Source organism: Lynx canadensis, chromosome D1 (genome assembly GCF_007474595.2).
Source record: "Lynx canadensis isolate LIC74 chromosome D1, mLynCan4.pri.v2, whole genome shotgun sequence".
Lineage (NCBI taxonomy): Eukaryota > Metazoa > Chordata > Mammalia > Carnivora > Felidae > Lynx > Lynx canadensis.
Window position 1 is genome coordinate 35,700,070 of NC_044312.2, and position 72,089 is coordinate 35,772,158.

The window sequence follows — 72,089 nt, forward strand, 5'->3', positions numbered from 1 at the left end:
GTAGCAGCCCAAGTTCCATTGATAGATGAATGGATAAGGAAGAGATGATTAGAGATAAAGAAGATACAGATAGATAAAGTAGAGATGATAGAGACAGAGACAGAGATAGAGATAGAGACAGAGATACAGATACAGATAGATAATGGAATATTACTCAGCCATAAAAAAGAATGAAATCTTGCCATTTGAATGGATGTAGAGAATATTATGTAAATGAAATAAGTTAATCAAAGAAATATAAATTCTATATGCTTTCAGTCATATGTGATATTTAAGAAACAAAACAAAGAAAAACAAACAGATTAAAAAAAACTCAACTATAGACAACAAACTGATGGTTACTAGGTGGGAGGTGGGTAGGAGGATGCTTGAAATGGTTGAAAGGGTATTAGAGCAGATTTCTCATGATGAGCACTGAGTATTGTATAGAATTGTTGAATCACTATATTATACACCTGAAACTAATAATACACTGTATATTAACTAACTGGAATTTAAATAAAAACTTGAAAAAAAATCGATAATGGATTTTTTTCTGTAGAAAATTTAGAGGTATATAATTGAAACATATACAGTTATATATCAGAAATTACAAATAAGAAATGAAATAAAGTATGTAAAAGAGAGTTATGATGAAACTGAATAAAAAGGAATTATAATCCCCAATTAGAATGTGGGAAGTTCCAGGGGTGCCTGGGTGGCTCAATCGGTTGAGTGTCCAACTTTGGCTCAGATCATGATTTCATGGTTTGTGGGTTTGAGCCCCAGCGTTGCACTCTGTGCTTACAGCTTGGAGCCTGGAGCCTGCTTTGGATTCTGTGTCTCCCTCTCTCTTTGCTCCTCCCCCACTCACACTCTGCCTCTCTCTCTCAAAAATAAATAAGCATTAAACAGATTTAGAATGTGGGAAGTCCTGAAAATAGTCAACATAATGAAGTGTAGAGCTGTATAACATCTAATTACTTAGGTATTTGCATTTCCACTCCTATAAATAATGATCTTAAAAATCAATTGTGTCAGTATTATGCCTACCTAAGTTTATTATTGTTCTTTATTTATATATATATTTTTTCCTCAAGTCTATATTCTTAATGGTTCTGTTATTTGCTTTTAATTTTTTTCCTTCTATCATGAAGTGACTACTTTTTATAGTGATGGTTAAATAGCTATTTTTTGTTAATGGTACTTCATAATTCTGTGACTCCAATCATTTTCCTATACATTATAGATAGATGATACACAGAAGACATGCATACATTTTTGCGTTTCTGTACACATGACACACTAAGGCAGACTCATATGTTTGAATAGAAATATTATCAGAGGACTCACCTTGTAGGTTTCTGTATCTTCATTGCCTTTAAGCAGAGCAACTTATCTTTTATGTGTTTATTCACTTTTATGTTTTTACATACAACTACTTGAAGAAAGAATAACCAGATGAAAAAATATGTTTAAAAATGAGCTATTTTAGGGGCGCCTGGGTGGCCGACTTCAGCTCAGGTCACGATCTAGCGGTCCATTAGTTCGAGCCCCGCGTCCGGCTCTGGGCTGATGGCTCAGAGCCTGGAGCCTGCTTCTGTTTCTGTGTCTCCCTCTCTCTTTGCCCCTCCCGCGTTCATGGTCTGTCTCTCTCTGTCTCAAAAATAAATAAAAACGTTTAAAAATTTTTTTAAAAAAATGAGCTATTTTAGAAGATTAGCTTCCTTGCTGTTAGCAAGCTCCTGTATCTTACCATATCCTGGTATAAAGTGATCAGAGGCTTGAAAAATATGAGTTTCCTTTTGGCCTGCAGAGTATTACTAACCTCTTGAGATACAATTTTCTTTGTATAACTAATGAATTAAACAAGGTACAGAAACAATTACAGGTAATTTTAATTACAAAAAAATAAATTCAAATTAAAGGGAAAATATTCAGGTGTAATATGACCATTTTTTATGAGAATTATAGAATCGGAGTGTTCCTGTGTTAGTAGGATTTCTACGAAATTAAAGTTAAAGACCAGATCTGAAATTTAAAAATCTAAGAATCTCTTAGATTTATGTTTAGGACTACAGCTTGCTAAAGATGAAATATTTCACTTTTTTCCCTTCCAGAAAGTATATGCATAGAGATGAATTAACAGACTTGATTCTGCTTATATTTCATTAAGAGAATACTTATTGGAAGTGTATACTTAAGGAAGTGATTAAAAATAAATATTGCCATTAAATATCAAAGGAACAATAGCTAATCTTGAGAATCATGAATCATGAAAAGCTGTTTGTCTTTAGGACAAAAGTATGTATATAAGAGGGGCACCTGGGTGGCTCAGTCAGTTGAGCATCTAACTTTGGCTCAGGTCATCATCTTGTGGTTTGTGGGTTCGAGCCCTGCATCAGGTTCTCTGCTATCAGCCCAGAGCCCGCTTTGGATCCTCTGTCTCCCTCTCTTTCTGCCCCTCCCCCACTCATGCTCTCTCTCCCTCTCTCAAAAATAGATAAAGATTAATTTTTTTTAATTAAAAATATGTATAAGATAAAAATACAATTTCACTCTTCCAGAATATCTGTATTTGACTCTATTAGTTAGGAGTCTACCCTATGTCATTGAAAGAAAAACATTTATTTTTTAATTGAATTTTCAGCTATCTATATGTGGCATGATATGTGAAGCTCAATCAAGTGCTGATTAATTGTCAATTAAGACAAATTTGGCTAAGACTGGGATCTGTGCAGAAGCTCTATAGGATGACTGTGTACTTAGTACCTGAATTAGGTGATAAGTTTACATTGTAGCTATATCCTAATTTGGCAGAATAAACACCTGCCATTAACAGTAGTGTGGCACCAAAAACATGTGCAGGTGTGTTGTGGCCTTCATTTGGCCTTTTAAAGAAGCTAGAGATTTTAGTGACAGAAGTTGTTGATTTCTGTCCCTGACCCTATGAACAATAACATTCCATAACTCACAGTCCATCTAAAAAACACAGTCAATTAACCACTAAGAAAAATGAGGGAGGTTTTTGACCTCAATTCCACAAGCACTTTCACCTTATTTCTGAAAGCATCCTACAGTCACCAGTCTGGCCACATGTGTGGCAGTCGAATTCCCTAGCAGGTGCTTTATGGTGAGCTAAAGCCTGGCTGGTAAGTTGGAGAAGCAGTTTAAGGGCACTAAAGCAGAAATTAAAGTGACACAGTACAGTGGCTTGTCTGCTGGGAAATAAGAGAGTAGCAGATGGAACAGACTAGAGAGCAGCAATCAAAACTGTGTACTATCAGAAACTTGGGGAAGATACGATACAGAGAAGGAGGAAAGCAAATTCTGCCCGGCTCTGCAAAATGTGACTAGCATCAATGGACAATTCTCATGGGTTCTTGTGAAACTTTATCCCATTGATTATGTTAGCATAGCATTACACAAATAGATGGGGAAAGGCTGTTTGAAATCCTATTTGGTATTTTAAATGCAAAAGGCACTATGCTAGGTCTTGGAAGGAATCAAATAAGAAGCAATCTATATTCTTAAGTACAACCCAGAGGTAAACGTATGGCTTCCACATGACTATATTCAACAACTATATGGATTATTTTTTCACCTACACACTTAGATCAGTGCTGATAGGATGGACTAGCAGGGTAACATGTTTCAGAAAATCTGATGTACCGTAGCCAGCCACATGGAACCCCATTTCTAAAGGAAACTTGGCTCCCTGGGAATAATGATAGGGGCAACGGTGGCTATATAACCGAATATCTGGACTAAACACATCATACAAAGCGGAGGCAATAAGGATTATTCTTAAATATGTACACAACCATTTTTATGGGCACGGAGGATAAAAGGAAGATAAATATATCGGGGTCTAGTTCTAAATATATACAACATTCAGTGATCAACTATGAATATGGAGTTACAAGAGAGCTATAGGAGAGATTCTCTCAATATAGTAGAAGAGTATAAGGGAGAATACATGTGGAAAGCACAGAGATAATGATTGAATAGGCCTTAAATAATAAGCACCAATTTTCCAGGCAGAAAATGGAGGATAGAATTCCGGGTATACCTAACTGTAAGTAGACACAGAATTTTAAGTATACTGCCATTAAATTCTTCAGTATGTTTCTAAAGTACTGCACTTTACTAATATTTTTATAGCTTATACTAAGTTTTTTAAGTTTATATAAACTCTTTAAACTTTCTAAAGTCTCTAAGGCAAATGTTGTTTTATCCCCTGTATCTAGTACAGTGCTTCTCACTTAATAAATGTTTATTAAGTATATTAATTGATAAATAGGATAGTGAAATTTTTGGTATGGTTATTAATATTTGCTGTGTCATGATCATTATGACATGCTATCTGCTCTAGTGGATAAAACTCAAGATATCACATTCCAAAGCAGGTGTACCTGATCCCACAGCTCACCTGCAAGAGATAACGTAGGATCCAGGCACGTTCCATTTTGTGGATGTTTGCTGTCTTCTGCTCATGGCTCCCAAAGTAATCCTGAGGATTTGATTGCATTTCCGTCAGCTAGAAGAGGAAAAGGAAATGAAGGATTGTGTGTGAGATTCTTTGATTGAGGGGATTGAGGCCAGTTTACACAGGCTCATGGACTGCAAGCATGGACTATGTCAACACGCTTCTTTGTCCCCCAGCTTCTGGTTAAGCTCAGTCATTTGTAGGGAGAGGTAGGAAACTGAAGAATCAGAGCAGATTGGTATCAGGATCAGAATATTTATTCCTTGCCATGTCTTCATTGCTTGCCTCCACCCCCTCACAGAAGGACACAATCCTGTCAGGACACTTTGTATAACACTGTCATGAGATATTTATTTCACCAGTATACATAAGTGGAAGTGTTTAGGTCTTCTCTTATTCATGGCTCATTTCATCTGCTCCCCTTATTTATGTGTGTACTTTTTGAAGGTTTGGTAAGATTTAGAATTAAGAGTACACACACACACACACACACACACACACACACACACACTTCACACTATGTGGCTGCTATGTAAGTAGCTTGCAAGTTCTCTAAAAATGTAGCCTTTTGCTTCTGATGTGTTCAGATATATCTTGGGGTTTTATGGCAAAAATGGACTTTTAATAAATTATAATTGTCAGCAAACTACCATAATTTAGATAGTAATTTAATGCCTGTAAAAAAAATGGAATGGAGGCAAGTAAGAAGCCTAAAGATGTTACTTCATGTTATTAGTGAAATTCTCTGTCTTGGTAATTGAGTCCTGGTAACATTACTTTTTTATCAATAACTATGCTCCAATTGTGCTTGAAATTTTTAATAGCTTGCGTTGGAAAGCCAATATCTTATTCTAGAATAACTACTGATATTTTAAGCAAGATGTGCAACGGATTGATATTATAACATGAAATGTGATTTAAATTAGTCCTCAGCTTCAATTAAAATGCAGTGCTTACAGTGATGTTTCTGACAATTTTTATTTGGAAAACAAAAACTTAATTGGTTATGAAAGTACTATATTGAAAAAAAATCTTTGAAATTCCATATTAATAGTTAATCTAAAATACAATTGAGTGACTGAACATCAAATTCTTATAATGTAAACAATCTATTCCTTATATCTGACTAGACTTGGATATATTTACAAACTCTACAATTTTCTGAAATGTCAGACTTGAAATAAAATGGATTGGGTGGACTCCAAAGAAAATAGGATTTCAATAACTGAGGGTATTCAACCATAGGCCTGTGACCATTGCAGGAAAGATGCTTCACGGACAGTCCAAATGTTAGCCATTTTGTTGATCTTAGTTATTTTTAAGGTTAACCCATTAAATCTTTACTTTCTTGATCATTACTTCCATGACTCACAATGTAAAATTTAACTGAAATTTGAGTAGACTTGGCCAATCTCCCAAACACTCATTCAAAACCATCAGATCTAACTAAGATAAAATTTATAAGGACACAAAGAGATTATTACATTACATGTTCTCATGGTAAATTGAGTGAAAGACAGTAAAATTTATTAAAAATCATGTGAGAAAACTTGCGTGTTTTTTCAATTAGGCTGAAAATATGTACAAATATTTTGAGTGTTTGATTATCTTTGCTTATATATCCAACTAATCATTTAATATGTATTTATTGAAACTACCATGTACAATACACTTTCTATATTTTGTGTGTATTTTGAAAATAAACAGGTTCATACTTTCTTCAAAACATTCTTTCAATATATGAAGGAAAGTTTAATAAATATACCTCACTAAAAGGCCTATTTAACTTCTAGAATGGAATAAGCAGCTTAATTTTGTACTTCAAAAAGCTCATTCATAGTTCTGTGATAAATTTATTGTATTCAGAGGAATTATTTATTTGTTTCACCAACTGGCCTATTGATTTCTAGAGGGGAAAGCACATATTTAATTTATTTTTTTTTAAATTCAAATTATCTGGAACAAATGACAAAATACAGCAGGATCTAAATAAATATGTATTTCTTGTGATTTCCAGGATGATCTGTTGTGTTAATCATGTTCAGGCAGAAAAAAAAGGGTATCAAATTTAACCTGAGTAATTTCAAAAGTGTTCATGGGGCAGTTTACAAAGCTGTAGGTAGACATAAGGAACCCAACAAAGGTTAGTATAGTGCCTTGGGACTGCAACAACAGAAAACCATTTACCCAATACCTGACAGATTGTCCTGCCACAAATCCCTTCCCCCAAAAAGAAAAAAAAAGCTCTGTGCTGAGATTTGATTTATAGGAGTTGTGAACTAAAAACCAGTGAATATTTTTATGTGCTTCCTTATCTCCAGTTTCTTCCCAAATCCATGCTTTTGTTGTATCCAAATAAAAGCCAGAGAGCAATATAACCCAAGATTAACAGTAAAAGAGGAAAGAAATACAAATACAAATTCAAGAATATTAAGATACAACCACAAAAACAAAAACCTGTAACCTTTATTTGAGAAACTATCACTATAAACAATTATTTTTCTTAATAAAATAATGAATGTTTGCTAGCTCTGAACACTGAAAAGTCTTAGAAGCTATAGCAATTTAGCATCAGTGAAGACCCTAATGCCTAACTTATCATGTTTAATACCATGTCTTAGAAATAATTTGGTCATTTTAGCCACTCTGGCATGAGGTGGTATCTCAGTATGATTTTGATTTGTATTTCTCTGGTGAGGAGTCACGTTGAGCATCTTTTCATGTGCCTGTTGGCCATCTGGATGTCTTATTTAGAGAAGTGTCTACTCATGTCTTCTGCCAATTTCTTCACTGAATTATTTGTTTTTCAGGTGTGGAAATTGGTGAGTTCTTTATATATTTTGGTTACTAGTCCTTTGTCTGGTATGTCATTTGCAAATACCTTTTCCCATTCCATCTTTTGTCTTTTAGTTTTGGTGATTGTTTCCTTTGTAGGGCAGAAGCTTCTTGTCTTCATCAGGTCCCAAGAGGTGTTGATGCTTTCCTGTCTCACATTCAGGTCCTTTACCCATTTTGAGTTTATTTTTGTGAATGGTGTAAGAAAGTGGTCTAGTTTCATTCTTCTGCATGTTGTTGTCCAGTTCTCCCAGCACCATTTGTTAAAGAGACTTTTCCATTGGATATTCTTTCCTACTTTGTCACAGATTAGTTGGCCATACTTCTGTGGGTCTAATTCTGGAGTCTCTATTCTATTCCATTGGTCTATGCGTCTGTTTTTGTGCCAAAACCATGCTGTCTTGATGATTACAGCTTTGTAGTAGAGGTTAAAGTCTGGAATTGTGATGCCTCCTGCTTTGGTGTTCTTCTTCAATATTACTTTGGCTATTTGGGGTCTTTTGTGGTTCCATACAAATTTTAGGATTGCTTGTTCTAGCTTCGAGAAGAATGTTGGTGCAAGTTTGATTGAGATTGCATTGAATGTGTCGATTGCTTTGGGTACTATTGACATTTTAACAATATTTAGTCTTCCAATCCATGGGAACAGAATGCTCTTCCATTTCTTTGTAGCTTCTTCAATTTTCTTCATAAACTTTCCATAGTTTTCAGCATACAGATCTTTTACATCTTTGGTTAGGTTTATTCCTGGGTATTTTATGCTTCTTGCTGGAATTGTGAATGGGGTCAGTTTCTTTTTTTGTCTTTCTGTGGCTTCATTATTAGTGTATAAGAATGCAACTGATTCCTGTACATTGATTTTTGTGTCCTACGCCTTTGCTGAATTCATGTATCAGTTTTAGCAGACTTTTGGTGGAGTCTATCGGGTTTTCCATGTATCATATCATATCATCTGCAAGAAGTGAAAGCTTGACTTCATGTTTGCCAATTTTGATGCCTTTGATTTCCTTTTGTTGTCTGATTGCTGATGCTAGTACTTCCAACACTATGTTAAACAACAGCGGCGAGAGTGGACACACCTGTCATGTTCCTGATCTCAGGGAGAAAGCTCTCAGTTTTTCCCCATTGAGGATGATATTAGCTGTGGGCTTTTCATAAATGGCTTTTATGATGTTTAAGTATGTTCCTTCTATCCCGACTTTCTCGAGGGTTTTTACTAAGAAAGGATGCTGAATTTTGTCAAATGCTTTTTCTGCATCAATTGACAGGATCATATGTTTCTTATCTTTTCTTTTGTTAATGTGATGTATCATGTTGATTGATTTGCGAATGTTGAACCAGCCCTGCAGCCCATGAATGAATCCCAATTGATAGTGGTGAATGATTCGTTTTTTATGCTGTTGAATTCGATTTGCTAGTATCTTGTTGAGAATTTTTGCATCCATATTCATCAGGGATTGGCCTGTAGTTCTCTTTTTTTGCTGGATCTTTGTTTGTTTTGGGAATCAAAGTAATGCTGGCTTCATAGAATGATTCTGGAAGTTTTCCTTCCCTTTCTATTTTGTGGAACAGCTTGAGAAGGATAGGTATTATCTCTGCTTTAAATGTCTGGTAGCATTCCCCAGGGAAGCCGGTCAGAGTGGCTAAAATGAACAAATCAGGAGACCATAGATGCTGGCAGGGATGTGGAGAAATAGGAATCCTCTTGCACTGTTGGTGGGAATGCAAACTGGTGCAGCCACTCTGGAAAACAGTGTGGAGATTCCTCAAAAAATTAAAAATAGATCTACCCTATAACCCAGTAATAGCACTGCTAGGAATTTACCCAAGGGATACAGGAGTGCTGAGGCATAGGGGCACTTGTACCCCAATGTTTATAGCAGCATTTTCAACAATATCCAAATTATGGAAAGAACCTAAATGTCCATCAACTGATGAATGGATAAAGAAGATATGATTTATATATACAATGGAATACTACTTGACAATGAGAAAGAATGAAATCTGGCCTTTTGTAACAACGTTAATGTAACTGGAGAGTGTTATGCTAAGTGAAATAAGTCAGGCAGAGAAAGACAGATACCGTATATTTTCACTCATATGTGGGTCCTGAGAAACTCAACCAAAGACAAGTCAGAAGGGGAAGGGGGAAAAAGTTACAGAGTGGGAAGGAGGCAAATCATAAGAGACTCTTGAATGCTGATAACAAACTGAGGGTTGATGGAGGGTGGGGGAGAGGGGAAAGTGGAAGATGGGCATTAAGGAGGGCACCTGTTGGGATGAGCACTGGGTGTTGTATGGAAACCAATTTAACAATGAATTACATAAAAATACATACATACATACATACAAATAATTTGAAAAGCTTCGAAATTTGATTAATTTCAGGTGTGATGCCCAAAGTGCTTCAGATGCGACATGATCATATTGTTGGGCCAGAACAAAAAGAAATCAAAGATGACTGACATTTTGGGGCGCCTGGGTGGCTCAGTCGGTTAAGCATCTGACTGTAGCTCAGGTCATGCTCTCCCAGTTGGTGGGTTAGAGCCTAGCTTCCAAATCTGTGCTGACAGCTCAGAGCCTGAAACCTGCTTCAGATTCTGTCTCCCTCTCCCTTTTTGCCCCTCCCCACTTGCTCTCTTTTCTCTCTCCAAAAAAAATAAACATTAATTTTTTTAAATGACTGAAGTTTGATGAAAAGGATACAAGAAATCAGATGGATGGATTATGTCAATGTCAGTTTCTTCATTGTGATATTGTACTATAAATACATAAGGCATTACCACTGGGGAAATTGGGTGAGGAGTATAAAGGGAACTCTAAATCTCTTATGTCTTACAACTACATGAAATTATACGATGATGTAAAAATTAATTTTTTAAGTACATTGCTGGTGGGTATCTATTACAAAGAAAAATAAAAGAGGAGAAAGAGAAAAAAAGCAGGAACTTGAATGGACTTGAATGAACTTCCATTTAGCAGAAGCAAGAAAATTTGAACACCAAAAAAAAGTAAGACCTGCAGTTTCTACAAGGATTTGAAAGCTCTATAGATAAAAAGATTCATAATTGAGGCATCGATTATCCTGAATATTGATAAGTGAAAGGAAAAATTCAAATATTTAAACTACTCTACCTGGTAATTATGTTTCAGTTAAGTAATTAAATCATGAAAATATTTTGTATATAGGGGAACTGGACCTAAAAATTTCATTTTTTAAATTATTAATTTCCAGTCTATAATAAGACAATTGACATATGCCATAATTATCAATGCAAACAATACTATTGGGTAAATGGTTGTGAGGGAATTTAGTATAAATAGATCAGACTGATAATATCTGACACTACTGATGGTAAATAGTACGATTTCTGTTGTTATAAACAGAGTATAAGCCACACAACTTGTGGAATAGTTTTGCCAAATAAAATAACTTAAATCTAATCAAATAGCTATATCTAACTATCTATCGAGGAAATAAGGGGTCAGTCAAGGAAAAGTTAAACAATTCTGTTAGAGAGTCAATTACAGTTTGTAGGAAATTCTGAGACCAAAGACCCATTTTTGCCAGGACACAGAAAAAAAAGGGAGGGATGAAATTCCTAACATATTAGAGTGATGTAAGACCATAGCAGTGCAGTAAAATGTGTGAGGTTTCTGATATTCTGATTCTAACTGTGTAAATGAGTGCATTTGATTTTCTTTGAACATTCTATAATAAGAAGTGGGGAAATATTGAAAGTAAAACACTTAAAATGTTACTTAAGGATGAATTGTAACATATTTCAAGGAGGAAAATTGGGAATTACCATAATTACCTCAAAAAACAAAAAAGGGAGAGAGGATAGGGACAAGGAAAAGAAAGAATGATGAGAGATCAAAAGAGGAGGAGGAAGGAGAGGAAGAAGAGAAATACTAGCAGAAAAAACAATGTGTACCACATAACTAAAATTTGGAGTTTAGGTAGATCCTTGACCATTCCAGCAAGGCAAAGGCCTGATTTATTCAAGGTGAAGTAAATTTACTAGATGAAATAAGTTTTAGTGACTTCTTGAGGAAAGACACTTCCTCTCTATTATAACTTCCCTTGCTTTTGGATTTTAGAGTAGATAAATAAAAATAAAGTTTAATCTTTTTTGTGAAAAAGATCTTTGATATTTAGAGCCATTTTGTGTATTCCTTTTCAGATTTGTGGGATAATACATAACTTTATTCTAAAATAGTTTTTTCTATTTTATTTCTATTTTCATACTTTATTCTAAAATAGTTTTTTTAGAAGCCTAAGAGTTGAAACATATTTTATAATTTCGCTTAAAAAACAGTTTTTCGCTTACAAAACAGTTCTTTGTACTAAGGAAGTGATAATAATCAGTCAATTTGCTGTAGCTTTTCTATTCCTACTCAATTTCAAAAATTTCTTTATACCACATTTAACTGAGGATTATTAAAATTCAAATGGATTGTTTTAATTCTGGTTTGGTTTGTCCTACCAATATATAGAATAATTGTTGTATGGCAGCATTAACAGCATGTGATGTTTAATAAGGAAATTATGAGCACGCAACATAGAAACTACCTACTATACTATAATTTTTTCTTACATTTTCTTACATTTATTTATCTAAAAAATGTTTTGCCATTTATTTCCTTTTTCTGAATATCCTTAAAATTAGAAGTGCCACCACGTCCAAGGACATTTTTATTTTTAATTTTAATTCCAGTATAGTTAACATAGAGTGTTATATTAGGTTCAGTTGTACAATATAAAGATTCAACAATTCTATACATTATACAGTGTTCATCATGATAACTATGCTCTTAATCCCCTCCACCTATTTCATCTATCCCCCCTACACTTCCCTACTGGTAACCAACAGTTTGTTCTCTATAGTTAAGAGTCTGTTTCTTGGTCAATTTCTTTTTAGTTTGTTCATCTGTTTGCCTTCTAAAATTCCACGAGTGAAATTATTTGGTATACGTCTTTCTCTGACTGACTTATTTCACTTAGCATTATACTCTCCAGCTCCATCCATGGTGTTACAAATGACAAGACTTCATTATTTTTTAGGGCTGAACAATATTCCATTGTACATCTTCATCTATTCATCTATCAATAAACACTTGGGTTGTTTTCATAATTTGGTTATTATAAATAATACTAAATAAACAGAGGGGAACAAAATTCTATTTGAATTAGCATTTTTGTATTCTTTGGATAAATACCCAGTAGTGAATTACTGGATGTTATGATAATTCTATTTTTACTTGTTGAAGAGCCATGATACTGTTTACCACAGTGGGTGATAAGTTAGCATTCCTACCAACAGTAAATGAGTGTTCCTTTTTCTCTACATCCTCACCAACATATATTGTTTTTTTTTTTTTAATTTTAGCCATTCCGACAGGTGTGAGGTGATATCTCATTATTGTTTTGATTTGCATTTCTCTGATGCTGAGTGATGTTGAACATATTTACATGTCTGTTAGTCATCTGTATAACTTCTTCGGAAAAATGTCTATTTATGTCTTCTGCTATTTTTAATTGGAATGTTTGGGGAAATTTTTGATGCTGTGTCGTATAAATTTTTTAAGTTCTTTACATATTTTGGATACTAACCCTTTATCAGATATGTCATTAGCAAACATCCTCTTCCATTTAGTAAGCTGTCTTTTAGTTGTGTTGATAGTTTCATTTCCTGTGGAGAAGCTTCTTATCTTGATATATTCCAGCAGTTTATTTTTGCTTTTGTTTCCATTGCCTTAGGAAGCAGGTCTGGAAAAATGTTGCCGCAGCTGATGTCATAGAAAATACTGCTCTCTTGTAGGATTTTTATGGTTGTAGGCTCATATTTGAGTATTTAATCCATTTTGAGTTTATTTTTGTGTGTGGTGTAAGAAAGTGGTCCAGTTTCATTCTTTTGCATGTAGCTTTCCAGTTTTGCCAACACCATTTTTGATCAAACTGTCTTTTTCCCATTGGATAGTCTTTCCTCCTTTGTCAAAGATTAATTGACTATATAATTGTGGGTCTTTTTCTGAGCTCTGTATTAAGTTCTATTGATTTGTCTGTCTATTCTGTGCCAGTACTACAGTGTTTTAATTTCTACAACTTTTAGTATATCTTGATATCTGGGATTATTTATTACAAAAAATCTGTAGATCACTTTGGGTAGTAAGAATGTTTAAACGGCAACTGTTCTTCCAATCCATGAGTATGGAATTATTTTCCATTTGTTTGTGTCAACTGCTTGCATGACTGTTTTATAATTTTCAGATTGTGCAGGTCTTTCACCTCTTCAGTTAAGTTTATGTGTAGGTATTTTATTATTTTTGCTGCTGTTGTAAGTACGATAATTTTCTTACTTTCTCTTTCTGCTCCTTATTACTGTATAGAAATGCAAAATAAATATTCTATCCTGTGACCTTACTGAATTCACTTATCAGCTGTAGTAGTTTTGTGTGTATGTGTGTGTGTGAAGTCTGTAGGATTTTCTATAAATGGTATCATGTCATCTGCAAATAATGTTTTACTTCTTTCTTATTAATTTGGATGCACTTTGTTTCTTTTATGTGCTTGATTGCTGTTGCTAGAATTACCAGTACTATGTTAAATTACAGTTGTGATGGGGCGCCTGGGTGGCTCAGTCGGTTAAGCATCCGACTTCAGCTCAGGTCACGATCTCGCGGTCCGTGAGTTCAAGCCCAGAGTCGGGCTCTGGGCTGATGGCTCAGAGGAAGCCTGCTTCTGATTCTGTGTCTCCCTCTCTCTGCCCCTCCCCCGTTCATGCTCTGTCTCTCTCTGTCTCAAAAATAAATAAATTACAGTTGTGAGAGTGGATATCACTGTCTTGTTCCTTACCTTAAGAGAAAAACTATCAATTTTTCACCATTGAATATGATGCTCACTTTGGGTTTTTTACTTATAGCCTTGATTATAATAGTGTATGTTCCTTCTGGACCTACTTTTCAAGGATTTTTATCATGAATGAATGTTGTGCTTTGTCAAATGATTTTTCTGCATATATTGAAATAATATGTTTTTTATCCCTTCTCTTGTTGATGTGATATATCATGTTGATTGATTTGTGAATATTGAACCACTCTTGCATCCCTGGAATACTTCACACTTAATCATGGTGAATGATATTTTGATGTATTTTTGGACTTGGTTTGCCTATATTTTGTTGAGGATTTTTGCATCTATGTTTGTCAGAGATATTGGCCTGTAGTTTTCTTTATTTGGAGTGTTTATATCTGGTTTTGGGAGCAGGGTAGTGCTAGCCTCATAGAATAAGTTTGGAAGTCTTCCTTCTGCTTCTATATTTTTGGAATAGTTTGAGAAAAATATGTATTAAATCTTCTTTAAATGATTGGTAGAACTTACCGGTGAAGGTGTTTTGTCCTGGGCTTTTGTTTGGTTGAGAAGTTTTGTTTGTTCATTTTTATTATTACTGATACCGTTTCATTGCTGGTAATCAGTCTGTTCAAATTTTCTATTTCTTCCTGATTCAGTTTCAGGAGATTATGTGTTTGTGGGAATTTATGTATTTCTTCTAGGTTGTCCAATCTGTTGGCAAATAATTTTTCATAATATTATCTTACAATTCTTTGTATTACTGTGGCATCTGTTGTTTTCTTTCTATCATTCATGATTTTGTTCATTTTCATTCTCTCTCTCTCCCTTGTTTGTTTGATGAGTCTGGCTGAAGGTTTGTCAACATCTCATAATATCCACACTAATAGAATTAAAGACAGTAAACAAAAATCTTTCTTCATTCATGTAATCAGCCAATAATCTTATGCCATTATTGATTGTTTTACTATTAATTTTTATATATTTTTATATTTTATTTTTTATATATTTTTTATTATTCACAACCCTGGTGATTTATTTTCATACATTCATCAGAAAATATTTATTAAAGATAATTTTGAGTGAATATATAAATCTCACCTCTCTGTAGAATAGAAGACCAAGGTGTCAAGTAAAATTTTCTCTGTCATCACATAAAGTCAGTAGTTTCAGTGTCTCTGATCTCTTTTTGAATTATTGCATAATTATATGTCAATAATGGAAATTTTATAATATTCAATAGAAATTTGCTATTCTCTGTTACTTCATGATATCCTATATGTGCAGAATACAAATATAACTATAATGTCTAATCTTAATGGATTTAATTATAATTCCAAGATTGACAGGAACAGTCTTTATTCCATTATGTTTTGGAGCTAATAACTTTTTTTTTTCTACTTTTAGAATTTTCTTTCCTCTACATCCACTACTTCAGACATGTTCTGTCTCAAAGAAGTTAGTTTTTCTAAGTATTTTTCCCTTACAAATGCTAACCTACTGGCTTGTTTTCTTGATTGACAGCTTTTTATTCTATATTACTGACTCACTGCCTGGAATTTTATCCTGACTATTTCCTCAAATTTTCAGCTAAGAGATATGATTGTCCCAAATCATAATAATTACTAACAAACATTTGTATTAATTTGGGTTTGGCACTGTTCTAAACATTTTACATATAAAACATGTTAAATCTTAACTAAAAAAAAATCATTTTAACAGAGAGATCTTTGACAGGCATTTCATCTATTCACTAATATCTAGCTCTATAGTTGCAGGCACACAGAAGGTTTCATGATTCCATCAACCAGAAGTTAGACATGCTCATGTGACTTACCCTGGCCAATTAAATATGAGGGGGAATTATTTATTTTACTTAAAGATAGTATTACTTAATTGTCTGAATTCAACACCCTAGCCTCCTCATGGAAACTGAAGGGTTATATGATATTCTGGAGATGCTTTAGGATCAAAACGATCTGGGATTTTAAGCCTACTTATGGAGGACAGTTGACCTGTTGATTTATTCAAACCAGTAATAGGCTTTGCATGAACAAGGAATAAACTTTAGTTGTATTAATTCACTGAAGGTTTGATATCAAGATGTTAACCAAGATATTAACAAAGAATTCTCTGGAGATAAAAGCACTCATATACACAAAAGTGATTGATGTGTAGATAGTATTAAAAGTTATTGGACTGGAGGAGATAGTCAAGAGAAAACTGAGCCATGCAAACACTCAAATTAAGAAATCAAAGAGAAAAATAGAGAGCAGTAAAGGATTAGGAGAGGAGGAAAACAAAATCGACGTAATCACTTTGTGAAAAGCTTCTGATAGATCAAATAAATTCACAATTAAGATTTGACAATTGTCAATTTGGCAACAGGTGGAATGTTGGTGACATTGACAGAAACCTTTTCAGAGGAGTGATATGGGAAAAATATTAATCCACAGCAATAAACTACACTATATATCAAGAGATTCATTTCATTAATGAAATTGAATGGTTGAAGTACAATATATATTTGGGCGACACCATAATTTGAGATTGTGCAATTGAAATTATTATTTTGCTGGTCACCTGAACTGCTAAAAGTTTGCTGCACTAAACATACCAATATGAGAACAAACTTGGACTCGAGATATAATCATTTATATATGCCACATTTATATCATTATTGCAATTTGGAAATAGTACTAGTGGTTGCAATAGGTTTCAAATCTTACTAAGATGTATTTTCCAGACTCTACTGATATGAACAATTTTTAGGATATTTAGCATTTCATATCAAATTCTTCCTGATTAGCAGAAGAGTGTTTAACAAAAGTATATATTTCCCTTATTTCTTAGATAGTATGACAGATAGTATATGACCAACACTGACCTTATGACAGTATTACAAAAGTCAATTTATGAGATGCTGACATCCAAACTATACTAACTCTAGCTTATCTTTTATTCTAGTGATTCAGAAGACATTTTGAGATACAGAAGATATTTTAGGTCTTTCTGGGAGCAAATGTTATTGATGCACTAAGCCTGAGAATTCTTGCTATTTTGTGAAGTGAAGAACAAATCACATTTTACTAATATGTGATAATGAGATCACCATTTGTACTGCCATTGACTTTGCTTGCAACTATTCTCACACTATCAATGTTGTGATAAAATTGTAATTTTAGTTTCTTTTAGCAAAGGATATTGACATGTAAATCATAGTATTGAGGGAACAATACACTTTCTGAGTACATTGTAGAAAGTTATATTTTGGATTCGTGTTTATTCAAAATGTATTAATTTTTCACATATTATGTACTTAAATTTCCATGTTTGTAACCATTTTCATGAAAAACCATTTTATTTTAATAATGTGCATCTATTTAACAACCAAATAAATAAACATAAAATGGATGATATCAAATATATATTTGACTAATTATTAGAATTATTTAAATAATGGAAATCTACAAATTTTAATCAGTAGGTCAAAATGTTTCCCTCTTATTTTCATCACAAGTTAGAAAATAAGAAATTTTGAATATCTTAATAAAAAGATTACAGATGAATATAACAAAATCCCGCTATGTTATGATTGTAGAAATGTTAAATATATTTACTCAGATGTTTCTGTTTTAATACTTATTTCCACACAGAAAGAGCTGAATTTCTTCCATGAACAACTAATGACAAAATTAGATTTTAATTGACAATGTCAATGTTCCACTATCTATTCTTTTTTTTTAATTTCTTTCTTTTTTAAGTTTATTTATTTTGAGAGAGACAAAGACAGAGTCAGTGGAGAAGGGACAAAGAGAGAGGGAGAGACAGAAAATCCCAAGCAGGCTTCACACTGCTTGCACAGAGCCTGATGTGGGGATGGAACTCACAAAACCATGAGATCATGACCTGGGTTGAAATGAAGAGTCAGACCCTTAACTAACTGAACCATTCAGACACCCTTTATCTATCGTTTTTAAAAGTACTAATATAGATAATGCGTTTTTATAATTTCTATTCTATGTATAAAGGGTGCAAGACCTCAGTTTTCTTATAACAGAACTCAGTGAGAAATCTGAACACTAGTGGCCAGGTATTTGTCATCAGTGTCTAAAAATGACAGACATTTACAAATAGTAACCTTTTGAAGAAAAAGGAAAAAATCGCCTCCAATTCAATGTTTTAGTAGTAACTGAAAAGTGGTAAATCAAAAGTAAGCTCTAGATTCTCTGTGTTAATTGAAAAATAAATTTACTGGCTCACCTGCGTAGAACCTTGTTGATAATGGGCAACTGTAAACATAAGTCTGGCCTGAGTGATTGCACTGAAGCAGAAGTAAAAGCTGAATAGTGCACCTTAAATCTCTTCTACACAGTTCATACAGAAAAAAATCTTTCATTTTCTCAATTTCTTTTGGTTTTACTCTTGGAATTATGGGATTTGGTGAAGTAACAGTATAGGAAACTAAATGCGTTAAGTCTATATCTCATTTTGACAACTAAACTTGTACTTAGAAAAACTCCACTGAGTCTGGACTTGCTTCTATTTCAATTTTTTCTTATGTGGAATTTCTGTATTAATTTTTTTACAACTTACTTATTTGATTCTCCCATCCTTAGCATTCTACCTATTGAATAGTGTAGTAATTAATATAAATAATTTACAGTGAACTTAAAATACTGTATATTTTTTCACTTATATGATATTTTCCTTACTTTATACTTCTTAATTTATTTCTATTCTGTGCAAGGTAGGTATGCCATAATGTATAAAGAATGAACCTTTATTTTGCTAAGGATCTTATAACACATTAAAGGATAAAACAATTATGATAATACACACACATACGCACACATACACAGAAAGTTGCATCATCCTAGTGTTATGAAGTGATATTACATTTCAGAGGAGACACGGATTCCTATAAAAATATTTTCTGTAAGGGAAGAATTTATGAATTTAAACCAATATGCTATTGACACAAGAGGTGAATTTGGAGTAATAGGCATAGACCAAGTCATGAATATTCTTACAGGCAATATTTTGGAATGTTTAGAATTTATCCTGATAACATTAGGAAGATATTAGGGAGAAAATACAATTAAATCAAATTTAAATGTTAGTGTATCACCCTCTCTGGTTGACTACCAACAGTAGTCTTTTGTTAATTGGTTAATTAAATTCATAAGCAGAAGAGACTCCCCTTATTACCAAGATTACTTATCTTTAACAAAGAATGCAAGATAGACAACAATACAGATTTCATGGCAACAGCCCAGTGGGAGCTGATGTCCCAGTCACTCTGTACTTGCAATATAATGATCAAAAATGACCATAAGTAAATAAAGACCATCAGAGTTAGGGAAACCATCATCTTTAAAATTGCCTAAACTTTTAAATCTTGTAATTTTATAATTAATTAGCTCCAATTGTCTAGAGTAACTGCATGTCCTCAATTCTGGCTGCTATGTGATTAATGAAAAACCAATAGTAAATTATGGTGCATGGGGAACAGATGTTCATTTGTCTTGAAGCCATTAAATATATACTCCTATAAATTCCTTGAATTTTTGTTGTGAAGAAGATTGACCAAGGGTCCTATATTCAAGGGCTGCTGAAGCTAGAGGAAAACTGACATTCAGAAATAACTATAAACTCTTTTCTTCCAATTATACACTTCATTCTAGCCATAATATAAAATATGGATACAGAAGACAGTGATTTAAATTGGGCAATGGTCCTTAGGATAAAGAAAAGTTTATGTAGTCTATAGGTAGAGCTCACATAAGTTGATACTTGGTAAAATTTCAGGGATGATTTAGTGGGAAGAGTAAAGGATCATAAAACCTATAGTCCATGTCAGATAAATGGATGAATGAATACGATAGATATTCATTCATATAAAGAATAGTGGATCAGATGATAACAGGCTGGTCTTAGAAATTGGAAATGGGGAATATGAAAAAATAATTAACTGAGTTCATAGATTTCTTAGAAACATTAGTCAGGTATTTTGGTTTGGCTAAACTATTAGTTTATAATTATAAAGATAGTGCTAATATCAGGTCCTTAGTATTTAACTAAGAAGGGCTTATGTAGGGAAAACACAATTAGTATATAATTAAGACAAAATTAAATTTTAATATTGCCTTCTTCCAGCACTACAATTAATGAGGATGAAAAGCAAGGTCCCTAGAAGAGCATATGATAAAAGTTATCATATACCAGTTTGGAATTTAATCTGTGCAGCATGGAATTTGTTAGGGAGGGAGAGATGAGAAATGCTGGTGGCCATGTTGTAGAGGTTAAATTCCAGACACGTGCAGCCAAAGGATACAGATTTACTTCTTGTACATAAACCCACGTATGACAGGTCAGGAATACTGGGGCCCTAAAGTTGCTTCCATATCTTGACTGTTGTAAATAATGCTACAGTAAACATAGGGGTGTATGCATCTTTTTGAATTCGTGTTTTCTTTTTCTTTGGATGAGTATCCTGCAGTGGAATTACTGGATTGTATGGTAGTTCTATTTTTAATTTTAGAGGAAACTTCATAATGATTTTCATAGTAGTTGTACCAATTTACATTCCCAACAACAGTTCATGAGGGTTCCCTTTTCTCCACATCTTCACCACTTGTGCTTTTTATTGTAGCCATTCTGGTAGGTGTGAGGTGATATGCCAATATTGTAATTTGCTTCCCCTGATAGTTAGTGATGTTAAATATCCTTTCATGTGTCTATTAACCATCTATATGTTTTCTTTGGAAAAATGTCTATTCAGGTCCTCTACCCATTTTTAATAAGATTATTTAGGGTTTTTTGGGGGGGAGTGTTGAGTTTTATAAGTTTTTAATTATTCTGGACATTATGCTAAATGAAATAAATCAGACAGAGCAAGACAAATTCCATATAATGTAACTTATATGTGAACTCTATAAACAAACAAATGAAAAAAAAAACAAAACAGAAACAACTCATAAATGCAGAGAACAAACTGATGTTGCCAAAGGGGAGAAGGGTGGAGGGATGGGAAAAATTGGTGAAGGGGATTAAGAAGTACAAAACTTTCTGCTACAATAAGTCACAAGGATGAAAAGTGCAGCATAGTGCATATAGTCCATAATAATGTAATACGGTTCCATGACAGAGGGTAATTAAACTTTTCATGGTGAGCATTGTGTAACATATAAAGTTGTTAAATCACTATGTTGTACACCTGAAACCAGTATAGCATTGTATAGTAACACACACACACACACACAGACACACACACACACACACACAAATGAGGCAAAACAATGCTATACATTTTAAATAAAAACAAGTTTTATTCTTTTGCATGCCAATGGTAGTTAAGAACAGAGATTTGGAGATACTCACTTGAGTGTTAACTTTAGTTCTACTTTCTACCTATGCATTCTTGGGCCATTTATTCAACCTCTCTATATTTCTGCTCTAACATGGGTATAATGCTCCAGAGAGTAACACTACATAGTGATGTTATTGTGTCCTTTTACAGGTGCCATGGCTGGGGGCTCATGATATGCCTATATTAACTTTGATCACTCACATAAAAAAGATTCTAGTTTCTCTACTGTATTTCTATTATTTTATTTACTCTTGCAACTAATTAGCAATCTGTTGGGAGACACTTGGAACCATGCAAATATCCTTTTCCCCCTGACTCAGCCCCTTTATCAGTCTCTGATTATATTTTTTAATAATATACATATTTATATAAGTGCCTTTCTTTTCTTTCTTTTTTTAAAAAAAGTGTTAAGTTTTTTATTGAACAGGTTACAGAAAAGGTTTACTCAAAAAGACCAAAGCCTATGTCATCATCAGACTCCTTGAATTCTTTTTTCTTTGCTTTTACTTTATTCTCAGTTGCAACAGCAGTGATGGAGGGTGCAGAAACTCCTGCTGGTGCAGCACCCACTGCTGGGGTGGGTCCACTAGCCCCTACATTGCAGATAAGGCTCCCTACATTGGCATTGGCCTAGGCCTTTACAAACAAACCCAGTCAGAAAGTTTCAACATTTACATATGCTGTTTTCTTTTGTTTTGTTTAATATAATTTATTGTCAAGTTAGCTAACATACAGTGTATACAGTGTGCTCTTGGTTTTGGGGGTATATTCCTGTGATTCATCACTTACATACAACACCCAGGGCTCATCTCAACAAGTGCTCTCCTCAATGTCCATCATCCATTTTGCCCTCTCCCCCAGCCCCGCCATCAACCCTCAGTTAATTCTCTGTATTTAAGAATCTTTTATGGTTTTCCTCCCTCTCTGTTTGAAACTATTTTTTCCCCTTTCCTTCCCCCATGTCTTCTGTTAGCTTCTCAAGTTCCACATATGATTGAAAACATATGATATCTGTCTTTCTCCGACTGGCTTATTTCACTTAACCTAATACCCTCCAGTTCCACATTGTTGCAGATGGAAGTATACCTGCTGTTTTAATAAGGGCATTGATCTTATTCTCTGAGACCAGCACCTCCTTGTCATGCAGGATGAGTGCCAGGTAGATGCAGGCAAGCTCACAGACAGAAGCCACTAGGCAGACAGACAGAGGAGTGCTGACTGGTGTTTGTTACCAGATGAAATGAGGGCCTCACCTCAATGGGGAAGGTATAAGTGCCTTTCTTAATAGAGTAACAGAATAATAGTTATATTTAAACCTGAATAATATGCTTTACTCATTTTTGTACTTCAAGTAGGCTAATTTAGGTACACTCCACTGGTCCATGATAGACATTCAATAAAGTATGTTTGAGAATAAATTAGCAGTTGTTCATTGGTATTAGTTAAATCAATGAAATTTAGCTTTGGTTTAATTACTTAAACCTTAATCACCGTTGATAATTGCCTTACAAGTAAAACAGCTACTACTAATATTGCTTCTATAATGTGTCATTAATAATCAATTTTATGTCACTTTTATGAGGTCATAATTATTATGGGTATAAAAAATCACTTTTACAATATTCATTATTAACATTTATTCTCTAGACTCATAGAGAGGCCATCTTTTTCACTTGCCAGCATGCTGTGCTCAAAAGCTCAGTCTCACATTGCTTCCTCCTCTCATCTCTACCATTTCAAATCCACATCTATTTCAAGACTCAGCACACATCAACTCTGCCATAAAGCTTTTATTTATTATTACAGTTCATTTTAATTTTACCCTTCTATATATTATAATGTCATATTCTGATAATAGTATGTACCAATTATATTGCCCTAATTATAATCAAATTATACAAGGAAACTTTTTCTATTTGATGACATATTCTGAAACAAATATATCCTTTAAAAATCCCATAGTGTTTTAAAAATTATTTTATTTAGAATATGTTTTATTTAATATGATATCCTAGTCCTCAGCAAATTATCAAAAGTTTAGTATTATATTAATGTATATAGAGCATTGCAATAAATTGATTATCCAAAAATAAATTCTTTTGACATATCTTGACCAAAAAAAAAGGTCTTTGCATGGTTATGGTTTATAAATAAATGATAAGGAATATTATAATCAATTAATAGAATTATTATTTTTATTTATTTTTTAATGTTTATTTTTGAGAAAAAGAGAGAGCACAAGCAGATGAGGGGCAGAGAGAGGGAGACAGAGTCAAAAGCAGGCTCCACACTGTCAGTGCAAAGCCCAATATGGGGCTCAAACCCTTGCACTGTGAGATCATGACCTGAGCCAAAGTCGGAAGCTCAACAGACTGAGCCACCCAGGTGCCCCTACTTTTATTTTTCATAACAGATAAATAAGTGATTTTTAAAAATTGTGATTCAAAAGATAGTCCCTATAGACTCAGTTAATATTTGGATTAAAATAAAATCAGATGCATTATCTTCCAATCTACCTGTGTGAATCATGTTTCCATATGTTTGTTACTTAATAGAGTTAAGTCCTGTGAACAAATTACTGGGAAAATGGAAGAGTAGGATGACCCTAAGCTCACCTCCTTCTATGGATACAACTAGATAGGTAACCCAGTGTAGGTAACCCAGAAAATGACCCAAAGCCTGGCAGAACAAACCCTATGACTAAATGTAGAGAAGAGGCCACATTAAAGAAGGAAGGAAAGGATAGAAACATGGTGGGGAGCTAAACCAAACCGTAGTCTGTCTGTGGGAGGGAGGTATCCACGAATGCAGGAAAGGGAGAGAAACAGACTTTCATACCAGTGAGCCTACACGTGGGAACACAAATTACCATAACATTTGGCTTTGAAAACCAGGGGAAGTTGATTTCATGAGTTTTGACAACCAGCAGGATTTAAAATCTGAAACTTTACAAATCATCAGGATCTGCTCTGGGATAGCTGGTGGGGACATAGGAAACTGAGTCCCTGCTCTTAAAAAGACACAACAACAAATAGCCCTCAGAGATACAACAATAGAAGCCACAGTTTGAAAAATGTCTAAGGCATACACATGAGGGAGAGTTATACTAATCTCAGAGCATGAGCTGGAAAGACAGAGATCCTTGGGAGACTCCTCCAGAAACAAGGGAGTTGGAAAGTGTCATTTCCCTCCCCTGCTCCAGCATAAACACATGAGAACCTGTGGAAACCAGTGCAGCACTCATGTTTGCTATCTGACTTGCTTATACTTCCCCCCTGTTCCATGTACTATGGCAGATCTGCCCCCTCAAGTCAGACCCACCTCGGTCCCAGTGCTGTGGGTTCCCCTGCCAAGAAGATAAGTGCAAATATTGCTAACACCATGTCTCCTGACCCACATATTTTTCATATATACACCTTCCAACCCATCTGGACTTGGTCTTACTTGCGAGAGTGGCAGATCCCCTCTTGCAGAGGACCAGTGCACTAACCTTGCTAAAACATCCCCCTCCTGTGCATGTTGAGAATCTGCCACCTCCAATACACTCTCAGACAGAGTCCATTCCAACCACAGCCACAAGCCTGGCAGTGTGCAAGCAGCCCGAACAGGGGCCAACACCACTTCATAGTGATTTCTGCCCCAGGAAAAGGGAAAGATAACCACATACAGAAGTCATATCGTGACTCCAGCAGTATGCAGGGGCATATAGCTGGTCAGATTACAGACCCTGGCCACCTACAAAATCTTCTTAGGGGAAAACATGGTGGAAACACCCTGAAGTTTGGTACTATTTCATCTCTGGCAAATGACTAGTCTGACTCAACTCAAGCCCAAGGCAGCCTCAGACTGGTTCACTATCACCATATGATCAAACACAGCCCCATCAGGCAAAGAGACCCACTTCAGATGATTCAACTGAAGGAAAATAGCAGCTCAACAATAACAGCAGGGAAAGGCAACACATAGAGGAGACACCCTTGATGTAGCAGCTTCTGATAAATAAGGGACACTGCACTACAGTGCAATACAGGACCTCTTCTTCATAAGACAGCTACTTTCAAGAGCAATAGACATAGCTGACTCTCCCAACATGTAGAAACAGACACAGAGAGTTAGACAAGATGAGGACACAGAGAAATATGTCCCAAATGAATGAACAAGACAAACTCACAGCAAGAGATGTAAGAAAAATGGAGGTAAGTGATACTCCTGATTGAGTATTTAAAGTAATAATCATTGAAGTACTCACAGAACTTGAGAAACGAGTGGAAGACATCAATGAGACCCTTAACAAAGAGAAAAAAAAATGGAGATGAAGAACATAATTAATTAGATTTTAAAAATATGTAAAAAATAGCAGACTAGAGTAAGCAAAGAATACATGAGTGACCTGGAGGACAGAATAATGGAAAGTAAGCAAGCTGAGCAGATGAAGGAAAAAAATATATATGCAAAATGAGAGTACTTAGGGAACTCAACAATAACATAAAGTGCAATAACATTAGCATTATAGAGATCCCAGAAGAAGAGAGACAAAAGGGAGCAGAAAATTTATTTGAGAAATAATATCTGAAAACATACCAAATCTAAGGAAGAAAACAGAAATCTAGGTCCAGGAGGTAGAGAGTACCCTCAAGAAAATCAACCCAAGGAAGCCCACACCAAGACACATAGTAATAAAAATGGTGAAAAGTAGTGATAAAGAGAGAATTTTCAAAGGGGGAAAAGAAAACAGTTTCACACAGGGAAACCCCAGCAGGCTGCCAATTGATTTCTCAGCAGAAACTTTGCACATCAGAAGTCTGTGGCATGATATATTCAAAGTTCTGAAAGAAAAAAAAGTCTGTAGTTTAGAAAACTCAATTAAAAAAAATCTGTCATTCATAATAGAAGTGGAGATAAACAGTTTCCCAGACAAACAAAAGTTAAAAGATTTACGATTATTATACCAACCCTACAATACATGTTAAAGGAGACTCTTTGAGCAGAAAGGAAAGACCATAAGGAGTGAGAAAATTATGAAACACAAAAGGAGTAAAATTATGTATACTATAAAAATCAGTCAAAGAATTCCAAAAACTGAACGATGTGAAGTATGAACTATATAACTAAATTGTGGGGTGTGGAAAGAGGAGTAAAGAATGGAAGTGATCATCAGCTTCATGTAGAACTGCTATATACATAACTTTTTTAACGTTTATTTATTTTTGAGAGAGAGAGAGAGAGAGCAAGAAGGGAGGGGCAGAGAGAGAGGGAGACACAGAATCTGAAGCAGGCTCCAGGCTCTGAGCAGTCAGCATAGAGCCCAACACAGGGCTCAAACCCATGGCCCGCGAGATCATGACCTGAGCCCAAGTCGGATGCCTAACCAACTGAGCTACCCAGGTGTCCCTAGAACTGCTATATACATAAGATGTTATGTATAAATCTAATGGTAACCATGAATCAAATACAGTAATAGACATGCAAAAAATAAAGAGAAAGTATTCCAAGTATATTATTAAAGAAAACCAACTTATTGTGAGATAAGTAAACAAGGGAAGAAAACAAAAACAACTAGAAAACTAATATATATATATATATATATGAACATATATCCATATATTATGTATGGATATGTATGTATATATGTATATATATATATATGAACATATATCCATATATTATGGTAGCAGAGGAAGTGTCCATTGATAGATGAATGGGAAAAAAAGAGGTATGCTTATAAATATATGTATATATATGTATAAAAATATACATATATCACATTTTTTCCCATTCATCTATCAATGGACACTTCAGATGCTACCATAATTTAGCTATTTAAAAAGTGTTATAATAAACATAGGTATGTGCAAATATTTTCAAATTACTTTTTTTTCAATTCCTTGGGTAAACACCCAGTAATGGAACTACTGGGTCATATAGTAGTTCGATTTTTAACTTTTTGAGGAAACTCCATAGTGTTTTTCAAAGAGGCTGCACCAGTATGCATTCCCATCCATGGTGCATGAGGGTTAGTTTTTCTTCACATCCTCACCAGCACATGTTGTTTCTTGTGTTTTTGATTTTAGCAATTCTGACAGATATGAGGTGATACCTCATTACAGTTTTGATTTACATTTTCCTGATGCTAAGTGATGTTGAGCCTATTTACATGTCTGTTGGCCATCTATATGTCTTTGGAGTCATGTCTTCTGCCCACTTTGTAATTGGATTTTCAGGTTTTGTTTTGTTTTGTTTTGTTTTTGATGTTGAATTGTAGAAATTCTTTATATATTTTGGATACTAACCCTTTATCAAATATGTTATTAACAAATATCTTCTTCCAGTTAGTAAGTTGTCTTTTAGTTTTGTTGATAGTTTCATTTGCTGTATAGAAGCTTTTTATCTTGATGTATTCTAACAGTTTATTTTTGCTTTTGTTTCCCTTGCCTTAGGAAACATGTCTAGAAAAATGTTGCTACAACTGATGTCATAGAAAATACTGCTCTCTTGTAGGATTTTTATGGTTGTAGGCTCATATTTGAGTATTTAATCAATTTTGAGTTTATTTTTTATATGGTGTAAGAAAGTGGTTCAGTTTCATTCTTTTGTATGTAGCTGTCCAGTTTTGCCAACACCATTTGTTGGTCTTTTTCTCATTGGATATTCTTTCCTCCTTTGTCAAAGATTAATTGACAATATAATCTTGGGTTCATTTCTGAGTTTTCTATTATGTTCTATTAGTCTATGTGTCTAGTGTGTGTGTGTGTGTGTGTGTGTGTGTGTGTGTGTGTGCCAGTACTATGCTATTTTGATTAGTACAGCTTTGTAATATAACTTGAAGTTTGGAATTGTGATTCCTCCAGGTTTGCTCTTCTTTTTCAAGGTTGCTTTTGTTCTCTGGGGTCTTTTGTGGTTTCATAAAAAAATTATGGTTGTTTGTTCTACCTCTAAAAAAATGCTGTTGGCATTTTGATAGGGATTGTATTATAGTATAGACATTTTAACAATACTGGTTCTTCCAATCCATGAGATTGGAATGTCTTTCCATTTCTTTGTATCTTCTTCAGTCTCTTTCATCAGTGTTTTAGTGTCCACAATACAAGTCTTTCACCTCTTTGGTTAGGTTTATTCCTAGATATCTTATGGATTTTGGTGCAATTGTAAATGGGATTGATTCCTTAATTTATCTTTCTTCTACATTATTATTAGTGTATAGAAATGCAACAGATTTCTATACATTGATTTTTTATCTTTTGATTTTACCAAATTCATGTATCAGTTCTAGAAAATTTTTGGTGGAGTCTTTTGGGTTTTCTATATAGAGTATCATGTCATATACAAGTAGCAGAAGTTTTACTCCTTCATTGCTAATTTGGAGACCTTTTATTTCTTTTTGTTTTCTGATTCCGGTAGCTAGGACTTCTAGTACTATGTTAAATAACAATGGTGAGAGTGGACAGCCCTATCTTGTTCCAGAAAAAGCTCTCAATTTTTCTCCACTAAGGATATTAGCTATAAGATTTTCGTATATATGACGTTAACATATTTTCCCTGTATCCTTACTTTGTTGGGTTTTTTTTTTTATTATGAATGGATGTTGTACTTTGTAAAATGTAGATGACAGGTTTAATAAGTAGATTAATGTACATACAAGATTTGTCTTTGGAGGATACAAGATGAGTAGATCTCTGCACCCACCCACCAGAATCTCAAAATTTTACATAGAGGACTTACAGAGGTTCAATCACATAGAGTTCAGTTGGTTTCAACAGTACATTAGTCTCTCAAGGTTGCCTACTTGAAGTGACTCTGGCTATGGGAACTGTGGATAGAACGTGCATTCTTAGGACAGGGCAGCATTTAAGGTATCTCTGCTTAGGTACAATTCTGTCCAGCTTCTGGGTCAATTGGCAATCACATACTCTCAATGACCTCCCTGACACTCTACCCCTCTTGACTGCTGTTACAATCTCACATGTCCCCTATCTGTAAAATGCCCTGAGAAGTCATCAAGGCGTGTTATTAGCATGGACGTTATTCATTTGGTGGCTAGCTGACTGCACTGGAGGCAGATGCCACAGCAACAATACAAGAACATGCGAGGAAAAGCACATGCGAGGATTAAGATGATTCCCAAAACAAGTAACAATTTTTTCCACCACGAGTCCCCATGATCCAACCGGCAGTCATGTTGTCTTGATGACCTCTCTTCCCACAATAAAGAGATAGACACAGAGCTTCTGATTTTCAGGTATGAAAATATTTAACTTCACTAAATATTTCCATATTGGTTATATACAGAGATCTCTCATATATGGTTTTTGAGAGCCCCTTGTTCACCATACCTTCACTGGTATTTGACAGTTTTAGTGAAGTCACACTTTTCTCAGACCTCTTATTTTTCCATGTGAAGGTATCTCAGTTACATTAACTATCATTTTCACTGGAGAATCTGAATGCTGGAGAAACCACTGACCATGCCCAGTGATTTCTCCTCTTGTCAGATCTGTGTGTTTGCAGAGAAGGTAAATTCTGATCTTTCAATATTATATAAAAAATGTGGTAGAACAGGCTCTGACCCTTTGCATGTGGCCTGTCTTTGATCAGTGCTGCCTCTGACTAGATGGGCACGATTATCAAATTTAGTGTGTTGCTAAGTCCATTTGCCTGCATGCTCAAGCCATGGCTTTCATTTAAGCCTTTAGCAGTCATGTAGCTGAATACTTGAAATCTATTATTTGATTTCCTGCTTAGACTTCAGGTAAGGAAGAAAAAAATAAATCAATCTCTTAAAACTCCAACAAGCATTATAACAATTTCAATATTTAGTTAAGCTCACTTCATTTTAATTTGCATCCCTGATTATTGGTAAGATTGAGTAAAATTTTGTGCTTGTTTAACATTTGTATTGTTTTTCCCCAAAATGGTCTGCTCAGATGTTTTATCTAATGAAAAAAAAATGTGCAGATACAGCGAACACAGTTTCAGAAATTTTCTCATTTTTATAATGTTCAAATCTAAGACAAACCTGAATTAAGTTGTTGAATATTAAGGCAAGAGAATACTTTTTTTATGCAATCAAAACAAACTAAAGAAATTAAATACAAAAGGTAAAAATGAGCTGTTCCTAAAATTTTCATAGCAGTATTCAATATCAGAAAATAATATTTATAGAGTTCCAAGTTGAAAATATACCAAGATATCCAAAGGATGTTCTATCCGGTTATTTAAGCATAACTGCAACAGGCAAAAATTTTCAAACATGAAAAAATTTAGATATACAATGCATGAGATACTGTTGAAAATTTTAAGATGTGAATCAAAATAATTTAAGGATAGCAAAGTCACCGTACAAGAACTAGTGATTAGCATAGACAGTATTTAAGTCGATGAATGCCAAGCAATTTCACTACTTATATGGTTACAGAATAACCTATGTAATAATTAAAACAGTAGTTAACTATTTCATAGGACTTACTTTGTGAGGCAGATATAGTACTATTATTCCCATTCAATGCATAGAAACACTGAAGAAAAGTTAAATGAGTTGATTACATTAACAAAGTTATAAGTGACTAACTTGTAATTCGATCTGGGAGGTCTGACTTCAGGGTCCATGTTATTAATTATGTTATATAAAACAGAAAGTAAAGTATAAGCCTTAGATAGAGAAATAATTCAACTATTAAAACAATACCCAGCAATAGTAAAGACGAAAGAAATCCAAATCCATTATAATCAGTAACAATAAATGTTGACACTTCTAAAAAAAAAAAGTTTAAATAAATGAATTGCATTCTTAGGTGTGTTTTTCATAAACTTTTTGTCTTAATCTTACTGTCATCTCTTCAGAAATTGTCTTTCATGGTGAAAATTATTTATCTGAAGTATAGAAATTCAATTTTAATTCAGTTGTGTTTGTTTTCTTTACAATACAGAAAAAATTAATTATACATAGTAGTTTTTAATAAAACATCATCCCTAGTGCACTTTTTATTTTCATAGGCAATATGTATCTTTTTACCCAGCATATGAATAGTAAGATGTCAGACAATGAGTAATGCATTAAGTTTAATGACGGTCTGGGTGGAGAAATCCAAGGTATTTATTGTCCTTTTTTCTTGAATTTTATATGATAAATTATTTTTGATGAACTTGTGACATCTTTTATTCCTTCAAACTTTCTAAATTACATTTATTACTGGTACATTATAGTCATAACTTTTATCTATGTATGTATCTACATCTTTACCCTGCATCGCTATATTTAAACATCTTTTCCTGATTAGTTACCCATTGCTAGCTCATCCACTTAGCCCTTAACCACTCTATATACGTATGTGCATTTAAATTTTTATTTCAAAGTTAACATTCTACATTATATGCATTTAGTTTCCTCAACTTGTTTGCATATTAATGAAACTACTCAAATGTTCTACTTTGAAAAACATAAAAATTTTCTCATAATTATCAATGATAACAAACAAGATAAAAATTCCTTTAAGAAGTTTTATTCAATGTAAAAATGTTTAAAATAGTTTATTTATCTATTTATTTAAAATTATTCTAAATGTTTTTATTTATTTTTGAGAGACAGAGCATGAGCAGGGGAGGGGTATAGAGAGAGGGAGGCATAGAATTTGAAGCAGGCTCCAGTGTCTGAACAGCACAGGGCCCAACATGGCGCTCAAACTTGTGAACCATGAGATCATGACCTAAGCCAAAGTCAGACACTGAAGTGACTGAGCCACCCAGGTGCCCCTTAAGTAGTTTACTTTTAAGATATCACAATCTTGTTACTTTCTGTCAGCCTCTCAAATGCTAAACAAGTATGTTGATAAAGTTCTTCAAATATTTTTATTAGAATCATAAGCATCTACACTGCACATTAAGTTGTCTTCTCTAAATTAAGTAAGATTTATTAAGCACTGATTATGTGCCAAAAACCATGCTAAGTGCTTTATACATATCACTCAATTAATTCCTCATAGCAATTATATTAAGTAAATATTATGGCTTCATTTTACAAGGGAGACTAAAGGATAATTAATAAGTAACTTGCCTAAATTTATAAGATAGACACAATATATTGGAATCTAGGTCTGATTCCAGAGTTTGTATTCTTAACTTGTGCAATATATTCATTCATAATTTTTTTAAATTTTTTAAATTTTAAATTTAAATTTTAAATTTTTTAAATTTTTAAATTTTTTAAATTTTTTTAGTTTCACAAAAACATTAATGAAAGACAGCCTGGGAAGCTTTTAATCTCTTAAGAGATGTTTGGAGCTTCTGGAGAGTTCTCAGTTATATTAGACTGCATGTTTGTGGGTATGGAAAAGAGGAATGAAAATTAATGTAAAAGTATGCTATGTTAGAATTGAAGGAAAGGTTGTAAGAGATGGTTATCCAGGGGCTTGTGAGTGACTCAGTTGGTTAAGCATCTGACTCTTGATTTTGGCTCAAGTCATGATCTTGTGGTTCCTGAGTTTGTGCCCCACATTGGGCTATGCACTGACAGTGTGGAGCCTGTTTGTGATTCTCTCTCTCTCCTCTCTCTCTGCCTTCTCTCTAAATAAATAAATAAATAAATAAATAAATAAATAAATTTATTTTAAAAAATGGTTATCTGTGTATGAGGACATAGCTGTCCTTGAAAGTTAAGGTAAAACTGAAAATTTAATCTTAAAAAATAATCAGTGAAGAGTTTCACAAAATAAAACAAGTAGTATGTTCTGAAAATGAAAACATTTTAAAAATTTGACACTTGTTTTCTTAGCATTGGTTATAGTCTGAGTGTGATGGATCAGAGGAGAGAGCACATGGTGAATGACAACACCCACAACTATTGTGGTGATCAATTCTTAAAGCTATAATTAATCTACTGCTATTTTGTGGCACAAAAGACAGTTTCAGCCAGGAGGAATATGCTAACTGATAGGTAATTTTTAAAAAATGTACATTGCAGAATAATTGTCCCTTATGCCTTAGGTGACATAATGAGGCATTAGTCTAAAAAACATTTTTATTCCCTAAGAATTGCATGAACATTTGTGCAAATGAATTTGATGATACCTAATTGGTATTATGGTATTAACTTTGTAAATAAGCATATGGGAATTAGTCAGTTTTATCCTGTTTATAATTGACATGAGTAGAATATTTTTAGAGTCAATTAAAAAACATTCAAAGTTTACTATTCCTATTTTGTTCTCTAGAGAGTTTCTGTTCATATAACATCAATCATCAATTATCAATATTGTGGTGCATATATTTAAATATATCTGCCTATTTAAAGGGCATTTGACAAATGTCTTTATATTTTATAATTCCCTGGTGTCTTATTTTTGTAAAGAAAGTTACACAGAAAGCTGGGTCTAACACTGAATTCATAGAGCAGTTTCTGAAAATTTGCCAACTTAATCTGAATTTTGTGTATTACAAAATGTCCATTTATTTGGTGGCATTTAATTAAGGAGAGATATTAAATTGTGGAAATTAATGTTGTACTGTCTGTTACTAATTCAATTTTTATGGTAACTATTATAAAGTTTTCTAACAGGTTGCATATAGAAACTACTGATTGATAAAAATTAGTACTACTTTTATCACTCTCTTAGCAAGTCCAAAAGTTAAGAATTGCTTTAGAGAATACAACTACTTCAGCAACTGTCTTTATGGCTACCATTAGCATATTAGACTTATGTAATTGTTATCTATAATCAGATGGAAATGATACTTGCACTAGAGACAGTGTGATGATAAGAGTTTACTATAAAAACTGAATTTATTCCTCATATTTTAGTTTGGTCTTGTAAGTAAAATGTGAACACATGTCCTAGATAATTTCTATTATTTCTATTATTTAAGTACATGAAATATGTGTAGAGAGAATGCATAAGAAGTTATACATAGATTACCTTAAGCAGAAAGAAATATGTATATCAATATATATATTTACCTTAAAAATATAATTCTCTACTTTTCATTTTGTTGATTCACTGCATCATATCAATTGATTTGCAAATATTGAACCATCCTCTTATTCTGGAAGAAATCCCAATTGATCACAGTGAATAATCATTTTCTTGTATTGTTGAATACAGTTTGCTAATATTTTATTGACGAGCTTTACATCTAGGGATATTGAGCTATTGTTCTCTTTTTTTCTGGTGTCTGGTTTTGGTATCAGGGTAATGCTGGCTTTGTTGAAAATATTTGGAAGCTTTCTTTCCTCCTTTATTTTTTGAAATAGTTTGAGAAGAGTAGATATTAAATAGATATTTTAATTGTTAAAATTCACCTGTGAATCTGTCTGGTCTTGGAATTTTATGTTTTGGTAGTTATTTGATTACTGATTCAATTTTATTACTAGTAATTTGTATATTCAGCTTTTTATTTCTTCCTGATTCAGTTTTGGAAGACTGTATTTTATAAGAATTTATCTATTTCTTCTAGGTTGTCTAATTTTCTGACATATTATTTTTCACAATATTTTCTTATCCTTTATATTTCTGTATTGCCCATTATTTTACCATTTCTCTTTTATTTCTGACTTTATTTATTTGAGTCCTTTCTCTCTCTCTCTCTGTTTTTAATGAGTCTAGCTAAGAGTTTATAAATTGTGTTTATATTTTCAAAGAACAAGTTCCTGAATTTTTCATGGATTATTTTCCTTTTTTCATTTCTCTTTCTTTCTTTCTTTCTCTTTCTTTTTCTTCTTTTCTTTTTTTCTCTATGCCATTTACTTCTTCTATGATCTTTATTATTCCCTAAATTCTACTCACCTTGCCCTTTATTTACTTTTCTTTTTCTAGGTCCTTTAGGTGTAAGATTGTTATTTGAGCTTTTTCTTGTTTATTGAGGTGAGCTTATATTGCTACATATTTTCCTCTAAAAACTGCTTTCACTGCATCCCAAAGACTTTAGACTGTTATTTTCATTTTCATTTGTTTCCATGTATTTTTTTATTACCTTTTTTATTTCTTTCTTGACCGATGGATTGTTTAGTAACATGTTGTTTAGCCTCCATGTGTTTTGTTTTTGAGTTTGTTTGTTTGTTTATTTATTTATTTATTTATTTATTTTTTAATGATTAATCATAGCTGTAAGTTTAACTTATGTTCAGAGTAAAAGCTATAACACAATTAGCTTGTTTATGGCCAACCACATATTGGGTTATAATACAGATCTGTGCTCAAATCTCAGTTTAACTTCTGTGCAGAAGGTTCTCAGTAATTGTTTTCTTTTTTTTTTCTTTTTGTTTAATTTATTTTTTAAATTTACATCCAAGTTAGTTAGCATATAGTGTGACAATGATTTCCAGAGTAGATTTCTAATACTCCCTACCCATTTACCCACCACCCCCTCCACAACCCCTCCAGTAACCATCAGCTTATTCTTCACATTTAAGTCTCTTATGTTTTTTTCCCTCTCCCTGTTTTTATACACTTTTTCCTTCCCTTCCCTTATGTTTATCTGTTTTATGTCTTAAAGTCCTCATATGAGTGAAGTTATTTGGTATTTGTCTTTCTTTGACTGACTAATTTTGCTTAGCATAATATACTCTAGTTCCATCCACATAGTTGCAAATGGCAAGATTTCATTCTTTTTGATTGCTGAGTAATACTCCATTGTATATATTTACCACATCTTCTTTATCTATTCATCCATCGATGGACATTTGGGCTCTTTCCATACTTTAGCTATTACTGATAGTGCTGCTATAAACATTGGGGTGCAAATGCCCCTTTGAAACAGCATCCTTGTGTACCTTGGATAAATACCTAGTAGTGCAATTGCTGAGGCATATGGTAGTTCTATTTTTAATTTTTTTGAGGAATCTCCATACTGTTTTCCAGAGTGGCTGCACCAATTTGCATTACCGTCAGCAGTGCAAAAGAGATCCTCTTTCTCCACACCCTCACCAACATTGGTTGTTGCCTGAGTTGTTAATGTTAGCCATTCTAACAGGTTTGAGGTGGTGTCTCATTGTGGTGTTGATTTGTATTTCCCGGATGATGAATGATGTTAAACATTTTTTCATGTGTAGGTTGGCCATGTGTATGTCTTCATTGGAGAAGTGTCTATTCATGTCTTTTGCCAATTTCTTCACTGGATTATTTGTTTTTTGGGTGCTGAGTTTGATAAGTTCTTTATAGATTTTGGATACTAACCCTATATCTCATATGTCATTTGCAAATATCTTCTCCCATTCTGTCTGTTGACTTTTAGTTTTGCTGATTGTTTCCTTTGCTGTGCAGAAGCTTTTTATTTTTATAAGATCCCAGTAGTTCATTTTTGCTTTTGTTTCCCTTGCCTCTGGAGACGTGTTGAGTAAGCAGTTGCTGCGGCCAAGATCAAAGAGGTTTTTGCCTGCTTTCTCCTCGAGGATTTTGATGGCTTCCTGTCTTACATTGAGGTCTTTCATCCCTTTTCATTTTGTTTTTGTGTGTGGTGTAAGAAAGTGGTCCACGTTCATTTTCTGCATGCTCCTATCCAGTTTTCCCAGCACCACTTGTTGAAGAGACTGTCTTTATTCCATTGGATATTATTTCCTGCTTTGTCAAAGATTAGTTGGCCATATGTTTGTGGGTCCATAGCTGGGTTCTCTATTCTGTTCCATTGATATGAGCATCTGTTCTTATGCCAGTACCATACTGTCTTAATGATTACAGCTTTGTATTACAGCTTAAAGTCCGGGATTGTGATGTGTCCTGCCTTGGTTTTCGTTTTCAAGATTGTTTGGCTACTCAGGGTCTTTTCTGGTTCCATACAAATTTTAGGACTGTTTTTTCTAGCTCTGAGAAGAATGCTGGTGTTGTTTTGATAGGGATTGCACTGAATATGTAGATTGCTTTGGGTAGTATTGACATTTTAAGAATGTTTGCTCTTCCAATCCAGGAGCATGGAAGATTTTTTTTTTTTTGTATCTTCTTCAATTTCTTTCATAGCTTTCTATAGTTTTCAGTGTAGATTTTTCACCTCTTTGACTAGACTTGTTCACAGGTATTTATGGTTTTTTGTGCAATTGTAAATGGGATCGATTTCTTGATTTCTTTTTGTCACTTCATTCTTGGTGTATAGGAATGCAACTGATTTCTGTGCATTGATTTTATATCCTGCAACTTTGTTGAATTGATGGATCAGTTCTAGAAGTTTTTTGGTGGAACCTTTTGAGTTTTGCATATAAAGAATCATGTCATCTGTGAGGAGTGAAACTTTCACCTCCTTCTGGCTGAGTTGGAAGCCTTTTATTTCTTTGTGTTGTCTGATTGCTGAGGCTAAGACTTCCAATACTATGTTGAATAACAGTGGTGAAAGTGGTCATCCTTGTTTTGTTCCTGACCTTAGGGGGGAAGCTCTTAGTTTTCCTCATTGAGGATGATATTAACATTGGGCCTTTCATATATGGCTTTTATGATCTTGAGGTATGGCCCTTCTATCCCTACTTTCTTGAGAGTTTTTTTTATCAAAAAAGGATGCTGTATTTTGTCACATGATTTCTCTGCGTCTATTGAGAGGATATTGTGGTTGTTCTCCTTTCTTTTATTGATGTGATGTATAACATCAATTGTTTTGTCAATATTGAACTAGCCCTGCATCCCAGGTCTAAATCCCACTTGGTCGTGGTGAATAATTTTTTAAATATATTATTAGATCCAGTTGACTATTACCTTGTGGAGGATTTTTGCATCCATGTTCATAAGGGAAATTGGTCTATAGTTCTCTTTTTTAGTGGGGATTTTGTCTTGTTTTGGAATCAAGGTAATGCTGGCTTCATAGAAAGAGTTTGGAAGTTTTCCTTCCATTTCTATTTTTTGGAACAGCTTCAAGAGAATAGGTGTTAACTCTTCCTTAAGTGTTTGGTAGAATTCCCCTGGAAAGCCATCTGGCCCTAGACTCTTGTTTTTAGGAGATTTTTGATTACTAATTCAATTTCTTTACTTGTGATGGGTCTGTTCAAATTTTCTATTTCTTCCTGTTTCAGTTGTGGTAGTTTATGTTTCTAGGAAATTGTCCATTTCTTCCATATTGCCCATTTTGTTGGCATATTATTGCTCATAATATTCTCTTATTATTATTTTTATTTATGCTTTGTTGTTTGTGATTTCATTCTTGATTTTATTTATTTGGGTTTTTTTCTTTTTCCTTGTGATTAAACTGGCTAATGGCTTTTCAGTTTTGTTAATTCTTTCAAGGAACCAGCTTCTGGTTTCATTGATCTGTTCAACTGTTTGTTGTTGTTGTCGTTTTTTTTTTTTGTTTGTTTGTTTGTTTGTTTGTTTTGATAGCATTGATTTCTGCTCTGATCTTTTTTTTAAAAAAATTTTTTTTTTCCAACGTTTATTTATTTTTGGGACAGAGAGAGACAGAGCATGAACGGGGGAGGGGCAGAGAGAGAGGGAGACACAGAATCGGAAACAGGCTCCAGGCTCTGAGCCATCAGCCCAGAGCCCGACGCGGGGCTCGAACTCACGGACCGCGAGATCGTGACCTGGCTGAAGTCGGACGCTTAACCGACTGCGCCACCCAGGCGCCCCTCTGCTCTGATCTTTATTATTTCCTGTTTTCTTCTGGTTTTGGGTTTGAGTTTTTTTTTTTCTTATTATTGTTTGTAATTTTTTTTTTTTTTTTAATGTTGGGCCAGGGGAGGGGCAGAGAGAGAGGGAGACACAAATCTGAAGCAGGGTCCAGGCTCTGAGTTGTCAGCACAGAGCCGTATGCAGGGCCTGAACTCACAAACTATGAAATTATGACTTGAGCTGAAGTCAGATGCTTAACTGACTGAGCTACCCAGGCGCCCCTTATTACTGATTTTTAGTTTCATGTTGTTCTGGTTGGTAAGATGCATTTCTAAAAATAAAATTATTTATGCTTAAATTTCAGAATATGGACACGTTATCTTAAATCAAGAGTATTCACCCCTGGAGAGTGTCTTTTTATCCATTCAGTGATTGCAAAGGTGTATTTAGTGTTTATTACTAACAAGCATTCTTATGTTTTAAGATGCAGATATAAGATTTCTTTACTAATCATGTCCAATTCCATGAAGTGAGAGAGAAAAATTAAAAGACAATTACTATGTAGTTCTCTCAAAAGGGAAACCAATGGGACACCTGTGTGGCTCAGTCAGTTGAACGTCTGACTCTTGATATTGTATCAGGTTATGATCTCAAGATCATGGGATTGATTGCCATACTGGACTCCACACTGAGTGTGGAGCCTGTTAAGATTCTCTGTCTATCTCCTGGGTAACCTGGGTGGCTCAGTTGGTAAGCATGACTTGGTGTCAGCTCAAGCCATGATCTTATGGTTCGAGAGTTTGAGCCCCGCTTTTGTCTCTGCACTGACCATGTGGAGCCTGATTGGATTCTCTCTCCCTCTGTCTCTGCCCATCTCCTGATTGAGCTGTCTCTCTTTCAAAATAAATAAATAAACATTAAACCAAATATTCCTTATCTCTCTCTGCCCCTTGCCCTCGCTGGTGTTTTCTCTCTTTTTCTCTAAAATAAAATTTAAAAAAGGTAACCAAGAGTCATTTTGGATAACTCAAAAAGTGCTTACAACCCATCCTGGTGAATTTGGTAACCTCTCAAGAATCAGACCTGAATTTCAATATATTTAGTTTTAGTAATTATATACATTCAGATAAATTTACCTACTGAATATCTCTTGATTTTTGTGTAAAATAGAAATAGTTATAATGATTATGTAACATAGTTGATACCATAGATAAATAAATAAATGACCATTTTCAATGGCCTTGAGCGCATAGTCAGTGCTTAATAAACCTTATTTATGTCCTACTATTAATCATTATACAATTTTTAACATTATCCCTCTCTCTTTATCCTTCCCTTCTTTCTCTCTTTGCTATTCTTACACACACATGCACACACACACACACACATACACACAGAAAATCTTTCATACAACATTCATTCTCCTTCCTAAATCTTTACTGCCTTATTTCTTGTACTAGTTTACTCTTTAGACTACCTGTATTTTAACAAAGAGCTATTGAACAAAATTCTCTCTTGTACAGCCTGGCATGATAAGGTTGACATCAGAATAAAAAGAGATGCTAGATCACTAAACTTAACTTTGGATGAAAGGCGATGGGGAGAGAAAAGTTAACAGTAGGGAAATGGAATGAGAACACGGGAAGGATCCAAGTTTGAAATCTTTAATGTAGAATGTCAACAATTCTATGATCTCTTTTTCTTTGCCCAGTAGTCCTTAGAAAACAAACCTTCATTACTCAAGTTATCACTTGAGTCAAAAGAGAAGGGATAATTTCATAAGAGATAGGTGAGTCCCTGCTTCCATCCAATTCCTTTTCCCTCCTATAAAGCAGTAACAGGTTACTGCAGTGCCTGTGTCAGGTGTAATAAGGATTTTGGACAACAGAAATGCCTCCGGGACTTTTGAATATTCTCCTATTCTTAAAATTTCAATTCTAGGCACATAGCCTTAAAAGCTTCTATTTTTGAAAGCTTAAAACTCAAATGTTTTCTTCTAAATGTATCAAAGATCTCTAAGATCTCGGGTGCTTACTTTTTTACTTCAAATAATGTTAAAAATAAAAGAATGCATAAAACTATGAGGGAAAATGACTAACTTAATTGAAAATGAATAGAAAATGTAATAAATGTATTAAGACTTTAAAATTTTACCTTGGACAAGTCCTGTTGATGTTTAGAGATCTATGCTGATGTTTATGGATCTACAGACTGCCAAAGTAAAATGCATAGAATATTCCATGTCTTGTTGAATATGAACAAAACATTTTAACAGAAATCTCAATGATGACTAAGCCACTTCATCCAAAGGTAGGGATTACATACTCTCCTTGATTAATTCTAAAAAGAAAAGTGACAGAGATCAGTAATTAAGTACAGAATATAATCAATGAAGAAAAGTATTCAAATTACTCAGTTCCCAAATTCCTTTTTTCTCTGAACTATATTTATTTTTCTCTCTGGAAATCAGAGAAATATATATTTATCTATATAAAAGCAACTACTTACCATTTTTGCTTTACCAATATACATGAAACTCTTCTTAATCCACCCACAGAGACAACATCTAAGTCCCTGAAATAACCCATTTTTAAACTCCTTGATGAAGTCAATGAACAAATATCTTAGAGGACTATGCATTCCGTAATATATTCTGAACACCATACCAAGCAATTCTAAGCTTTAATTTATACACTAAAAGGGTATGAGTAGACACATATTTATTTTGATTATTTAGCTGAATTATGATAGCACCACATATAAAATCATATCATCCACAGTAGTCACAGCATTTTTATCTGTAGCATATAAAACATGACTCTATTTTAAGTTAGGATTCATAGCATTTAGAGAGAACAGTGCTTGCTTCGGAAGCACATATACTAAAATTGGAACGATGCAGAGATTAGCATGGCTCCTGTGCAAGGATGACACGCAAATTCATGAAGCGTTCCATATTTTTCTGTGGATCCTGAGAAACTCAACAGAAGACCGGGGGTGGGGGGAGGAGAAGGGGGGAAAAAGTTACAGAGAGTGAAGGAAGCAAACCATAAGAGACTCTTAAATACTGAGAATAAACTGAGGGTTGATGGGGGTGGGAGGGAGGGGAAAGTGGATGATGGGCATTGAGGAGGGTACCTGTTAGGATGAGCACTGGGTGTTGTATGGAAACCAATTTGACAATAATTTCATATTAAAAAAATAGAGATAACAGAAAATGGTAAATTGGATAAATCACTGGGGAGGTGGAGATATATAACACTGTCCAATTAAGTACTTACAATTCTTAAAGAGCTGAAAAAATATCTGCTAACTTCTGGTAGAGGGAAACCTGGAAAATTATAATCAGTAAAATGAGAGGCCATGATTTTTAAATTTTTATTGTTTATCCTGGCAGCTGGTAGGCTGTATGCTTCTTGTTTTTCTAATTAATATAAAGGAGCTCTCCTTTGGAAAAGAGATGTAATTATTTTCAAACCCTGACATACTAATTATATAGATTTAATTTAGGTGCTGTTTCCTTATCTGTATAAGGGAGACTATAATAACTTTCACGTGTGTAATAGTTAAAGTAATAATGTATGCAGAACACCTAACAATGCCGGATACATACTGGAAAACTACTGGTTAATAAAAATTCAATTAAATTGTTTGTTTTATAACAAAGTCTATTACAAAGAAAAATTCACTGAGAAGGAAATATTGTTGACTGATTTGATACTTCTTTTGAAAACTTTAGCTTACAAGAGCATTTGTTTTTTTACTTTTAGGTGGATGTAATGTGAACTGAATATGTTAATCAAATCATGCCTTTTGCTGCTGAAATATTGGACTTGTGGTACTAGATATAAAGCATGATGTGTTGACCTGTCTATGGTATCTTTACCAATGTGTAATAGAAAACTGACAGCCTGTCTCCTGCTTTCATCCATCTACATGCAGGAACCTTGGTAATATATTTTTAGATCCAAATCTGAATGTCTTTCTCTAAATGCATCAAGAGAATTTAGTAACTATGCACAGAACAGTGATCTAGTTTTCTACCATGAAAAGTGTATAGAAGAGTGAAAATTGGTAAATTATTTTTGGCAAATTCCAGAATAATGTTGGTTACATAAACAAAATAGAAATAAGGGAGTAGAAATGTTTAAAGAGAGAGAAAGAGAGAGAGCAAGAGAGAATGAGAGACAGACAGAGGAAATTTTGAAGTAATAGAAGGTGAGGCACATAAATAAGTAAACAAACAGATAAGTTTATCTTCAGCTCTAGAACATTCATTTAATTTAATGTACTTTAATGCTGAAGAATGTTTAATAAGCAAGTAAATAGAAGACAGGTACATTTTTAAGAAATACTACATCTCAAGTGTTAACATTAGTATGCAAATATTACCATTTTTCCATATAATTAATTTAACAACAAATATTCTAGGAAGAAAGCCTTTTTCCTATTCTAATTCTAGTTAACTCCAAACTTACTAAATCACTTCATTATTTTTCACCTTTCTTTTCACAGGTATAAGCTCACAACTTTATCATTTGCAAATAACTATAGGTAATGAGACAGTAACTTGTAATAATATCTACACTACAAGTTTGATACCAATATAATTCAATGATTTATCCTTATAGAATAGAGAAAAGCAGTCACTGAAGAAGGAGCATTGCTGAAAATGTCAGATATTGGAAAAATTATTCCACACTAATCAATTACATAACCCTCTCTGAAAGAGTATGAATAATCAGTCACACTTAGTTTCTTCAATATTGGCTGAAGTCTAAAGGAATATTTATTCTTAACTGCTAAGTAGGAGTATATGTTGCGTTCAATATTCCTTAAGAAATAAAAGGAATCTGCTTTATTGTTTGCCACTTGAGATTTGCTTAATATATCTTTTAGATTCTGCAAAATAAAAAAAAGCATTTTAATAATGTGTCTTAACATATAAAATATATTTGAATGGAAGAAAAATGCTGAAAATAATGCAACACTAAATATTAATTGTCCATTGCCTTCATATAATCTTCCAGAAATTCACTTTTATTTTTAGTTTTAAGCTTTTTAAAATGTTTGTGCAGAAGACAGAGGGAGAGAGAGACCTGGGGAGAGGCAGAGAGAGAGTAATAAAGTGAATCTCAAGGAGACTCCACACCCAGTGTAGAATCTGATACAGGGCTCGATCCCAGGACCCTGAAATCATGACCTGAACTGAAATCAAGAGTTGGATGTTCAACCGACTGAGCCACCTGAACACCATTAGGAATTCGCTTTTAAACTCTAATTTTTCTCATTGTCAAGAAAGATATTTTGACTTTAAAGGAAGACGGCAAAGTCAGAAGATCCTAAGCTCACCTTATCCCATGGATACAATTTGATAACACCCACATGACTGTAGATAACCCAGAAAATGATCCAAAGACTGGCAAAATAAACTCTCCACAGCTAAATATAGAAAAGGGGCCACATCAAACAGGGTAGGAAGGGCAAAGACAGCTTCCAGAGCTAAAAGGTCCACTGGACTGTCTGTTGGAGATAGGAACACTGCAACTGTGAAGAGCAGAAAGAAAAAGACTCTAACACTAGGAAGCCCACTTAGGGAAAATGAATCTCCATGACATTTTGCTTTGAGAACCAGAGGGGCTGAATTTTATTAGTTCTGGGAGTCAGCAACACTTAAAACCTGTAACTTTAAAGATCAGCAGACTTGGCTCTGTGAGAGCCAGGAGGGTCAGAGGAAACTGAGTCCCCACCATCAAAGGGACAACACAATAACATCCCAGAGATACTGCATAGAAGCACCAATTTGAAAATTGTCTGAGGTACATGCGGAAGATATGTATTTACTAATTTCACAGCATGTGCTGGAGGGGCAGGGATCCTTGGGAGACTTCCCCAGGAACAAAGGCATTGATAGGTACAATTTCCCCCTGTTCCCCAGCATGAATAGCCATGGGATAGCCGTGGGAGCCAGCCCAGGGCCAGCACTGGCTACCTGACTTTCTAACAGCACATTCTGCTCACACATTCTCCTATGGACATGGCCTCTACAGCCACGCCTTGGGTCCAGGTCCCCTCCCACAGCAGACCCTTACAAACATTGGGGATCCTACTCCTGCACATACTGCAGATCCATCGCATCAAACTCGAACTCCCTGTGACTGCAGGACCCCTCTCTCATTACATCAGTGGAAACCTTGCTAACACCACACATCTCACCACTACGTACTTCTCTGGATCTGCCACCTTTAACATTGCCTCCTTAGGTCCCCAGCAGCTGCAGGTCCCTTCCCATTGGCAAGGACTCTTGCCATTGGCAACCCACCCATGCATTTTCCTGCAAGTCTGTATTTCTGTATCTCTGGAAAATGCCTGTTCTGACTCAACCAAAGTCCAAGGCAGCCCCAGATTGGCCACCTAACAACATAGGGACCAAACAACAAGCAAAGAGACACAAACAAGCCCACAATAAGCAAAGAGAGACATTGCCAATTACTGGACTGAAGGCAAAAGTTGGTTGGCCACAACAGTGTGTACACAACACATACAGTAAACACCCCTGAAGCACCAGGTTCTGGTCAACAGGGGACATGGCACTGCAAGGCATTGCAGATGTCTTCTTCATAAGAGCACTGCTTTCACAAGTGGATGATTAAGTTGACTTTCCTAACACATAGAAACAGACACAGAAATTTACACAAAATTAAGACACAAAGGACTATGTCCCAAATGAAAGAACAGGATAAAGTCACAACAAATGAGGTAAACTAAACAGACATTGGTAATAGGCCTGATAGAAAATTTAAGTTAATGGTTATAAAGATACTCACTGCAATAGAGAAAAGAGTCAAAGTCCTCAGTGAGACCCTCAACAAAGACATAGAAAACCAGTAAGGAACAAATTAAAAATGAAGAATTCAATAAATAAAATTTAAAATATTAGATAAAATAAATATTAGACTAAAAAGAGTAGAACAGATAGTGACCTGGAAGACAGTAATGGAGAGCAATCAAGCTAAACAGGAGAGAGTTAAAGTAATAAAAAATAAAAATAGATTTATGGAACTCAGCTACACAATCAAGCATAGTAACATTCACAGTATAGTCATCCCAAGAGAAGACAAAGAAAACGGGGCAGAAAATATATTTGAGGAAATAATAGAAGAAAACTTTCACAAATCTGGGGATGAAAAAAACATCCAGATCCAGGAGACACAGAGATCCCCCAACAAAATCAACAAAAAGAAGCCCACACCAAGACACATAGTAATAAAACTGGCAAAAAATAGTGATAAAGAGATAATTAGAAAAGGAACAAGAAAGAGAAAACAGTGACATACAAAGGAAAACCCATCAAGCTATCAGCTGATTTTTCAGAAGGAACTTCCTAGTCCAGAAGGGAGTGTCATGATATGTTCAAAGTGCTAAAAACAGAAACAAAACAAATAAACAAAAAACTCACAGCCAAAGATACTGTTTCCAGGAAGGCTATCATTCAGAATAGGAGGGGACATAAAGAGTTTCCGAGACAACTAGAAGTTAAAGGGCTATCTAAACCAGCCCTATAAGAAATGTTAAAGAAACCTTTGGAGTGAACAGGAAAGACCATAAGTAGGAGAAAGAAAAGTAGGAAAAATTAAAGCAGTAAAAATAGTGACAGTAAAAATAAGTATATCTATAAAAAATAAGTTCATGGGTTAATGGATTCACAACATAAAAGTATACTAGGCATGACATCATATATATAATACGTGCTGGGAATAGAAGCAAAAATGGGTTCACACTTAAGAAACTGTCAACTTAATATAGACTGCTATATGCATAAGGTGTTATGTAATAACTTAATGGTAACCACAAATAATATACCAGTAGTATATATGCAAAAAAAGAAAAAGAAAAAGAAAAATGAATTCACATACAGCACTAAAGAAGGCAAGCAAACCATGAGAAAAGACAGCAAGAAAATAAAGGAACAAAAAAAGAACAACCATAAAACAAGTAACGATATGATAATCAATACATACCTATCAATAATTATGTTGAATGTAAATGGAATAATATCTCCAATAAAAAGATATGGAAGTTTTTTCTGGATCAGTTTCAAGAGAATAGGAGTTCACGCTTCCTTAAATGTTTGGTAGACACAGGAAAAAGTCTGAAAAAACCTCCAAAAGCATGGAGGTTAAAGAACACCCTACTAAAGAATGAATGAGTCAACCAGGCAATTAGAGAAGAAATTTAAAAATATATATGGAAACAAATGAAAATGAAAATACAACAATCCAAACCCTTTGGGACACAGCGAAAGCAGTCCTGAGAGGAAAACACATTGCAATCCAGGCCTCTCTCAAGGAACAAGAAAAATCCCAAATACAAAATCTAACAACACACCTAAATGAAATAAAAGCAGAACAGCAAAGACACCCTAAACCCAGCAGAAGAAGAGAAATAATAAAGATTAGAGCAGAAATAAACAATATAGAATCTAAAAAAACTGTAGAGCAGATCAATGAAACCAAGAGTTGGTTTTTTGAAAAAATAAACAAAATTGATAAACCTCTAGCCAGGCTTCTCACAAAGAAGAGAGAGATGACCCAAATAGATAAAATCATGAATTAAAATGGAATTATTACAACCAATCCCTCAGAAATACAAGCAATTATCAGGGACTACTATGAAAAATTATATGCCAACAAACTGGACAACCTGGAAGAAATGGACAAATTCCTAAGCACCCAAACACTTCCAAAACTCAAACAGGAAGAAATAGAAAACTAGAACAGACCCATAATCAGCAAAGAAATTTAATCAGTTATCAAAAATCTCCCAACAAATAAGAGTCCAGGACCAGATGGCTTCCCAGGGGAATTCTACCAGACATTTAAAGCAAGGTAATACTTATCCTTCTCAAGCTGTTCCAAAAAATAGAAAGGGAAGGAAAACTTCCAGATTCATTCTATGAAACCAGCATTACTTTGATTCCCAAACCAGACAGAGACCCAGCAAAAAAAAAAAAAAAAAAAAAAAAGAGAACTACAGGCCAATATCCCTGATGAATATAGATGCAAAGATTCTCAAGAAGATACTAGCAAATCAAATTCAACAGCATATAAAAAGAATTTTTTCACTATGATCAAGTGGGATTCATTCCTGGGATGCAGGGCTGGTTCAACATTCGCAAATCAATCAACGTGATACATCACATTAACAAAAAAAAAGAGAAGAACCATATGATCCTGTCAATCGATGCAGAAAAAGCATTTGACAAAATTCAACAACTTTCTTAGTAAAAACCCTCGAGAAAGTCAGGATAGAAGGAACATACTTAAACATCATAAAAGCCATTTATGAAAAGCCCACAGCTAACATCATCCTCAATGGGGAAAAACTGAGAGATTTCTCCCTGAGATCAGGAACACGACAGGGATGTCCACTCACACCGCTGTTGTTTAACATAGTGTTGGAAGTGCTAGCATCAACAATCAGACAACAAAAGGAAATCAAAGTCATCAAAATTGGCAAAGATGAAGTTAAGCTTTCACTTTTTGCAGATGACATGATACTATACATGGAAAATCCGATAGACTCCACCAAAGGTCTGCTAAAACTGATACATGAATTCAGCAAAGGCGTAGGATACAAAATCAATGTACAGAAATCAGTTGCATTCTTATACACTAATAATGAAGCAACAGAAAGACAAAGAAACTGATCCCATTCACAATTGCAGCAAGAGGCATAAAATACCCAGGAATAAACTTAACCAAAGATGTAAAAGATCTGTATGCTGAAAACTATAGAAAGCTTATGAAGGTAATTGAAGAAGATATAAAGAAATGGAAAAACATTCCGTACTCATGGATTGGAAAAATAAATATTGTCAAAATGTCAATACTACCCAAAGCTATCTACACATTCAATGCAATCCCAATCAAAATTGCACCAGCATTCTCCTCAAAGCTAGAACAAGCAATCCTAAAATTTGTATGTAAACACAAAGGCCCTGAATAGCCAAAGGAATTTTGAAGAAGACCAAAGTGGGAGGCATAACAATCCCAGACTTCAGCCTCTACTACAAAGCTGTAATCATCAAGACAGCATGGTATTGTCACAAAAACAGACACATAGACCAATGGAATAGAATAAAAACCCCAGAACTAGACCCACAAAAGTATGGCCAACTCATCTTTGACAAACCGGGAAAGAATATCCAATGGAAAAAAAAAACAGTCTTTTTAGCAAATGGTGCTGGGAGAACTGGAGAGCAACATGCAGAAGATTGAAACTAGACCACTTTCTCACACCATTCACAAAAATAAACTCAAAATGGAGAAGGACCTGAATGTGAGACAGGAAACAATCAAAACCCTAGAGGAGAAAGCAGGAATAAAACTCTCTGAAAAAAAACAAACAAACAAACAAACAAAAAAAAACCTCTCTGACCTTAGCTGCAGCAATTTCCTATTTGACAAATCTCCAAAGGCAAGGAAATTAAAAACAAAAATGAAATATTGGCACCTCATGAAGATAAGAAGCTTCTGCACTGCAAAGGAAATAATCAACAAAACTAAAAGGCAACCAACGGAATGGGAAAAGATAATTGCAAATGACATATCAGACAAAGGGCTAGAATACAAAATCTATAAAGAGCTCACCAAACTCCACACCCGAAAAACAAATAACCCAGTGAAGAAATGGGCAGAAAACATGAATAGACACTTCTCTAAAGAAGACATCCAGATGGCCAACAGGCACATGAAAAGATGTTCAGCGTCGCTCCTTATCAGGGAAATACAAATCAAAACCACACTCAGGTATCACCTCACGCCAGTCAGAGTGGCCAAAATGAACAAATCAGGAGACTATAGATGCTGGGGAGGATGTGGAGAAACGGGAACCCTCTTGCACTGTTGGTGGGAATGCAAACTGGTGCAGCCATTCTGGAAAACAGTATGGAGTTTCCTCAAAAAATTACAAGTAGATCTACCCTATGACCCAGCAATTGCACTGTTAGGAATTTACCCAAGGGATACAGGAGTGTTGACTCATAGGCGCACTTGTACCCCAATGTTTATAGCAGCATTTTCAACAATAGCCAAGTTATGGAAAGATCTTAAATGTCCCATCAACTGATGAATGGATAAGAAATTGTCGTTTATATACACAATGGAATACTACGTGGCAATGAGAAAGAATGAAATATGGCCTTTTGTAGCAATGTGGATGGAACTGGAGAGTGTTAGCTAAGTGAAATAAGCCATACAGAGAAAGACAGATACCATATGTTTTCACTCTTATATGGAGCCTGAGAAACTTAACAGAAGACCATAGGGGAGGGGAAGGAAAAAAAAAAAGTTAGAGTGGGAGGGAGCCAAAACATAAGAAACTCTTAAAAACTGAGAACAAACTGAGGGCTGATGGGGGGTGGGAGGGAAGGGAGGATGGGTGATGGGTATTGAGGAGGGCACGTGTTGGGATGAGCACTGGGTGTTGTATGGAAACCAATTTGACAATAAATTTCATATTTAAAAAAAATGTTTCGTAGAATTCCCCTGGAAAGCTATCTGGCCTGGACTTTTGTATTTTGGCAGATTTTTGATTACTAATTCGATTTCCTTACTGGTTATGGGTCTGTTTAAAGTTTATGTTTCTTCCTTTTTCAGTTTTGGTAGTGTACATGTTTCTAGGAGTTTGTCCATTTCGTCAAGATTACCCATTTTATTGGCATATAATTGCCCATAATATTCTCTTATTGTTTCTATTTCTGTTGTGTTGGTTGTGATCTCTCCTGTTTCATTCTTGAGTTTATTTATTTGGGTCCTTTCCTTTTTCTTTTTGATCAAACTGGCTAGTGGTTTATCAATTTTGTTAATTCTTTCAAAGGACTAGCTTCTGGATTCATTGATCTGTTCTACTGGTTTTTTTGTGGGGTTTTTTGGTTTTCAATAGCATTAATTTCTGCTCTAATCTTTATTTGTTCTTATCTTCTGCTGGTTTTGGGTTTTATTTGCTGTTATTTTTCTGGCTCCTAGAACAATATGTTTCTCTCAATAGATGCAGAGAAAGCATTTGACAAAATACAGCATCCTTTATTGATAAAAACCCTCAAGAAAGGGATAGAAGGAGCATACCTTGAGATCATAAAAGCCATATATGAACGACCCAATGCTAATATCATCCTCAATGGGGATAAATGGAGAGCTTTCCCCCTAAGGTCAGGAACAAGACAGGGATGCCCACTCTCACCACTGTTATTCAACATGGTTTTGGAAGTCTTAGCCTCTGCAATCAGACAACACAAAGAAATAAAAGGCATCCAAATAGGCCAAGAGGAGGTCAATCTTTCACTCTTCACAAATGACATGATAGCCTATATGGAAAACCCAAAAGAGTCCACCAAAAAACTGCTAGAATTGATTCATGAAATCAAGAAAGTTGCAAGATATAAAATCAACACACAGAAATCGGTTGCATTCCTATACACCAAGAATGGAGCAATAGAAAGAGAAATCAAGGAATTGATCCAATTTACAGTTGCACAAAAAACTGTAAAATACCTAGGAATAAATCTAACTAAAGAGGTGAACAATTTATACACTGAAAACTATAGAAATCTTATGAAAGAAATTGAAGAAGACACAGAAAAATGGAAAAAGATTCCATGCTCCTGGATATTGTTAAAATGTCAATACTACCCAAAGCAATCTACATATTCAATGCAATCCCTATCAAAATAATCCCTACCAGCATTCTTCACAGAGCTAGAACAAATAATCCTAAAATTTGTATGGAACAAGAAAAGACCCCGAATAGCCAAAACGATCTTGAAAAAGAAAACCAAAGCAAGAGGCATCACAATCCCAGACTTCAAGCTATACCACAAAGCAGTAATCATCAAGGCAGTATGATATTGGCATAAGAACAGATACTGAGATCAATGGAACAGAAGAGAGAACCCACAAATGGACCCACAAATGTATGGCCAGCTAATCTTTGACAAAGCAGGGAAGAATATCCAATGGAATAAAGACAGTCTCTTCAGCAAGTGGTGCTGGGAAAACTGGACAGCGACATGCAGAAGAATGAACCTGGACCACTTTTTTACACCATACACAAAAATAAATTCAAAATGGATGAAAGACTTCAATGTAAGACAGGAATCCACCAAAATCCTCGAGGAGAAAGCAGGCAAAACCTCTTTGATCTTGGCTGCAGCAACTTCTTACTCAACGTGTCTCCAGAAGCAAGGGAAACAAAAGCAAAAATGAACTACTGGGACCTTATCAAAATAAAAAGCTTCTGCACGGCGAAGGAGACAATCAGCAAAACTAAAAGGCAACCAACAGAATGGCAGAAGATATTTGCAAATGACATATGAGATATAGGGTTAGTATCCAAAATCTATAAAGAACTTATCAAACTCAATACCCAAATAACAAATAATCCAGTGAAGAAATTGGCAAAAGACATGAATAGACACTTCTCTAAAGAAGACATCCAGATGGCCAACCAACACATGAAAAATACTCAACATCACTCATCATCAGGGAAATACAAATCAAAACCACAGTGAGATACCACCTTACACCTGTCAAAATGGCTAACACTAACAACTCAGGCAACAACCAATGTTGATGAGGATGCGGAGAAAGAGATCTCTTTTGCATTGTTGGTGGGAATGCAAACTGGTGCAGCCACTCTGGAAAACAGTGTGGAGATTCCTCAAAAAACTAAAAATAGAACTACCTGCGACCCAGCAATTGCACTTCTAGGCATTTATCCACGGAATACAGGTGTGCTGTTTCAAAGGGATACATGCACCCCCATGTTTATAGCAGCACTATCAACAATAGCCAAAGTACAGAAAGAGCCCAAATGTCCATCGATGGATGAATAGATAAAGAAGATGTGGTATATATACATACATACACACACACACACACACACACACACACACACACAATGGAGTATTACTGGGCAATCAAAAAGAATGGAATCTTGCCATTTGCAACTACATGGATGAAACTGGAGGGTATTAAGCTAAGTGAAATTAGTCAGTCAGAGAAAGACAAAAATCATATGCCTTCACTCCTATGAGGACTTTAAGAGACAAAACAGATGAACATAAGGGAAGGGAAACAGATGTAATATAAAAACAGGAGGGGGACAAAACAGAAACGACTCATAAATATGGAGAACAAATTGAGGGTTACGGGAGGGGTTTTGGGAGGGGGGTGGGCTAAAAGGGTAGGGGGCACTAAGGAATGTACTCCTGAAATTATTGTTGCACTATATGCTAACTAATTTGGATGTAAATTAAAAAAAAAAAAGAAAAAGAAAATAAAAAAAGAAGAGAAAATAAAACTTAAAAAAAAGATATGGAGTGACAGGGGTACCTGGTTGGCTCAGTGGGTTAAGTATCTGACTCTTGATTTTAGCTCAGGTCACGATTTCATGGTTCATCAGTTTAAGCCCCATATCTGGCTTCATGTTGACAGTGTGGAGACTGCTGGGATTCCTTCTCTCTCCCTCTCTCTCTGTCTCTTTCCTGCTCTCTCTCTCTCACTCTCAAAATAAATAAATGTGAAAAAAAGATATGGGGTGACAGACTGAAAACAAAACAAATCAAAAAACATGACCCATCTTTATCCTGTCTACAGGTGACTCATTTCAGACCTAAAGACACATGCAGATTGAAAGTGAAGGGACAGAAAAGCATTTGCATGTAAATGTAAGTGAAAAGATCATAGTAGCAATACTAATAATGGATGAATAGACTTTAAAAGAAAGATAGCAACACAAGACAAAAAAGGGCACTATATAATCATAAAGGGAACAGTTCAACAAGAAAATATAACATTTATAAATATTTATGCACCCAACATGAAAGCACCCAAATACATAAAGCAGCTAATAACAAACATTAAGGAAGCAATCAATAACAATTCAATAATAGTAAGGGTCTTTATAGCCCTACTTATATCAATGTGTAGATCATCCAAACAGAAAATCAACAAGGACACAGAGACCTTGAATGACACGTGGGACCAGATGAGTCTAAAAGATATATTCAGAACACTGTATCCTAAAACAGCAGAATACATGTTTTTCTCAAGTGTACATGGAACATTCTCCAGAATAGATCACATATTAAGCCACAAAACAATTCTCAACAAATTCAAGTTATACCAGGCATCTTTTCTGACCACAATACTAGGAAACAAGAGATCAATCACAAGAAAAAAATCTGGAAAGACTCCAAAACATGGAGGTTAAATAACATGCTACTAAACATGCTACTCAACCATGACATCAAAGAGGAAACTTTAAAAATGCATGAGGACAAACGAAAATGAAAACATAATTGTCCAAATTCTTTGGTATGTAGCAAAAGCTGTTCTATGAGGGATGTTTCTAGCAATACAGACCTATTTTAAGAAGCAAGAAAAATCTCAAATAAACAACCAAGTTTTACAACTAGAGGAGCTAAAAAAGAACAAACAGAACCTAAAACTAGCAGGAAAAAAAGGGAAGAATAAAGATTAGAGCAGAAGTAAAGAATACAGAAACTACAAAACAAACAGCACGAAAAAAAAAAAAAAAACCTAGTAAACAGATCAGGAAAACAAGGAGTTGATTCTTTGAAAAAATTGACAAAATTGGCAAACTTTTAGAGAGATTCAACAGAGGACTCAAACAAAATCAGGAATGAAGTAGGAGAAATAACAGCCACCACAAGAATACAAAGATTGTAAAATAATGTCCTGAAAAATTATATGCCAACAATTTGGAGAACCTAGAAGAAATGAATAAATTCCTAGAAATATATAACCTTCTAATGCTGAGCAAGAAGAAATAAAAAAAATTGAACAAATTACCAGTAATGAAATCGAATCAGTAATCAAAAAATCTCAACAAACAAAACAGGATCAGACAGCTTCACAGGTAAATTCTACCAACATTTAAAGAAGAGGTGATACCTATTATTCTCAAACTATTCAAAATAAATAAATTAATAAATTAATTAATTAATTAATCAAACAGGAAGGAATACTTTGAAATGCATTCTATGAGACCAGCATGACCTTGATGCTAAAACCAAATAAAGACACTCCAGGAAAAGAGAATTCCAGGCCAATAACTCTGATGAACACAGGTGCAAAAATCCTCAATAAATATTAGCAAACTGAATAAAAAAAAAAACATTTAAAGAATCATTCACCATTATCAAGTGGCATTTATTCCTGGGATGTAAGGGTGTTTCAATAAAAAAAAAAGGGGGGGGGGCGTGGGCAGAAGACATGAGCACACATTTCTCCAAAGAAGATACACAGATGGTCATTACCCACTCTGGAGAACAGTATGGAGGTTCCACAAAAAAACTAAAAATAGCGGGGTGCCTGGGTGTCTCAGTCAGTTGAGTGTCTGACTTCAGGTGAGGTTATGATCTCATGGTTCATGAGTTTGAGACCTGCATCAGGCTCTGAGCTAACAGTTTGGAGCCTGGAGCATGCTTTAGATTCTGTGTCTCCCTCTCTCTTTGCCCCTCTGCTGATCGTACTCTGTCTTTCTCTCTCTCAAAAATAAATAAAAGATAAAAATATTTTTTTAAAAACTAAAATAGAACTATATATATATATATATATATATATATATAGTAGAGCTATATATATAATATATATATATATAGTAGAACTATATATATAATACCATAATATTTCACTCATATGTGTAATTTAAGAAATAAAACAGATAAACATATGGGAAGGAGAAGAAAAAGAGAAGAGATGGAAAAAAACCAAAAGAGACTCTTAATGATAGAGAACAAACTGAGGGTTGAGGGAGGGAAGGTTGGTGGGAGATGGGCTAAATTAGTGATGGGTATTAAGGAGGGAACTTGTGATGATCACTGGATGCTATATGTAAGTGATGAATCACTGAATTCTAATCCTGAAACCAATGCTTCACTGTTAAGTAAAAAGAAAGAGAGAGAGAGAGAGAGAGGGAGGAAGAAAGGAAGGGAGGAAGGGGGAAAGCAAATAGAACTACCATATGATCTAGTAATTCCACTACTGGGTATTTACACAAATATCTTGAAAACATTAACTTGAAAATATGTTTATTGCAGCATTATTTACCACGGCCAAATTATGGAAGCAGCACAATGCCCATTATAGATGAATGGATAAAGACATTATCCATTTGCAACAACATGGATAGAACTAACAAATATAATGCTAAGTGAAGTAAGTTAGTCAGAAAAAGACAAATACTTTGATTTCACTCATGTGGAACTTAAAAAACAAGCAAAGAAAAAAAATGAGAGAAACCAAAACCCTGTCTTTTAACTATAAAGAACATACTGAATATTAGAACAGATTGATGGTTACCAGAGGAGAGGTGTGCAGTGGGATGGGTGAAGTAGGTAAAGGGTTTAAGAATACTCATCATGATGAGCACAGAATAAAATATGCAATTGCTGAATCACTATATTGTATGCTTGAAACTAATATAACACTGTATATTAACTATACTGGAATTAAAAGAAAAAAGACAAATATTTTTTGGAGATTCAGAGGCAATAGAAGCTCTAAAGATTTCAAATACATTAATAAGGTCTATCCTTCTGTTATTTGAGACAGTATACACAAGCTTACATCAAGGGATATTTTTCCAAATATTTCCCTATAAGAGTTGCCAAGATTTTGGCCATGGCGAAATGTAAAAGTAATTGGTATAGTGCTTCCTAAACTTTCCCTAAAGTGTTTTTGGAATGGTATCATTGCAGCTACTTTTCAACTCTGAACTGTATAAAATTATACAAATATTACCACAAGCTGATCTTTTAATATCATTTTCTTGGAGTCACAGAGCTCTATAATTTCTGGTCATGTACATTGTAGCTTTTAATAACATCTTGATATTCCATAAGTGGTTTTGATTTTTAGTAGTTATATATCAAGATCCATGGTCTAATCACATGCAATTTAAGTTATAGTGTAATTTTGCCATTACAACATATCAATACACTGTAATTTTGATGGGTTGATTTATCTGGAAGTTTTCATGAGAAGAAAAAGCTACAAAAATGAGACTAAATTGTGACAATCTTGGTATTATTAATCGCATATATAATTTTACTTAAAAAAGTAAATTCATTGGGAGATTGACTGCCAAAGATTTACTTTTTATGATGCCATTTAATATCATTAATGTGTATATAGAAGTTATGATCTTTACATTTGAGCCAAATATTAAAAAAAAGAAGACATAAGTTCTGGGACTCAAGGTTCTTTATTAATCACAGATAAATAGCATTAATAGCATATTAATAAATATGCATTAAATAAATGCAGCCATAAAGACCATTGTCTCTATAATTGTACATTTTTTGCAAACAATATTTTTGAAATGACATATTTATGTATCTTATTAAAGCTCACTCATAAAACCTTATTTTTCCCAACTGACTTGAAGAACCCAACAACAGAGATTAAAATTAACTGTTTCAAATTAATCTTGAACTTTATCAATTTAGAGACATTAGAAAAATACCAGATAGAAAAGAAATAATTGGAGAGAAAAACCTTAGTGCTTCAGACTTCTTCATCTACCAGAATTATTTCTCAACTTTGTTCTCTGCATATTTATTTTCCAGTCATTAAGTAAATTAAATCAACAATTTTGGCTATGAGCTTATTTTGGAATATTGTTTTTAACTAACCCAATATATGATTAGGGAAAGATACTTTATATACTAAAAAATACAGAACGAAATGACTTGTGCTAAAGAAATTATATATACATATAAAATTCTATATACAAAAATATTTGCGTGTGTGTGTGTGTGTGTTTGTGTGTGTGATATAGTTCACAAGTTCAAATGAAGATAAGATCAAGTTCAGTGTGGTTATGTAAACTTTAAGCTAGGCTGTGAAAATAGCATCTAATTTAGCTATTTCTAGCCCTACGCTTTTCCCAGAGTGTTTTTTTGTGCCTGTGTGCCTGTCTTTCTGTCAAGTAATATCTCTATTATCCTTCCCAGAAATGTAGAGTTTCATTTCCTTCATGAGATTTTCCTACTCTATCCATTTAACATTGATCCTCATTAGCCAGCTTACATCAACATCAGTGAATTTCAGGATTTAATGTGTGTTATAATGGAAGAATTACTTTTGTATTTGGGTTTGACTTAGTAGGAATAAACTTTTCCTTATTACTTAATTCGTTAAATATTTTTTGAGACTGAGTTGTTTCGATTTTGTCAATAAAATATACTTTTTTATATAGTTTTTATTTTGAATTAGCTGAAAAACATAGAAATATACATTATATATCATGCTAGATAATTTGCATAAAGAATATTTTTCACTTCGGGGCTGGTTCAGTCGGTTGGGTGTCAGACTTTGGCTCAGGTCATGATCTCACAGTTTGTGAGTTCGAGCCCCGCATTGGGCTCTGTGCTGACAGCTCAGAGCCTGGAGCCTGCTTCAGATTCTGTGTCTCCCTCTCTTTCTGCCCCTCCCCCAATCACACTCTGTCTCTCTCTCAAAAATAAAATAAACATTAAAAAATTTTTAAAGAATGTTTTTCACTTCTAAAATGTGAAAAAAGACTTCCACTTCATAAATGCAAGGGTAAAAATGAAATAAAGCATTTAGCACAAGACTTAGGTGTAATAAATGGTAACATTAAATTAAGAAGGTATTGGGGTGCCTGGGTGGCTCAGTCGGTTGAGCGAGCGACTTCGGCTCAGGTCATGATCTCAGTTTGTGAGTTCAAGCCCCGCACCGGGCTCTGTGCTGACAGCTTGGAGTCTGGAGCCTGCTTCAGATTCTGTGTCTCCCTCTCTCTGCCCCTCCCCGCTCACGCTCTGTCTCTGTCTGTCTCTCAAAAATGAATAAACGTTAAAAAAAGAAAGAAAGAAGGTATTGGCCATATCCAGTTTTATGTAAAGAATTAAGCTGAGTTGTTCTAAAGAAAAAAATAGACAATATGAACAAGCAAGTCTTATAAGACCATAAACCCAAACCAAATATTTACGTAGGAAAAGGTCCTATTTTTTTTCTTGCAACATGGTGATGTGTAATTAAATTAAGAGCACAATTCTATTCCATTCTTATCAGTCTGGCAAAAAATAAAGTGGGCATAGTACTTCTTGTTATAAAACATGCCATGAAATGAGTACTTTTGTAAACACTATTCCAGGGAAGACATGCGTAAATGACTTTGGAAGGGAAATGTGGTGGTATTTTTTTTCAGAAATTAAAATGGACATAATTTTTACTAAGGAAAAGTAAATCTACTTTTATGAATCCATTGTGCTAAATCACACAAATAAATAAGTACCTGCCTTTTCACATCATCATTTTTTGTAATTATTTTTTTTTCCTACCTTTGGGTCAACAGGGAGAAATAAATGAGTAAAATATGGTTCATCTATAATATTTAGCATTTTAAAAAATAACAGGTTTTTACTGATAAGTGATATCCAACATACATATTTATAAATAGAGACCCCTTCTAAACTCATACCACTTATTTTCTTTTCATTATTTACTTTTTTAATTTTGACATAGTATCCAATATCTGCTGTGTACATTAAGAAAACATAACTAATATGATAACTGAAATTTTAAGATCCATAATTATTTCAAATGCATTAATTGAGTAAATGTGATTCTACTTTAACACATTCAAATTTATGCATTGTCAAACAATTTAAAATTTGATATATTCAAAGTAATCTCCATGAATTTACACATACATATATGTCAATAATGTGCATATGTAGAAATATAAATATAGTCATTCTCTTGCTGATTATTTAAAGCATATACCATGATATTTCAGATTTAATCATTGAGTAACTTTAAGTATATTCTGTAGAAATACATAGTTTTGAATATTAATTGCACTTTGCTTCTTTATCTAATGCATTGAATGAGATTGTTTTTCCCTAAGGTCTTGCCTCAAGGCACACTGATGAATGAATGGATTATAGGTACTAACATAGAGCAAGTATTTTTAAACATTTTAAAATTTGTAAAGAAGTAGATACAAGTACTTTTTTGCTGTGTGTTAAATAGTTTTATGTGTGTTTTACCTGCCCTAAGAAGTATATATATATCATATATATGAGTTTAGTTTAATGTTAAGGTAAACTGATTTATAAAAATCAAAATATATATTGATAAACATGTTGGTAATAATGTTTGCAAAATAATGTTTTTATTTACAAAGATTTTATATTGGACTTGGTCTTATTTGCTGATGGTGCAGAGCCTGCTTGGGATTTTTCTCTCCCTCTCTCTCTTCCCTTCCCCTATTCATGTTTTTTCTCTCTGGCTGTCTCTATTGTCTCCTTCCCAGTCAAGAGAATTTTTCTTGTGTGACATTAACCTCTGTCCATTATAAAATAAGACAAGAATAAAATCATGCAACATAAATGACTTAGTACTTCAGAATTTTTGAAGTATAAGGATTTCCTATTAAAGAAAAAGAGAAAAAATCTTTTTTCAATAAGTGAAGTTCAGATGCCAAGATGAGAGTGTGAACATATAGCTCATAACACATAATATTAATTTCATAATAATATTCATTTGATATTAAATTAATGTCATTAATATATACATTATTTCTCCCTTTGAACTATAAAGATTAAAACCAGTAATTTGGAAACATTTGAAATGGAGCAAAAATCTACTGCACATATATGATGTATTCCATATTTTTATTAAAATATAATTAAATTTTGTTTTTGTTTTTGTTGTATATTTAGAGATATATAAAGTGCAAGCAGGGGAGAGAGAGAATCTTAAGCAGGCTCCACACTGAGTGTGGACACAGAGGCTCAAAACAGGGTTCAATGTGAAGCCCGATCCCACAGAAATCAGGAGTCTGAGCTCAGGTGACTGAGCCAGCTAGGTGCCCCTATAATTAAAACTAATTTCATGAATGTATAGTTCACATCTTTAAAAAAGATAGAAATCATCTTAGCATATGGTAGGTTTTGGTGTTATTTTGCCAACTGGTTCATTGTTTTTCTTGAGTTAATTACAATGTTATTTACCTATATTTCAATTAGTTGTATTACTATTTAATCATTGCTCATCTTTTGTATTGGAATTATAGATGCCATTTTTCCTTTATTATTGTATGGTGGGCATCACTATTTCATCTGGATAGAAACTTTCAACTTGTAAACTTTTGAACCTATTCAAGTAGTTTTAAAAAATATCTGCTCAGCTTAAAAAAAAAGTATATATATGTAAAGTGAGCCCCAAAAAAATTCTACTTGTGAAAACAGCAGAGTGGATGACTTTTGCAATAACTCTTCTGTTGTGAACAATAAAAAATGGGCAAAAGCAAAAATAAATATATATGTTTTGGCATCAGACATTTGTCAAATGAGTGAAAAATTGATTCATGAAAAACAAGGAAATACATTTAGAGCAATAACCAGATCTGGGGCTGCTTTAGTCTTTAAGAAGTTTTGTAATTCCTAAAACAGTAACACAGAAGATGAGAAGAAAAAAAAATGCTTTGCAGATTCATGAGACAGACACTAAATAGAGTTCAGGGCCCACCAAAGTTGAGTGATTCTGTTAAAATCACAGGTTTTCTTGCAAGAGCCTAGAGGAGTATAATCTAGGATTAAGAATAAAATCCAAATGAACTGAGTCTGCCTGGGATTGACACATATATTCAAATAATTTTCTTTCCTAAGTGTATGTAGGGTGATTGGATACTTTGACTTTAATTAAAAGCATAAAATATATCTACATTTTATATGTACTGTCTAAAACTCACTAGAAATACCAAGTCAGCTAAGAAAACAATATAAAACCAAAAATTAGTAAACAAACAAACAAACAAAAAACAGGAATGACCTATTACCAGATAATAATTTTAGAATAACTTTTTCATAACATAAATAGAAAATTGTAATATCCTCATAACTATTAGAGAAAAATGAAAACTGTAAGAAAAATAATAGAAATTCTAGAGTTAAAATATACCATGCAAAATAACTGAATTTAAGATTCAATCATAGGTTTAACAGAAAGTTAAGCAGAACTGTAGAAAACATTAGGAAACAAATATATACAATTGAAGAACTATCTAGAATAAGTTTCAGAGTAATACAAGATCAGAAAATATAGAAAGAGTACAAAATTGAAATGGATATAGTCACAAATTTATGTGTCATGTTAATTCCAGAAAGAGAGGAGAAAAAATGCTGCTTCCAGGAAGAAATAGCACCCAAACTATGATTATATGGGAAAGATGGACTGCCATGCAATATAAGCTTATATGAACAATGCTTGTATGAAGATTCAGCTGGAAATTGTTAATGACTTACTAAAATATTGGGTGAATATGAAACCTATATAGACCTCAGACATAGGGAGATTCACACACATTTTCAAGCTATTCCTCCAGGAATAAAATTTACCATATCCATGATAATATTACAGGGAAGATAGGGGAAAAGGCAGAACCTAACTACTTTAGGGGATGTAATAGTGGGATGTACATAGTGACTTGCTTCTAGTGAACAGAGTATAGAATTATAAGAATAGTAATCTTAGAATGGAGAAATTTGGCAGATACTGCTATAACCAAATAATCACGGTGAACATCACTCATAATTAGTTATATTTATACCATGTACTCCTGATGGGATGCAATAAGAGCATATAAACTCTGATATTCTTCCAAAAATAAATGTCCTTAACCACAGTATAATTATGAGAAAACATCAGACAAGTTCAGTTTGAAGGACATTCTATGAAATACTTGACCATTACTCTTCAAAAGTGTCAACAAGGAAAAATTTCTTTGGAAAAATGTCAATTTTTAATGACAGAAGCCAGAGTGGTAGTTATCACAAGAAATGGAACATGATGTTGATTGTCAAGAAACACGACTGAACCATGTAGAGGGATGCAAATGTTCTTTTCTTCATGGAAATGGTAGTGGTGGGTGCATTGGTCTATACTATCTATATTTATAAAAATTCAGCAAGCTATGCAATTGAGATTTCTTTACTCAACACACCTTACTTACTACATGTTTTTGCACAAATTATTTTATACCTCAATAAAAATATTATAGATAAAAGTAAGAAAATAATCCTAAAAGATACATCTGAGTAAATAAGAAGACATTGTCCTTTCTTGGAAAGGATGGTTTAGAAGTTTAAAACTGCTAACCTATTTCATATAAATATGCAAATTTAGTGTAACTCACATATAAATACAAACAAGTTTTTCATTCTCCCAGAAATGGCATAATAATTTTAGAGGCCATATAAAAAAAAAAACAAATATTTACACATAATAAAAGACATCTAATAAAAAGGCCAATGAGAGGGCAAATATTCTCTTCATATTGAAATATTTATCAGACCTCTATAATTAAAACGGTGTACTGGTACATAAATAGGTCAGGGCAACAAAATATAAAGTCTAGAAACAGAAACAAATACATCAGGAAATCCAGTATCTGTTAAAATGTTAAATAGGCTAAGTTGAGATATTTTGATAGTGTTTGCAAATGATAACACTTGATTCACAACTCAAATTAAACACTAGAAAATTTTAGTATTGGTAAAGGTTTAATTATTAAAAACATAAATATCTTAATTTAAAACATCAATTAATTAGCATCTGCATGTAGGGAAAACTTCCAACTATGATTCAAAAAAAAATAAAAGAGGGGCACCTGGGTGGCTCAGTTGGTTGAGCTTCCAACTCCGGCTCAGGTCGTGATCTCCTGGTCTGTGAGTTCCAGCCCGGCATTGGGCCATGTGCCAACAGCTCAGAGCCTGGAGCCTGTTTCAGTTTCTGTGTCTCCCTCTCTCTCTGACCCTCCCCCATTCATGGTCTGTCTCTCTCTGTCTCAAAAAATAAATAAATAAATAAACGTTAAAAAAATAAAAAAAAATAAAAGATTAACAAAATAATTACAACTTTTAAAAAGAGTTCATAGTGAAAGAAAACCATAAACAATTGTCAAAAATTAAACAATAAATGAGCTGGAAAAACTATTTGCAATATATATCACAAATTTTCTTTAAAAGCCAATGTTCCATGTATATTTGTTCCTTACATATGTGTATATATATGATTATATATTATATGTACATATTTATATTATATATACACATATATATACATTATATGCATATATATATGATTCTCTATTACACATATGTGTGGGGGGGTGTGTATGTGCGTGCATGATTCTCAAAAGTTGAGAGGATCGAAGGACAAAAAAATGAATAGCAGTTCATATCATAGTATACAAATGACTCTTAAACCCATGAAAAATTAACTCTGCATTATTCACAGTAAGAGAAAAGCAAATTTAATTACATTCATGTGCCACCTCTGAACTCTTTCTTTGGAAATATTCAAACACTTGACAAAACTATTTTAGTGAGGCAGTAATGGACACTAGTGCTCTCAGACACTGCAAGTGAAAGTGAAATATAGTAAATAAAATACCTATGGAAAAAATTGGCAATATCCAACTATATATGCATTTATTAATGTTAATATATTGGTTTTGATATAAAACTATAGGTTTTTAAGATATTATCACTGGGAGAAACTAAGTACAGGGTGAACATTATCTCTGTAATATTTCCTGCAGTTGTATGTGAATATTAAATCTTCTCAAAGTAAGAAATTTAATTTAAAAGAAAAAAACTACACAAGTTTAAACTAATGGTTATTTTTAGAGGGAAAGAAAGATTTTAGTAAGGAGGACAATGGTAATTCTGTGCTGTTTTAATTTTCTTAACAACCTGAATTGTGGTTAAACAGGAGTGTTCATTTTGCGATGCCATTAAAGTGAGCAATTGTTAGATTTTGAATTTTCTATATTAATGTTATATTTCAATTTGTAAACAATTTATAAAAAGTCAATGTGGAAAATTTAATCTTAACTTGCTAGCATTTTGGCTTAATGATAAAATTTTTATTAAAAAGTAGACACCATGAGTGGACTCAGTAGAAACACTGAGATGTAGGGAGCAGAAAAGGAGTGATTTTCCCTTTTAAGCTTGTACACACAGAAAGAATTTTCTAAATTAGTTCTGGGGTTTCTTGAATTGTGTCATTAATCTGATTAGATCTTAAAGCACTGCTAATTCTGTTTCTAGTTGTGAAGTGACCAATGATAGTCCATGGCATGATCTGACAATAGAAATATGCAAAATTTTTCCATTGGATACTTGCAATCAAATATTTATAAGAAGCAAGAATCTTGATGACAATATTTTAAAATATATTTGTCAAACTAATAAGTATAATGAAATTGTCTGGTTGCTCCTAATGTCACTGGACAAAGTGGGGAAAAAAAAAGAATGAAGCCAAGATTTAAATTCCCAGCTAGAAAACCACATAAATGACATGAAATCTTCTATATCTGCCTTAAAATAAACCCTGAACTCTTATAGGCACAGGGCTGAGATTGACAAACTTCAAACTCAGAATCTTATTCTGCAAATTGGGGAATTACCACTCAAATTAAATTCCCAGCCTTGAAGATGTCTTACTGTTCAAAAAAGGACAATGACTGGGAAGGATGAAGATCCTGAATATGGGAATGGGATGTTTGAAAGACATGATAGTACTAGGGAATCGAGCCCTTAAATTCTGATGAGTCTTCCTTGCCAGTTGAAGCAGCCACTCTATCCTCAGTAGAAGCAAGCAACCCATTATTAATAGAAGTCCCCTCTCTTCCTCCATCTGAGGGCATTAAATTTACATTCCCTGAATAAACTCTAATGACCTTCCCTGGAGCAGTTGCCTTGTAAGACAATTCTGTTTCTCTTCAGGATCCATCCTACAGTCCTTCTTTTCTTCTAAGCATATAACTAGACTCAGTTCCATCAGGGCCCTAAAGACAAAGTACAAAGTTAAGACCCATGAGGAGGTACAATACACTCCAAAATAAATAGTTGCTTTCTAATTTGTATAGACAGAAGTCTGGGGAATATTGTCACCAACCTGACTCCCTGAATTTAGGACTAACCTCCTGAACTCAGAAACTCCTAGAAGCTTTTGTTTAACTGTCAATCTTACCTTTTAGAAACTAGCACATTGCTAGAACAAAAATAAATAAATAAATAAATAAATAAATAAATAAATAAATAAACAAACAAACATTTTAGAGGAATCAGAAAGTGCCAGAAGTGCCAAAGTTAACTTAGCCTCACTGTAATGTTAAAATCCCCCTCTGAACATTCATCCCAAGCACTGATAAAAGAAGCCTGCTTTACCCTGTTTGGAAATAACAAGTTTGGAAATTATTCCCTGTGATCTTATTTGTACAAATAAAGATGATCTTGTGAAGCAACAAGCAACAGTGTGTGTGTGGATGGATATTAAGGGTGTGAAAAAATGGTAGAAAGAATGGAAAGCTGGATGAGACTGAATTTATTGATATGGGCTCACTGAGCAGGGATTCTGCATTTAATATGTTGTTAGGGAATTAGAGCTCTGTTTGGCATGTGGCTAAAACATGTACCCAAAAGTGGCTTACAGTGAGTGAGTTAGAAATGGCAGGCCTGCCTTGTTTAAATAGAGAACAGGATTCAAAGTCTTAGGGGTGTTAAAATGTTAGAGTGGATTTGTCATTTAATACTTGGGGTGCCTGTGTAGCTCAGTCGGTTGAGCATCCAACACCTGATTTCAGCTCAGGTCAGGATCCCAAAGTGGTGGGATCAGCCCCCAGTTCAAACTCTGCGCTAAACATGGAACCTGCTTGAAATTCTCTCTCTCTCCACAACTTGTGCTTGCACTCTCTCTTTCTAAAAGAAAAGAAAAAAAGAAAAGAAAAGAAAAGAAAAGAAAAGAAAAGAAAAGAAAAGAAAAGAAAAGAAAAATAAAAATGATGAAATATTTCTTGTATAAACATAATTATTATCATAAATTAAATTTCTATTTTATCAGAAATTTTGACAGAATTAAAAGGTGTATGGAACATTTGTCATTTAACTTTCCTTACAACAGTGAGATCTAGGATTCTAAAAATAAATTCTGAATTCCTGTGCCAAATAAATTTGCCTAAATCAAATTCAATTACTTGGATGAGTATATAGACTTTATAGAAGAATGGCTTCCTATATATATTCTTTTTAGGAGAGTAGGCATTATTCTAAATTTATTTTTTCCTGGCTTTGTAGGTTCTAAAAAAAATACTGCATATTCAGCCAAATTTGAGCTGACTTTTTAATATCCCTCATTATTTTATTTCAGCATGAATGGCCATTCATACATTTCCCTGTTACCAAATATAGTACTCATGGGTCATGAAGATATTAACAGCTCACACTTGTTCCAAACACTGAAGCATTTCAAGTGTAAATAAAATATATTGGTCAAAACAAAGACTCTGACACCACACCATATGCCACAGTGCTATTTTTACACCATGATAACAAACTCTGAGCTCTAAAAAATTACCCTGATCTTTCTCATTAATTTTTGCCAATTTCCTGAATAAGCCCTGCATATTTTTGCTTTGTCTTGCCTTTTCTCAGTTCATTACTTTATTCAACAAACATCTATTGAACAACGACTATGTATCAAGCAATTTCTTATATACTATAAAAACTAGGCAAAAAAAATAGAAAAAAATTTATACACACACAATGGCACAATATTAGACAATGATAAGGATTTAGGAGAAAAAATAAAGCAGAGAGAAGGTATATAAAGTCTGGGGAGAATGGACACTGACCTTTTATTTAAGTGATCAGGAAAGAACAAACTAATCAGAGGGACTGTGATATATTTAGGTATAACCCCAACAAAATACATTCAAGATCTTTTGCTAAAAATTATAGAACAATGATGGAAAAAAACTAAAAATGTATAAATACAGTCTATGTGTGTATGTATATATATATATATATGTTATATGATATATATATATTATATGATATATGTATATATATCACATTGTCTGAAAATTCTTCGAGGAAAGAGGAGCTAAGTCATTGAACTAATAATGTTTCCATTTACAATCCTGCATTGGCTAATAATGTACAGCATGGTGAGGGCCATCACGAGGACTGCTCTCAGACAAAACATGCAGTTAGATCATTGCTGGACAGCTGTATTAATCTGGCTTTGAGAACACTTTATGGTTTGTTGTGATGCTGCTGTGCTGACACCAAGGAAGAAAATCCATCATTGATAATCCACCATTATCTAAGCCCTAGTACTTTCCTGTGTTATAGTACAATGAAATTGCTTAACATTACCAAGTGAAGAGACACACCTGTACCTTTCTCCAAACATGGGCAAGCTTGTATCCATTCCTTTGAGTTTCTCTACCAGTATTTTCCATTCTGTCTCTGTGTCTCTCTCTCTGTCTCTCTCTTTTTTTTCCTGAGAGCTTGAAGTTAAGCTGGTTTAGTGGTGGTAAGGATCTCAGTTTTTATCTACTTATTGCCTGTAGATCTGTATAATATTTTGAAAGGAAAAAAAATGCTTAAAAGGTACTACACTATAAAAAACAAAACTGGAGATCTGGACAGTGATCAAGATCTAAATATAAAGCTACATTACTCAAGGAAGTGTAGTACTGATGTGAGGTATAATAATTAGACAAATAGATTAAATAGAGCCCAGGAAAAAAAAATCACCCATTCATGTAATTATAGCAATATGACCCAGACTAGAAAAATAATGATTCTATAAATTCCTCCAAGTCAACCTGTACTGTTTCTAACATACAGAATTTAATTCAGTATGTACTACCTTTTTCAAAGGAACAAATGAGAGGGTAGCCATCATATGGCACTCTTTTTTGTTGAAACTGTGAGATTGCTGATTACTCTTATGTTGTCTTTGTTATTAAATAAATTCTGTTTTATGTACAGTGAAATATGAAGTTGCCAGTGACACATACCAATAGAAAGGTTGCTTTGAAGAATTCTGAAAATAAGTGTGATTGCCCTGAAATCTTGAAGAACTAGATGATATTTGAGGATCAGATCCCCTCTAAGATATTTTCTATTTTATTTCCATAATTTCAAATTTTCATGTAAAATGTAGTCAAAATTAATCTTTATTTCAGGTTCTTTGTAAATCAAATGTGAATATTACCTAGAGTGAAATTTCACCTTAATTTCTCAGGTTCATTCCTCATACTAATTCTATGTGCAGCCATTGTCAGATCACTATATACTATGTTTTCTACTCCCTTACTGATTCCAATACCTTTTGTTCAGTGTTTAATTTACAGACCTTAGGAAATAGTGCAACAGTTGTGACAGAATGCCTTTAATGGCTGCTGTCAATTTTTCCTGAACACATTTATATGCAGAGAATTAAAATCAGTTTAATGAATCTTGCCTGGAATTGAAAAAAGTATTTTTTAATAGAGCTCTGATAAGTGTGTGCGTGTGTGTGTGTGTAATCAACAGATCTGGCATCATTTTATTTTAACTTAACAACAATGCATAATGGCTTCAGGAGTAGAATTTACTGATTCAACACTTACATATGAATATTTTTTTTAATTTTATGAGTTGTTATGAATGCCAAAGGAGAAGGTTATCAGGAAGATGAGCAATGAAATAAACACATTGTATTAATGATGATACACATTTAAGAAAGTGTAATTTATCAGAGAATAGTGGAGAAAAAATAAAAGGAGAAATTCTAAAAAATTATAGAATAGGGCTTATCAATTTGATTTTCATGAAATTAAAAAAAAAACATCAACAACTTTTAACATATTGAACCACTGCTCTGATTAAGCATATGAAAAAAAGTGATTTGAACATCTAGTACATGATGTTTGGAAAGTCTGCAGTGGCCTGCAGCTACAACTTTCATTTCAAAAGAAATTGTCAGCAGGGAAGGGAAACCAGTTAAGATAAAGTAAGAAATGAAAGAACCTTGACTCAGGTTTCTAAGCAATACATTTTAGACATTGGAGGAAAATACTGCCTGGATCTATCTTTAGAAAGAGACTTGGGAGTCTAGCTTATTAAAGAGATAGACATTATTGTGAAACCTCTCCAATATTTAGATGAGATTGGTCTAGTATCCAATCATCTTTGATGATTGCACATCTATAATTTTAAATCGTACTTTTAATATATGTAAAATTGCTTCAATAATTTAATACATCTCATAGTGTTTTGAGAATTAGGTAAGACAATGCATGTAAAAGGCTTAGCACAGTGCTTGACAAGTATCAAACAGTAAATGGTAGTATGTAATCAAAACATATGAAAAATAATTTACTGGTAGTAAATATTACTGGTAGTAACAGCAGTAGTATAGTATTAATACTGTAAATAATATGACCTCTAAATACAGTATCTCATTTGTCACACACAACAAATGTACACATCTCTGACAAATATAGAAACACATATTAACCCAAACCTGGCTGAATCTAGAATTCTTATTAATGCATATCACCTGATATGTAGTAGAGAGTGCACTGAATAACACATAAGAATATTCCAAGTATTAGATAGCCATATCCACTTCTCATTATAGAATACGTAAGGATTTTTTAAATATTTAGCCATTTGTGTCAGGAAGTAATTCTTTGGAACAAATTCAAACACCACATGAATTCTTTCACTTAAAATCTTTAGAGCCTCTCCCAATCCTGATGTTATTATACTGTATTTTTTAAGAATTTTAAGTAACCAATCCTGATGTTAAATAAGTGTACAATTTATGGCATACAGACTTTTTCTGAGTGGATATAAAACTCTAGAAGATATTAACCAAAGAGAGGGTCCAGGATGATAAGTTGTTCTACAGTTTGTTTGGTGCTGAAGATGGACCAGGCAGGAAAAGGAAACAAAACAAATTAATGTCTGGTTTGTATCTGCCAGATACTGAGCTGGGTTTATTATTAATTCACACATTCTCTCAATAATTCTGAGAAGCAGTTTCCGTGAATCTCATTTTACTAAGAAAATAATTAGCTTAGAGAGGTTAGTAAAATTCCCAAAGACAAAGCATTGCTGCCAAGGAATTTCATGGTCTATTTTCAAGTATCTCCAAAGAGTAAGCACTCACCTTTTTAGTGATGTATGCTTTATGAAAAATCATAGAATAAACGTGCTGGAGCGTTCTTGAACTTGAATTTCATTTTATGTGATGGCAACATGTCTACCATAACTCAATTATCAAATTTATAATTCTCAATGGTATTTAAGACTTAACAAGTGTTCATAGCAGCACTCTCAACAATAGCCAAATTATGGAAAGAGCCTAAATGTCCATCAACTGATGAATGGATAAAGAAATTGTGGTATATATACACAATGGAATACTATGTGGCAATGAGAAAAAATGAAATATGGCCTTTTGTAGCAACGTGGATGGAACTGGAGAGTGTAATGCTAAGTGAAATAAGCCATACAGAGAAAGACAGATACCATATGGTTTCACTCTTATGTGGATCCTGAGAAACTTAACAGGAACCCATGGGGGAGGGGAAGGAAAAAAAAAGAAAAAAGAGGTTAGAGTGGGAGAGAGCCAAAGCATAAGAGACTGTTGAAAAACTGAGAACAAACTGAGGGTTGATGGGGGGTGGGAGGGAGGGGAGGGTGGGTGATGGGTATTGAGGAGGGCACCTTTTGGGATGAGCACTGGGTGTTGTATGGAAACCAATTTGTCAATAAATTTCATATATATAAAAAAAAACAAAACAAAAAAACAAAACAAAAAAAAAACTTAACAAGTGAGATACTTTCCACTTATCTGTGAAATATTTTAAATTATAACTTTTTATGGGTTTCCTCATTTTAACATGCTTGGCATAAAACTGGTAAAATATATGTCAACATGCACAAACAAAATTACATCATCAAAGCTCTATCAATAAGTGTATCCAAGCATTTGGGATTTCTTCAAAAATAATTTGTTAACATGGAAACTCAAATCCTTATGCATATGTCATTATTACCTTCATAAATGATGCCACAGCTAATGGCAAGTTAGAAAGTCAGAGCTAGAAAGTATTTACTTCATTGCATAATATACCAATATGTTT

General features: G+C 33.9%; 1 protein-coding gene and 1 non-coding gene across 2 annotated transcripts; one reads left to right on the forward strand and one right to left on the reverse strand.

Annotated features, from left to right (window-relative positions):
• Positions 1-21,969: 21,969 nt before the first annotated feature.
• Positions 21,970-45,077, reverse strand: LOC115526216 (60S acidic ribosomal protein P1-like). The gene is given in 4 exon segments (XM_032595062.1): positions 21,970-22,208; positions 22,615-22,719; positions 44,424-44,585; positions 45,044-45,077. Coding segments are annotated over 4 exon segments (540 nt in total).
• On the forward strand, positions 41,897-42,000 carry LOC115526703. Its single transcript, XR_003972732.1, has one exon. It is a non-coding gene; the product is annotated as a U6 spliceosomal RNA (small nuclear RNA).
• Positions 45,078-72,089: the final 27,012 nt, after the last annotated feature.